Source organism: Ambystoma mexicanum, chromosome 6q (assembly GCF_040938575.1).
Source record: "Ambystoma mexicanum isolate Mex_15411 chromosome 6q, UKY_AmexF1_1, whole genome shotgun sequence".
NCBI lineage: Eukaryota > Metazoa > Chordata > Amphibia > Caudata > Ambystomatidae > Ambystoma > Ambystoma mexicanum.
The window spans coordinates 1,270,044,116-1,270,116,204 of NC_090937.1; positions in this window are offsets into that span (position 1 = coordinate 1,270,044,116).

Below are 72,089 nucleotides of genomic sequence, written 5' to 3' on the forward strand. Positions count from 1 at the left end.
CCATCATGGAAAACCAACCCCTCAAGAGCATTAATGTTCTGGTATGATACCACGGTATACTGTGCCCTGTGGCATTGTGACATTTTAATTTGCTGTGTGTTGTGAACAGTTGATCAATTAAAAAATGCCATATCATATCCATACTTCTCGTCTCTTCTTTCACATATTCTAATATAATGTGTTTTGTTGCCTCTTTGTTGGAAATTTCTTTTAGTTTCATATAATTGTTGGCATATACTTCCTCCCACTTATTTATTCATTGGACCAAGTGTCCCTGAAACAAATCCCTTGTTTTACATAATGACAAATGCATCAAACACCCACCCTCTGCAAATGACACCTCTTGAAGCATCCCTATGAGAGAGCAAACATAACATGTGTCATTGGCCCAAACCGTTTCATATCGTCATACCATATGTTGCCAGATGCAGTGTCATGACTGCCCCTAGTGCCATCTTCGAACAATTCTGAATTAAATACTTCTTGTTTGCTGCACACTCCTTTATTATTTGTCCTAGTAGGGGCAAACTGTCTGCTTTCAACTAAAAACCAAATAAACATAAAAGCAAAAAATAAACACTTCACCATAACATTATAACTTATACAGTCTCTTTTCATATCTTGCTGACTCTACTTGCTGCAACACTTTTGGATCGCTTACATGTTTTCTATACAAGTGGAAGGAAGAGAAAAATGTAATTTGCAATTAATGTATACTTCCCACCAGTTGGCCTCTTCATGGAGAGTGCCGGCCTTGTCCTGATGGCTGTCTGTAAAATGAATCCATGGGCACCTTCCTGCTACCTTCACGGCTGTTGGGGTGCACTGCATCACAATGAAGGGTCCGGTGATCTACTCTAGATCTTGTGAAAGTGCATATTAATTTCTTGTTGGCTGTATAAAGAGGAGGCTGTGCTGCAAAAAGCACTGTTTCCTGTGCTGATGGAATGTCTGTGGTTGTTGCTGTCGGACCTCAACAAGTCACATACTCCCCAGCTTGGGAATACCTCACATGCTCAACATTTGCCAGAAGATTTTACATCCTTATGAGCACATGGGCCAGCTTCATGCCAATATGAAAAAGAAAATGTAACAATGATCATTAACCTATAAGAGCTACATCGATCCTGCATATCGATATAGTCAATATGTAAATGCTGGCATCTCCTCCGGTTGTGGTAATGTTGAAATAACAGTTTTAAGTGTGTGCCCTGCTGTGCATTTCTGGCATCTTACACAGTTATTTACAAACTCAGTTACCAGTTCTTTCAAATTAGGCACAAACAAATGGTTGTGAGCCTCTGCAGCAACATGCTCTTTTGACACATGTACTGGGCAATGCAGCTAATCCAAGGCCGTTTGGAGCAGCCCCTGGGGCATCACCGGCTTCCCTGTACTGTTCTGTCTCCACACCAAGCCCATGGGTGACATCCTGCTCTTGTTACAGTGCATCCCCCTGAAACTCTATCGCTTGGGCAATTGGCAATGCGTTAAATGGATCTGCAATTGTGAGATTGCGGCCTTTACAGAAAATCCATGAAGGACATTTGATTTCTTTTTAAAGGCATTAACAGTGTTGTGTATGGTGGCAAATATTCAGCTTCCCTGACTGCAGAGTCGGCCCTATCATTGCCTTGTGAAATTACATCTGTGCTGTTGGTTAGGGGTGGTGCATTTTATTTTCGACCAATTCGGCTAGGAGGGGCAGAGCATCTATTAGCTAGGACAATAACTCTGCACATTGTACGGGGAGCCATTGCTCCTCCAGAACCCACTCCTTTCCCCATCTGGCAAATACCAAATGCACTGTGGATGTGAAGTACGCTGAGTCTGAGGAAATGTTGATGGCATGCCCTTTGTACATATCCACAGCCATTATCAGAACTGTCAGCTCAGCTGCCTGTGCAGAAAAGTGTAATAGCAACCTTATCTGAGCCCACACTTTAAATTCTACTTCATGATATCAAACCACTGACACACCTGTATGTCAGAACCCTTTCCTGAATCTATTATTGATGACTCATCAACAAAGAACATGTCTCCTCCTTCTACAGGCTCTTATTGTACTTTGGAATCACCCCCATCCTGTCCATGCATGAGGCACAGTCATGCACAAACTCCCCTACCTCTGCCATCTGTGCAATGCATATTGCTCGGTTGACAACCCAACACCCCACTACCTCAATTTCTGGATTGGACAAAATTACTTTGTACCCGGACGCTCTCTGAGTTTTTAATGTGGACTTTGATTTTTCTAGTATTCCAGTCTGCCATTCCTTGTGGGAGGAAAAAACGCCCTGTGGCAGAGAACAAGGGCAGCACAATTCTGATATGAAAACAAACCCAATCTAGTAAGCAGTGTGGGAGGAAAGACACACTGTGACAGTACACAATAACAGCAAAATTCAGCAATTGCAAGGGACAGTCTTGTAAATCCGATGTGACACAAATCAATAGCAGCTTTCAAATTGTGTACCTAACCCTGAAGCACTGTAGGAAGAAAATGAAACATATAAGCCATCCCTGAGTTAGGTTATGGTGGTCAGCATCTTTCACAGTTATTACAGCCACAGTAAATTGATTTTGCATGTGTCAGTCCTGTGGGTCCAGTTCAGGTGTGAAAAGATTGTGTATTCCTCCCAGACAAGCCAGCCCCTTTCTCCTGAAAGGACTAGCCTTGGGGGGTTGCTTCTCTTTGATTCTTTGTAAGTGTAGGTAACACTCTTTCCCCAAGGACATCCACTCCACAGGATGCTGGCCTAGGAGCAGAAACCAAGAGGCACACCCATCCACAGAGAGCCAGGTTTCACACCAGGGGGCTGAGTTCCTAAAGGCTGTTGATGCTATTGAGAAGCAAGGGGGTGTGGTAAGGAGAGCCAGAGAGGCCTCTGTACAGTTTTGGGAGGGTTCTGCCATGTTGAATCTCTCTGCTTCTCCTTCGCCTTTCTGTCCCCTCAACTCCCTCTGTAGCAAAACACTTTTTATGTGACATCGAGAAGGGAACATTCCACTCATTTTGAGGTCAGAGCTAGCTTTAGTCCAGTCACATGGGAACTTTTGCCCATAAAAGAAGGGATCTCTCACCACTTCTTTGAATCATCTTGGGAATTCAGCATCTTTGGATCATCACTTTAGAAGATTTCACTGGATGCTGCTGATAGAGCAATCCTTTCAAAGTCTGCCAGTTGTGAGCTAAAGGCAGGGGTCTAAGGCAGAAACCAGCTCTGTCCCCTAACCATCCCCAGGCAGATGATAATAGAAGTCCCAAATGCCTGAGGTGGTATTCTAGTAAGAGGGAGCTAAATGTGGGGAGGTTCCACTGTCAGTATGAGCCTTGCAGTGATGTAAACATTTACATCAGGAATGGGGGCTTTTGATTGAGGATTGGCGAACAATGCAAAGACACTGTTTGTTGTACCTTAGATGAGGTCCTCATCAGAGATCAGACATTAACTGCATGTACAAAAAGTAACTTTTTTATCTACATCACTTGATTAAAGTTACTCTTTAGTAACAGGTGTTAAACGTGTACACCGACTGGCCATCCTCATACATTCATTAACATCTCTGACTCAAGTGATATTAAAGGAACACTCATTTACATTGTGCACCCAACATTCACATGAGCAACTGATCATTCTCACTGAATTAATCCAACAATCTACAACATGTGCAGATGCCCAGCAGAGAATGTAATGTAGAGCACAGCTATTTATATAAATGCAGACACTTTCGTTTTTCAGGCACACTTCTGGTGCCCTGGGTAAATCCTTGGCTGGAGGACTGAAACTATGAAATAAACTATGCCCACTCAAACTGAATGAAAACTCAAGGCAGTCTTGTGGGATCAACCCTTAATTTTTTTTCTGAAAACTTTCTTCACATTCACATATATTTAAAAAAAAATCTCATTTTTTGAGATTTGCACATTTGTAACCAAAGAATCTGTATCTGTATCTATAATTAATTACATGTAACATCAATACATTAAATAATGTGCAATCACATCACAAACATTTATAAATTGATGCTTCACATAACGTGTTGTTATGAAATTCCTCATACAACATAATGATAGTGCTTGTGGATAAAAAGAACCAAATGTACACATTTTTGTATGTTCCACCTTATCCTATCATGACGCATTTTGGATAAATGATCCTTCTTCGAATGAATTCAGACCGTCTTCCCATAATGACAAATAGATATTGAATTCACTTTTGCTATCTAAATCACAATCATCAAACTGATTCCAAAGACATATACACACCTGACCTGTATCTTCAAGGAAATCCTACGGCTTAATCAAGTCTTTTCATATCATAGCCTGAAAAGAAATAATATTGGTGTCTGTTATTATAATTAAGCACCAATGGTCTAACACTCTTGCGGTAAAAGGTTTTATGGCTTACCCTTTGTAGACTGTTATAATAAGGTTGCTGGCTCTATGACATTCTTGTGGAGTCCTATTAGGTTCCAGAATCATATGATCATAGGAGGCGAGTAGAAAGGCAGCAACCACTTGGGGAGCCTCAATATTATGAGACAAGTAAATAAATACGTATGTTTTAACATATGTTACAAGCCAAGATTATTCCTTTTACCAAAATTGGCGGCGAGGATCGCTCATCCCAAGATTGATGTTTGAGGTCCCCGCCAACAAGAAAAAGAAACAGAGACGGGCGTACAAACCAGAGATGTGAGCGTACCCTACAGAAGTGAGAGAACGGGAGTACTGAACTGGTGGATTAGGCATGGATCTGCTCTGAATAAGCACAATGAGTTATATGCCAGAAGGTCTTCATAAACATAAACATTAAGGAAACTGTACGCACGCTCAACAGTGCAAAGCTGCATCTTTTCAATAAAGTGAGAGCGTATAGGATATGTGATATTAGAGGAAAGGACGTAAATAAATGTTGACTAAAGTATGGCAGCCATTTTATGTGTGGAGTGTCACCAAGGCAACTCAAGCAACACGTACGAGTGAAATTACGTTACAAAACACGATACGAAGCGGAAAAAAAATGTTAATGGATGTTGTGAACTAATGGCAATGCAAAGACAGGAATGTTGCTGATTGTTATGTACAGGAAAAAATAAAAAAAATATTAAATAAAATGAATACATTAAGGAACAGTGCATTACATGCATGAGACAAATGTGCAAATAAAAGGAAACAGAAGCAGAGCACCATTGCAATTAAGGACAATACTGCCCGATACAGATATCCAAGATGCTAAATATTGCTGCACCAATGAAATTTCTTGCACAGCCAGGAAATCCAGTGTGTGGTTGGGAACAATGGCTAGACAATTTTCAAGTGTACCTGAGAGCAGTGGGAGGAGCCAAATTTAATGATGATCTCAGAGAGTCCACAATGCTGAATTGTGTGGATACTGAGGCTTTACACATTTTTAGAACTTTACCTCATCAAAACAATGTGGAAGAAGGATCTGAAGAGGTGGCCAATGGAAAATATGAATTGGCTTTGTCTAAATTGACCAAACATTTTGGAAATAAAACTTATGTAGTGCTAGAGAGATACCATTTGTTTTTGAGGAGACAAAGGAGAGACTATTGATACATATATGGCTACTCTGAGAGGAGTGATATCTACATGTAAGTTTACTGGAGTAGCGGATGAGTATTTAAGAGATCAATTGGTGTTACAAGTCGCAGACCCTCGGATACAACAATGCTTGTGGCAAGCGAAAAACCCAAACCTAGAGCCAGCCATGGACATTGCCAAATCAATGGAATTAGGAGATAAATGCATGACAGAAATACAAGATAAAACACAAAGTGCTGAAGTTAGATGTGTACAAGATGTTCAAGAATGTACTTTGGATAGAGGGGAAGAAAACTTCATTGCGGCGATTAGGAGAATGTTGCGAGACAAATATAGAGGCAGAAACATGAGAAGAGATAGAGAGTCTGCTAGTAGAATGCAAAACAGGTGCCACAATTGTGGATGGTATAGGCACAACAGCAATAGAAAAGAATGCCCAGTATCTCGGCAGAGTGTTACAAATGTGGCTATGTAGGCCATTTTGGAAAGGTGTGTTGAAGCACTCCAGGAAGTGGGAGAACAATAGGAACATTCTCCATGAACAGGATGCAAAGAGAAGGGAATCAATTTACAAAGAGTGATATGTTGAGCATAAGGGCAATAGAACGAAGTTCTTATCCAAGCAATTTAATGTCCATGGTCAATGAGATGGAAGAACATGTACAGATCTTTACATTGACACCATCTGAAGGGGTTTTAGGATAATGGGTGTCTATGTTGGTGAATGGTGTGTCATTAAGCATAATGGTTGACACAGAGTCACCATACACCATGGTGGCTGTACAAACATTTCAAAATGAACTGTGAGCAAAGAGAGCAGATTTAAGGGATACAAGAGTGAGAGCAACTGGATATGGGAAGACACCTACAAACATAATTGGATACACATGGGTACATTTATGTTTTAAAGAAAGAAAGACATATTGCAAACTTTATGTGGCCGAAAATGGATTCTCGATTGTAGGATGGTGGGAGCAGGCTTCCCTACACATCAAAATACATCCAGGAGAGACAGTACTGATTTTAGGTATCACTGAAGAGATGTGTGGGGCTGGGAGAACTTAGCAAAGAGTTTCCCAAAATGATTCAATGAAAGCATTGGCACAATGAAAGGATTTAAACACTGGATTGTATTGAAAAGAAATGCTAAACCGATAGTCCATAAAGTGAGAAATATTCCAATTGGCACAAGTGAAGCCCTACAGAAGGAATTATTGAGACTATGTGAACAGGATATTCTAGAACCTATAGAAAGTTCAGAATGGCTTTCGCCAATTGTCATTGTACGTAAACCAGATGGATCAATAAGGATGTGTGTAGACTTAAGAGACTTAAAAGCAAATATTTGGACAGACAGACATCCTCTACCAAATATAAATGAGATACTGACAACGATGAAGCCAGCAAAGTATTTTACAACATTAGACTTGTCATCTGCTTATCATCAGGTGGTTTTAGATGATGAGTCAAAACACCTCACATCTTTTGTTACCCCGTTAGGTGCATTAAGATACAAAAGGATGCCTTTTGGATTGGCGTTGGTGGCAGCTGTATTTCAAAGGTTAATGCACCAATTGTTTGATGGTCTCCAGGGAGTTTATTATTTTCAGGATGCTATTTTGATATCAGCATTGATTGAAGAAGACCATAATGCAAAATTGCTAGAAGTCTTACAGGTCATCCAAGAGAGGTCTCACACAAAGAATAGAAAAGGGTGAAATAAAGAAAAATGAGGTGACTTATTTGGGTCATTCTATAAATGCAGAAGACATAAAACCAAAGAAATCTCTGGTTGATACAATTGGGAATTCCAGAACCCACGAACAAAGACCAACTTCGCAGCTTTCTAAGGTTGGCACAGTATTATTCGAAATTTTTCCAACAAATCATGTCATATGAGAGAATTGATGAGTGAAAATTTGTATGGTCAGAAGAATGCAAGAGAGAATTTGAACTATTGAAAGAGCTGATCAACACAGCTCCAAGGCATTAGATGTTCGACTATGGTGCCAGAAGTATTATCTCTGTAGACGCCAGTGGAATAGGATTAGGTGGAGTTCTTGAGCAGATACAAAATGGCATGGTTGTACCTATCGCTTTTGCCTCCAGGATGTTATGAGGGGCACTAATACATTATTCCACCATTGAGGGAGAGGTGTTGGGATTGAGGTGAATTTTCGAGCATTTTAAAGGTCTCATTTGGGGTGCACCGATTGAATTGAGAACAGATCACAAACCATTAATTCATGTTTTAAGCTCTAAGAACATGCAATTAACATCACCACGCATCAAGATGTGGAGCTTAGAAATGATGCAATATAATGGGGGTCATTATGACCTGGGCGCAAAGGGATACCGGGCAACGGTAAAGACACCGGTGCCGGTAATCCCTTTGCGCCCTATTCCAAGGTCCCTTTGCGGATCCCTCCCTTAAAACCTGGTTTTACCAGACGTTATGGACGGGACCGCAAAGGGATACTGGGGTCAATAACGGTACTGCAATTTGCGGTACCGTTATTGACACCTTCCCCCTTCCCATTGAGCACTACGGGTGCTCAAATGGGAATGGGGAATGGCTCTGGTGAATGGAGAATTACCGGTCCTGCCGACCTCGGACTCGACCGGTAATTACTCCCTTTACCAGACCGGAGTCGGACCGATTTTGGAGGCAGCCGTGGCGCTAATAGCGCCACGGCTGCCTCCAAACTCGGAATGAGGGCCAATGTCATAGTGAAGTATACACCAGGCAAATCAGATGTTGTGGTAGACTGTCTGTCAAGGTTACCTTGGAATAGTGTTGGAGAGGAAGTACAAAGTGGTGAATACCTGGGGGACTGAGACAAGGACTGTGTAATAGCATACATCACTTCAGGTTTTTCAAAAGAAGAATGGATCAAGGCAAGAGATGAGGATATTGAACAAGGACACTTGAAAAGAGCTATCAGAAGTGATTGGGAAAATGTTGCCCAGAGTATTAGAATCTGGACCAAGATAAAAGATGAGATTTGTTGTGATGATATGTGTATATATAGGGGAGATTGCATTGTTCCTCCAATTACATTGAGGGAGAAAATAATGGTAATTGCTCATGAAAGATATGTAGGAAGAAGCCTTACAAAAAGGAGAGTAAGGGAAGTGTATTGGTGGCCTGATATGCGGAACCAAATGGAACAATTAGTAAGAGAGTGCACAGCATGTGCTATCAGTAATAAAGGAAAGAAAACGCAGCTTACACCATCACAACGTGTTGAAGTCCCTACAAATATATGGACCAAATTGGCCATTGATATAACAGGACCGTTTGAAACCTTGGAGTCTCAAAAGGTGTACATTTTAGTTTTGATGGACTATACGTCAAAATGGGTAGAGTGGGGTGTGGCAGAAGAAACTGTTACTGCTAAAAAGGTAGTGAAATTCCTAGAAGAAATCTTTAATAGAAAAGGAGATCTGCAATAAATAATATCAGATAATGGTGCCCAATTCATGTCTTTAGAGGTACAAAAGTTCATGAGAGAAAGAGCCATTGAACACACAACAACAGCCTTATATCACCCAATGGCAAATGGGTTAGTCGAGAGAATTAATTGATTCATAAAGAGCATAATCCAATTTGTAATTGCCAATAACTTACCATGGAGAGATACTTTAAAAGAGGTATTAAATACTTATAGAGTTACCACACACTCAGCCACAGAAGAAGAACCTTTCACACTGATGAGAGGCAGAACAGCTTCTAATAGGTTAAGGCCAGCTTGGCTTATGTTGAAGAAAAACAAAGAGATTAGTATGGATGAAATTGTGGAAAGGGTGAAAAAGAGACAGGCTGAGTACAAGAGATATTATAATGATAATAAACTTGTTAGGAAGAGTACAATCAAGGAAGGAGATTGGGTTTGCGTAAAGGAACCAAGGAAGATATTGAAAGGAGAATCCAAATACAGGGTTGCACAAAGAGTGGAAAAATGTTCACATAAGTCTGTAATTCTTGATGATGGTAAAAAGTGTTCCTGTGATGACATAGTGTTGCCAAGAGCAAGGATTCCTTTGGAAGAAAAGCAAGTGGAAGAAGACATTAGAGATAATGAGGGAAAGAGTAATATGTTTTAAAAAAACAGAAGAATTATACGAAACTTTAAAAAAGACTTTGTATACTATTGAATTCATATACAATCTACACATGCACAATGATCTCAAGAAGTGGATTCCAGCAACATATCCTTTTCAGTCTTATATTGTTTACTATTATTATTCTGAGTCTGTGTTATTTACATTGTTGTTATTGTTCAACCAAATGTTCATATGTTAAAATTGTGGAAGGGTAGATGTTTTAATATGGTTGCTGGCACTATGACATTATCGTGATGCAATATGATTCTGGAGTCTTATTAGATTCTAGAACCATATGATCATAGGAGGCGAGTAGAAAAGCAACAACCACCTGAGGGGCCTCAATATTATGATACAAGTAAATAAATATTTTTGTTTTAAAATATGTTACGAGCCAAGATTATTCATTTTACCACATACACATTGTTCCAAACAGGCATGTACTGTGTTCCTCTTTCATCAATCAGGGTTATATGCAGTAAACAGGAACAAATCCTGTAGAAGAACGAAGTAAAAATCCCTGAGGTTCCATTCCTATTCAATATACAACTAGATTGTCCTCAACTATCTTTAGCGCAGTGGTAACTCTCTCACCTGTGAACACGTTTCTAGCGAGCGTCGGGGCAGGAAAAGCTGGAAAACCAGATGTCTGCCCTGAGTTCACATCTTGAATGTGTTTCTCATCACGTGATCTATGTCACACATCCAGGTGTGATGACGTCAGGTGGAGGGAAGTGTAACAACGTTCCAAGGACCTGTTTTCTAAAATTGTTAAACAATGTATGTGAAAAGCGGCCATTGGATTGGACATGAGTCTCTACTGGAAGAACATGGTAACCATTATCTACAATATTCCGATCTAAAAAAGTTATATTATGCATGTAATGCTATCGATACTTAAATCTGGCACATCTCTGTCTAACCATCCTTTAATTGTTCAACTATTATGCCTCCTTTTTCATTTTTTGAATACTTCATAAAACATTATAAACAGTGTCTCATGGTTTTAATTGTTCATAATCACATCGAATCTCCACTAGTTATCACATTTCAAACATAATGCTGGAACTCAATTGTCAAATGGCAATCTTGGAATAATTCAAAAACGTGGATCATTCACATAGGACAATAATAAAAGAAACATAAAACATGCATGCAGACTAATATGGCTTCCGATCAATCAAGTTGCTTACTCAGTTCCTAGAATTCTAGAATTACATAAATAGAATCTGAAAAAGATAACACATCCTATTCAAGACCAGCAGCACAGGACATAACACTCCTCCTTTTCTTTAGCACCAATGAAACATTCTCAACAACCATGCACCACATTCAAACTAGTGACATCCCAAAAACTTAATGTAAAACATGTGTCTCTTCTTCCACAGCCTCCTGACCCTCATAAGTACAGCCATGTGCCTGAGCTCAAAACTCAAACACCACATACTGAACCAATTAACTATAGAATGGGTCAAATTTAATTGGTGTGCCAACCAGAAGCCACACTTCGCAATATCTTCGTGGCAACAGCGACATGGCCACAGCCTACACTACCCACATCCACTCACTCAACCAAATACAAAATAGGCAGAAACAAATAACGCATGCAATCTTCTCTAAAATGAGTTTTTTTCTCACACCCACAGTCACACCCTAAGCAAAAGAGGGTGCATTGCTTTCTTTAGGCAGCCTCTTCCAGCACACAAATGCTCTTCTCCTAACCTCGGATAATCTCACACCCAAGTAATGTTTACTCCAATATCTTGCCACCAGCACACAAATTACACTCAGTGTCAAATGCAGAATGCAAAACCCAAGGTGAACCTCAAACTCCACACACTGTTGCATCACAGCACTTTGACACACACCATAAATATATTACCCCCAGCCACTATTGACCCATAAATACACATCCACCAGCGAAAAACATCTATTTAACACATCACTTATGGATCCACTCAGCCCCGTTAGAAGGACAAAAACTTTAACATTAAGATAGGTAGTAAAGAAATAACTACTCAAGACGAACTAGAACTGCTGAACAGTCACAGTTAAGATAGGCCTATTTCACTATAAACACACAATGAACTTATATGTAGGCCTATAATGAGCAACAGAAAACACACTCTGAAACCCACAGGGCAATTTTACCAGCATGCCTACACATCTCCCAACAAGGCCGTTTGTAAGCAAGCATCTATACACGACTATAAAACACCTCTCTAACATACAGCACTACTTTAAATGTTAACCCTAAGAAAGTCTAGATAAGGGTCCACAACATTTTGCCATCCTCAGAGACCAACATCTACACAATCAGGCCCTGTGAACCTTGTTACTTTTTACTGTGGCTTACTCCAATCCTGGGTGCAGACAGAATAGGTGCTGGGTCATAGAATCAGTTCACATGAAGAATGTTCTTTGAGTTCTTCCAATCAAAGATAATTTCCTCGTAGCCTTTTGGCCACCATGCCATGACAGTAATAGTAATGGTCAGTAACACTATGCCATAAATCACAGCGGTCAACTGAACCACTGTGCCATAGTCTTCACAGTAGATGATGTGGGTGACCACATGGGCCCACCCATATGTAACACCCAAGCTCTCCCAAGGGTTCAGCTGGTATTTGATTTGCATCCTTACTTCCCTACTTCTGGGGAACCTTTATGAATGCCACCTTTAGCTGTGTAAAAAGAAGAATGTCTGTTTTATAAGCTGTCACATCCTTCTTCTATGTCATAATTCGCATTTGGGATCTTGTTGATCACAGATCTACCCATTGATCTGGGAGTGCTGCTCTTTCAGTTGGGGAGGCCTTCTCCCACCTTGAGTATCAACATCTAGTGTGTTTGATCTGTGAGCCTCAAAGAGTCTACTGAAAGAGGGTCTAAAACTGTTCTACAAGCAAGTTACAAACTGCTGCGTGTTTCTTGTGCTACACTGAGGACAATCATGTTCAGCATTTGACAGCTTAACATTTTTTCATGACACATTACTTTATAAGACTGACCTGTGCCATATGTTGGTTATGTAGCTGCTTGCAGTTAGTGGTTTCTATGTCCACACCGCTCCTCTGACATGGTACCTATGCAATCACCTATGGTGCATACAAAACATTGAGACCTCTGAAGACCACGTGCTTCACCTAGCAGGCTGCCCAAAAACACTCAACAGTAGTCATTGTACCTCGAACCTACCACTTTAAAGCCAAACACCAGTGTGCAATTCTTGCATTTGCCCGATCCCTTAACAGGAGAGGTGAGTGAGACATCACACAGCAATTTTTCTCGAGGAGCCCCTTTTCTCTGTCATCATTTACAACACAGCATAGCAACAACATCATGATATTTACATGTTGCGTGGTAGTGGCTGTCGCCTTCTTGTTGCTCTCTGTAAGTGATTTCAATCCGGCACCCCCCCCCGAATCAAGCCCAGCATGTAGTGCACAATTGCAACCCGTATTTATTTTTATCTATAAGTTCAATATTCTGAACGATATACCACTCGTATCACACCTTTCTCTTGGAACACCCCCACAATGAACCAGGAATCAGGCTAGTTTGCAAAGGTAAATATTTATTTATGTATTTAGAATGTAATCACAATATATTTTAATCGGTAAACAACAATCACCAATGGGGTGACAGAACAGTGAATGATATCATTAATACACTATGAATCAAATAATGAGCACAAAAACAAATGCAGCACAGAAAAGAATACTTTTGAATTGTGTAGAACAGATGGCACTATGGTTAGGAGTTCCCCCTGCAACACCCCTCAACCCCCCAGTAGGCAATGTAAAGAGATGGGAGGAGAGAGCAGGTATTCAGGAATAGCACAAATCAAACAGAATATCAGTCCCACATTTCCCCTTCAAACACAAGAGAAAAACGGAATTGACTTTGCAGCTGTCAGAATGGCTTTGAAATTGTCTTTGGAATTGACTGAGCAAAATCAACAAATGTGGTAAAAAATGCTTAAATTGTTATAAATTCCTATTGGAGCCGCTTTGAACAGTTGCACACAATCACAAGCAATGGTTTAGTCAAAAGAAAACAATGGAAATGTCAAAGTCTAAGTCGGAAACAATCTAAAGCTATTTCACACGTGTAAACGTTTCTCAGAATGTAAAATTGCGGCAAACATTTCCTTATGCGATATTCGCTATAACGGGAGGGTTGATTACAATAGATTATGACTATGAAAAAGCAAATGCCACAGATGGATCTTACAGTCACTTGATCAGCGTAACCCGCCTGTTGTGGATACTCTACTTCTTCAGATGAGAAAAGAGTCAGCGCAAAGATAGTTCTAGCGACACTATGGTTCTGAATGAAAGATAGGATGGGTTTGAGATTGGGATAAGACAATGCAAATATACTATGGGTCACAGTTCTTCCTATTAATACTCACAGGATAAGTTATTAAATTGGACCGTCAGTTCTGGTCATGGATTGGATCTGGTCTAGGAGGAACAGCACATCAGGCACGGGATCGGGTCAGCTAGGCTGGTCACTGGATTTGCACGGAATCTGCCCTCCTTGTTTGTGGATATTTCAATCAGCTGGATAGCGAGTTCTTCAGGCAAGCCTAGTGGTAGCAAGCCAGAGAATTTCAGGATACTAGTTCAAAAGGTCTTCTCACACCACAGCACTTCACTGGGTTGTAAGAATAAGTTTGAAGATTTAGGCCTTGCAGAAATTCTATAGTTCTCTACTGCTTGCAAGAGTTTTGGCATCTGGATCTTGAAGGATGTTAATGCTGGATGTAGAATGTGGATCAGAATGCTTCGTCGGAATCAGGAAAGTTAGTGGATCAGTTAGTCCCTATGTGTTGTCAGCAGTCTCTATTTATCCTTTAAAATGACATCACAAAATGGGTGTATGGCTGGCTTAACTAAGCCTGCCCCTGTGAGCTGGGATTGGGTCAAAACTTCATCTCTGCCTTGCATTTGAGTGATTGGATCAAGGCCAGATGATGTCACATTTTATGGTTTACTTTACAGTTCTTAGAAACCTCCCTTTAGCTACTGGTCTCAAAATCGGATTTTATACTAAATACACATTTCTACATTAGTCACTTTTAAAAAAATCACAGACAAAGATGTCATATATTATGTAGCATCTGTTCCTCAAAATCCCGTAGCTGTGGGGTCTTGTCTCAACTTTCTACAGAATATTGTCCTTTTTGCTATGAACACAATTTCCAAACGTTATGCAAATTTCCTCAAATGTGTGCGTTTAACATAGGAATGTGTGTGTAAATTTTCACAATTCTAGGATTCATACATTTCACATAAAACCACATATATTGCCATTCCTGTCCAGAACATGTTAAACGGTTCTGCCGCCTCTTAAAACGTGCAGCCAAACATTAGACTAACAGATATTTCCTTGGTATATTTTTCACCATTTTGAATCACAAGTTATGAGTCTTTAAAAATTGTTTTTTTGTTCATGCTGAACAGCAAATGGTATGCCCCTTTTTCTCTCCCTGGAGTCTAGGAGCATCCCCCTCCCTGTTTGTTCCTTCCAGGAGCCATTTACGACTCTCTCACACCTCCGTTTCCGGTGCTGAAGGGCCTGCTATTGTTCATTCTCTTTCTGAAGACAAGAGTCTGGGTTACCTCACAATTATCATCTCACCGTGAGTTTCAGCTGAGAGGATATCTCTCCCTCTGGGAGCAACCTGTTTGTCCACTTCCAAAGGGTTGCAGCTCAGCTACGCTAATTTATTCTTAATTAAAAATCCAGGAAAAACCAAACTGGTTGCATCATACCTAAATATATTACTTTCTCAGCTTTAACTCTGTGGAATAAAAAGCAACTGAGATCTGTATTCTTTTAAGCCACAATCCTTTTTATGTTTGCAGATCCGACAGACTTTTTAGTTCAGATCACTTTAAAGTTTCATCAGTAACTCATCTGACATCTGTCATTCAGGTAGCACAGGGTACTGCACCCAGATTTTGACAGGGGCTGTCAGTTTACAGACAATCCATTTTTTTTCTGAAAAAACGTTTTGCTCTTCACATTTAGGACTTTGTATGTTCGCAATGCTTCATAAGACTACATGAATTTTTGCGCCAAGCAAGATTTTGAATGTTGAAGGGTGTTGTGTTAAAGGCATTTTGGAGTTTCTAGCAACAAAGCAAATGTCATTTATAGACACATTTTGGAATTTCATTAGCAAAGCGCTGTTTCTCTCTCTGCACTCTGTTTGCTGGTCTTGGAGCCCACTGGCACCTTTTCTGCACAGTATGCTCTATTCCACCACACATGCACCATGGGTGGCAGGTTGTGCATCCATCTTTTTGTTGTGTTGCAGAACATGGTTTTTGAGGTTTTTGGCACACACACAGGTTTTGCCACCATTGTTGCAGTTTCTTGCGCCATAAGTATTAGAGTGATGCCGCATAGCACATTGTAGTGGGTCAATACATCCCACAGAGTCCCCCCTCCCAACTTGGTTTTGACCTCCCATCAAGGGGAAGTCGGGAGATTGGGATGTTCTTTTTTTTCTGCTCATGTGGAGAAATCCAGTCGCTTCTCCCATCAGTGCTGGAGAGACACGCTCTCCTCGCCGGTTCTGCTCAGGAGTATTGCTGGTTCTGGTTGAGAGTATGGAGCGGCACTCCGGGCTCCTTGGGTCTTTCCTCCCGGTCCCCGAGTGGTCCTCCTTGTTAATTCTTGGGATGATTCTTAGTCCAAATGCTAGAAAATAGAACATAGCATGGTTATGGAAATTTTCCCACTACTGTGTCCTCACGTCATCTGGGGATGTCAGCAGTGGGAACGACACTTGCAATGGTTAACAACTGGCAATATTGCCCATTTATGTTCACTAATGGTCTTAACATTCTTCTCGCACATACACAGTGAATATTTAGTAATTCTTTTATGTCTCCGGATTTTCCCCCTTTGGTCGGCTCCTCTATTTGCCGCAAAGTATGCCGGGGATGGCAACTATTCAGCTGGTTTATGTCGACCCACTTGTCTTCCCCTTCTGTCAAACTGCCCTTGAGGATGCGGATTTTGTAGGCGACTGGTGAGATTCTGTCCACAATTTCAAAAGGACTCCACCAAGTTGGGAGGAATTTGCGCTCCTTGGCCTGGTTCCTTTCGAAATTGTACAAGTAGACCCGGTCTTGTCAGGACTCAGGGCTGGCAAAGATGAGGAGTGTTTAGATATGCCTCTTAAGCTGGGAAGGTCTAAAAACTACAATTCCCAGCATTCTCTGGGTCTGCATGTAGTTCAACACGCGCGTGCTTGGCCAACTGTCTGGGATTAAGGACAGTATATTAACTGGTAACGGCAGCGTGCAGGTGTGGCTTATTCTGATTCAGTGTGGAGGCAGGCAGGCCATGTGCGGAGAGGAGCGATGGAGAGCAGGACTGCATGAACTACAGATGGCCACATTTCGGAAGGAGCAGGAGAGTGCAGATAAGGATCACGGCTTTACAGTCATTGTCTGGGAAGTCCCGTGGGGCTCCCCAGACCAAAGATAAGTACGGGGAAATGCACGGTGATTGCTTACATTGTTGGAAGCGATTTACAGCGGGTCGCATTTCGTCTGGGAAGTCCTGAGGGGCTCCCAGACATAAGATAAGTAGCGGCGAACGTTTTTGGAATGTTATGCTGAGAAAACACAGTGTATGCGCTCATGTACTGCTGCGTTGGGAAATCCAGGGTGTTCACTCATTTACGGTTGTGCTGGGCAAACCCCGTGTGTATCAAACAATAGTGAATCTGCATCTTTAATGGGTGTCTATGAGTAATGAACTATTTACTGACAAAAGACTCAATATGATACATGGACATTACGTTTACCAAGTTCACCAAATCTTCACGGGTGCAGTAAACTTGTGTAGGAGGGAAACCATTTATGCTATATGTTGCTTTGCTGCCCAAAGGGCCATGTGTCTTGTCTATCATGATGGGAAGTTTTCCTAATGTTTGTTTTCATCATGTTGCTTGCTTATGTGTTTTCTTGTGAACCAACAGGGGTTAGTACATGTATAAGGTGTACTAGGTAGGAAGTCAGGTTATATACGTGGACAGTGTTACATGCTGGACAGAGTAGGGTTCTTTCCTGGTGTTTCCCCTGTCCCATCCAAAGTAGGAGTTCCTTACCCTTTTTCCGGAGTTCCTAAATTCCCCATCCTATCCACAACCTCTCCCTAACCCCTCTTGCCCACATTGGCTGACACATGGTGACCTGTTTTATATATCAGGCGTCTGTGCCAACCACGGTGGGAGGGTCGAGTTCATTCAGCTCCCGTGGTTCGGGGGAGAGTGTTGATTTCTCTTCCTTTCCTTTAAAGTGTGATTGTGACAGGTCTCCTACTTGATATTCTTTTTTAGTTGTCTTAAGATCATAGTGGGTCTTCATACTGTCTGCTGATCTTTCTAGCTTCCGCTGAGCATAGGCAAAATCATGTTGAAGGTGCTTTCTCAGATTCTCAACATACTCATGAGTTGTGGAGGCCTTTTTCAAGGTCTGCTCTTGGGTCCTGTAGAGTAGATGCTGGGGTAGCACCATCCTTCGTCCAGTCATCAGCTCAAATGGAGACATTTTTGTTGCAGTAGAAGGGGTAGGTCTGATGGCCATCAGGACAAGGGGTAATCGAATGTCCCAACTTGGCCCAGAATCTGCCACAAACCTTTTTAATATGCTCACAATAGTTTTATTGTACCTCTCAACTCCACCACTAGAGGACTCCGGTAGGCAATGCGTAGTATCTCCCACATCTTTGTCATCACTTGGTGAAGTGGCTACCTCGGTCTGACTCAATCCTTTGGGGTAGTCCAAAACGCGAGAAGATGTGATTGATCATCAGGGCTGCTGCTGTTTCTGCCTTGCAATCTGGGGCCGGGAGACATTCCACCCATTTAGTGAACAAGCATGTTACAGTCAACATGTACTTGTTCCCCCTAGAGGATCGAATCACGGGCCTGATAAAATTGACTTGTAAATCTGTCAAAGGCAGTGTCATCCCCCTCTTTTGGAGGGGAACATTGTGTGTGAGTGATATTGGCTGAAATTGTGCACACACAAGACACCCCTTCAAGTATTGGTCGAGGTCCTGCCCCATGTGTGGCCAGTATGCAACATCTCGCAAGATTTCTAATGTCATATGAAACCCCTGATGACCGGCTGTGGCCGGATCATGGGCGTGATTTAGCATCAGGCTTCGGAATGGAGTAGGGACCACCCACTTGTCATGGCCAGATATGGATCTCATCACCAACAAACCATCTTGGATTCAGAACATTTTTGGACATTTCATCAACACTCTGAGGTCCTCTTTCCCAATGTAATTGGTATCCATCAGGGGAAAGTTCTCAGGGTCCTCAATGTGTTGATAAAACTTACCATTTATTGGATCCCCTTTTTGAGCCGTAATCAAATCAGCATCTGGGGTCTTCTTACTCCATTGTGCAGTTGAGAGTTAATTGTGAGCATTTGTCTGGGACCTAGTGATAGCAGTGACCTGGATTTCCCCCAACAGTGACTCGATCTCAAGTAGATCCCCTTGGATGCTCCGGTTTTGGCCAGCTGATCAGCTAGGTCATTTCCAGTTTTGTCTGGTCCCTCTACTTCAGAATGACTCTTAATCTTTTTCCAGTAGATTGTCATCCCATTTGAGGTGACCAGATCATCAATATGGCCGCCACAAGTTCCTTTTCGCTGTTGTTGTCAACATGATAGCAGCACCTATCCACATAGACCGTGGGAATTCCCTCACACGTGTCTTCTTCATAGAATTTATGCAGGGAATTTAGGTATGCCTCCATGTTGTCCTTGATTTTAAGACTTTCGTCCTCGAGACAGTTTTCTCTGGCACAATCATGCAAGTCAGCCAGACCTTTTGCAAGGGGACTCTTCTTGTTTTGGACATATCTGACCTCCACAGGAAAGCCTTGCATTGACAGAATCCAGGAAGTAATTCAGGAATTACTCACATTTCTGTCACATATTGCAAAGGTTGGTGTGGAGTCTCCACTATGATATGTTCCCCCTGGATAAACGGGCGGTAATTCTTTAATGCCCACACCGTTGCCAGGAATGCCTTCTCACAATTGTTGAATTTTTCCTCCACACAGGATAAAGTCTTACTCGCATAGGAGATTACTTTATTGACCTTGTCATGCTTTTGGTATAGTACTTCAGTCAAGCATGTATTTGAGAACCCTGTCTCCAAGAAGAACTCCTTGTTTTTGACAGGGTAAGCAAGGCAAGGCGCATGTGAGAGACTTCTTTTGAGTTGTCTTACTGCCTCGGCTTGTACTGGACCCCACTCCCACTTGATCCCCCCTTCAGCAGATGGATCAGCGGTCTCATGATCTCTGTGTAATCCTCAATGAACTTTCTGCTGTAATTAGTTAGTCCAAGGAGGCTCCTTAGTTCCTGCATAGTTGTGGGGTCGGTTATTTTCTGGAGTGCTTCTACTTTTTTTTCCTGGGGATACAAACCCTCAGGAGTTATCTCATGCCCTGAGAACTTGACATGGGTCTTGCACCACTGTGCCTTTTGGAAAGAGAGGTTTGCTCCGGCAGCCCTCAACTGGGTCAGAACATATTGGACCTCCGCTATGTGTTCCTCCACAGTTGAGCAATGATTAGTACATCATCTACATGGTTGCCCCTTTCACCCAAGTCGGGCATGACCTTATGCAGAAAGATGTTAAATTCATTGCAGGAGTTGATGTTTCCGAAGGGAGTCCGGGTCCAAGTATACTGCTGCCCCCAGAAGATAATGGCCAGCTTGTATTGTTCCTCCCTACTGACAAGTACAGTCCAGTACCCATTGGTCAGGTCAATGGCAGTGTATACCTTTGACCCCTGGATCTGGGCCAGCCCTTGGTCAATGTAGGGAAGAGGCCATCGGGAAGTATGGACCTGTTTATTGAGCTCCCTTAGGTCAGCACAGAGTCTCCACTGGCCGTTTGGTTTCAAAATACCCAGCACCAGATTATTGAAGGTGCTGTGGACTGGATAAATTATCCCACGGGGCTCAAGGTTCTTAATTATTTCAGTAAGGGACTCCATTGATGCGAGAGGCATGCAATATTGCTTCACAAACACTGGAGTCATGCCAGGGTCCTTGGGAATTGTTGTGTGGATGTCGGTGCGACCACAGTCATATGAGTCCACCGCAAAGAGATCTTGAAAATCTAAGAATAATTGTTTCAATTGTTGCCTTTGCTCCAGATTCTCACAGGCATCAGCTAGGTTGACTTTCTCTACAACCTTCTGGTTTGGCTATCTCAGCGGCTTCCTCCAGCTGGGTGGAGAAGTCTCTGGTCAAAGTGCTGACTTGGATTGATGGCTTCAGGTGGGGAAGGCAGTCCGGGTGGACTTAAAAGATCACCTCATCCCTCCTGAAGTCACAGGTCACATCTTCCTTACCATAAGGGCAGGGAGAGTACACCAGGAAATTCCCCCCATGCCGAGTGAAGATCCTGTCTGGTGTTGTGTCATTGTCGTTATCACAGTCAAAACAGTCCTTGGGGATCGGTCCTATCAGTCCGTTACCTAAATCTACGGAAAAATGTCGGTCATCAATCGCCATTCCAATAATGGTGTCTGCGCCCAGAGTGATACTCTTTAGGTCACTGTTATCCTCCTCTATTGGAATGGTGTTGTGTTCTGTATTGACTAGTGGTGTTGGGTTTAACCCCAAACCTTGCTGTTGAAAATGGGCATTGAGGTAAACATAGGCGTCAGGATTTTTCAGTTTCTGTCCTCGTTTAATTTTAGCTTTAAGTGGGAATAGTCGGGTCTGTTTTGGGATGGTGACTTTTCCAATCTGAATTTCTACTGCATATGGCAGCAGTTGAGCTGACTGAAATGCTTTCTCTGGGTCATCAAAGCCCATGGTATAACCCACTAATCGGGACCAGGCTTTGAAGTTTATTAGGTCGAAACTAATGGCAAAATGATTGAGAATGTCACTGCCTAAATAAAATCCACCAGGGACATCTCCCACGACCCAACAATTATGGACTTTGCTCTTGTTGCATATTGAAATTTTGAGCATGAACCTGCAAGGCAGGGGATGTTTTGAATTGGGTGTTTCCAGGTCCATTTCCCATTTGTCTATCAATTTAAATGTGGGAATGGCTGGATATTTTGGGAGTTTGTGGAACATGGCCTCGCTGATGGAGCTCTTACCGTTGTTCACGCACACTCGGGCGAGAACAGAGTCTTTCTCCTCATTTAACTGAATAGGGATGAACAACTGCTCTCCAATTTTCTGAATGTCTGCAAAGCTATGAGCTGGTTTCTCATCATTTTGGACTATAGGAGAGGTATTTTTTGATTGTGAGTTTGTATAGAATTTCAGAGTATTCCCTTCCAATGCGGAATGCCACTTGAGACTGGAAGGAAGGTTGATTTTCAGAAATAGAGAGGACTTCATGTCACCAGTTTGTTGTTCTACTGCAATTACTGTCACGTCAGGGATTTGGTTATTTTGGAAAATGGAATTCAATTTGGTCAGGTTTTCGTTCAACCATGTGGCATGTGCCATTTAAACTAACATGGTTGACAGTATGTTTCAATTTTATTGGTCGGTTAGTCTCGGTCCAGAGGACCTTGTTTACACAATCTATGAGGGGAGACAATCTACGCAGGATGAGATTCCCTAGTAAACATGGTGTGACCTCTGGAGCCACAACTATGACCGGGTGCTTCACCTTGTGTCGCTCAATTTTAATGTCTAAATCCGCAGTCCCCTCGACAGGAATTTCATTCCCATCGAAGTTCTGAAGTTGTCCAGGAAGAGGGTTGAGAGGGAATTAGTATTTCTCCCCCCTTACCGAATTCAGCTGATCAAAGGCCCTTTTTGACAGAAGGGTGGCCTGGGATCCAGTGTCCACCAGTGCCAAAAATGTATATTACCCCTGTATTTGGACCGGGGCATAAAATCTTCCCCCCTTATCCTCAAGGGGGCAAAGATAATGCGTATTTTTGGCCAATTGGTGGGTTAATTTCTATGCTTTGGATTCTGACAGAGGGGTGATTTGGACAGGATTATGTTTGGGATCTTGGGAACCTGTAAGAAAAAGGTGACAGTTGGAGATGGGGCGAGTTTTGGACTACCCTAGTTCTGATTCTGGGCTGCCTCCCCCTTTTTGGAGGCAGTCACCAGAATTGGTCTGAACAAGGTGACTTTCTTGCTGGTCATTCTGGGGTTTAATGTTGGGCGGTTTAAACTCAGTCCTCACATCTACCCAGTCTTGATCAGGATCTCTTGGGACCCATTCTCTTTGGGAGGAGTTCTCCCATCCCTGAAGGAGAAGATCCTTTTCCCAGAGTCCTCTGAGGACCCCTCTCCTTCAAATTGGAAGATTCGAACCTCCTTCAAAAAATGGGCCTTTTTAGGCTCTTTATTTCTCCTACCAGCCCTCTGTTCCCTAGGTTGCAGACTTTCGGGGCAGGAGATTTTTGTTACAGTTCTTGGGTTTACAGGGGCTTTTCACAAGTGGGGAAGGAAGCTTCCTCTAAGGCTTTACACCCCCTTCTCCCTGTGCCTCCTCCCTGGGAACCGGTGGGTTTTCGGGGTTCTCTGCCCGTCATTGCTCTGGGGCACCAGACCCTTGATTTGAGGAGTTCTGAGCCGCCATGCTCATCTGAGGGTTCTGTTGAGCCCTCAGCACGCGTCCCATATCCTGTGCCAAGTTCTGGACCTGGTGCTCCAGTTGGGGCACCCTCCCTGGCTGGTACGGGGTCCTCTGGTCTACCCTTGGTTGATCACGGGAAGGGTAACTATCCCTTGGCCTCCCCTCTCCCGGATTGGTCTGTCTGGGATCAGGAAAGTGGGGAAAGAAGAAGGGTTATTTTAGGGGTTGCTGTTTGGCAGGTACCGGGGAAAGAAATGCAACCCAGCATTTGGGAGATTACTGCCCTCCTGGGGAAAGTGAGGAGGGAAGTTTCCTGGGTTGGCGGCTGCCTGGTTGGACCCCCCCTTGGGCTGGGGGTGTCCACATATAGCCCAGGATGGGTCTGTTGCCCTTGTAACGGGAGCTGATGTAGTCAGGGGAGCTAGGGGTCCCATTTGTGGGGTTACCTCCCTGACTACCTGTTTGGGATTGGCCCAAGGGCCTTCTGGGTCTTTGATTGGTAGGATTTTGTGCAGGAATGTTTTTAGGCCCCCCATCTCCACATCTAAAATGGGGGCAACCTTCACCTCTGCCACCTTAGCAGCAAAAGGGTTGTTGGTTGGTTTTGGGCTTTTATTGGCACTTTTATTTTCTACAGCCTTCTGCACTTCGTAGGTGCAAGTTGCTTGTTCAATGACCCAGTCGAGTGATCTTTTCTCATGAAAGTCCCTCACCAGCTGGGTCATAATGTATTTAGGGAGGGCGTGAAAGAAGTTATTGATAAATTCCAGACTGTCTGTGCGCACCCTCCTAGTGGTCTGCGCAAAAGCACCTTTCAGCTCTTGGACAAATTCTTGTGGGGCCTGGTCTTCCCCACATTGCAGATTGTGGGCTGCCTTGTGGGCCTCTTGAGGGTTTCTGTGTATTGAAAAATGCTTTAAGATGGCCGCACTATAGGTGGACCATCTTGAATGGTTCTGATCCTCCAGCCCCGCAAAGAAGCCGGAGTATTCAGGTGAAAATGTCCACTTGACATACTGAATACAGCTTTGGCTGTCCTTCAGGTGGAAAGTCTCCATCATTTGCTGAAACAATTCGAGGTGCTCCCAAACTGAATATTTGGCATTTTTGTGGTAGGGTGTTATGACGCTCCTAATAGGCTTGATTTGCTTCAGGGGATCTTTCAGTAGGGCCCTCTTCATTTTGTTGGCCTTTTTAGTTCTAGTCACCCTGGTCCACTCATCCTCTGACTCAGAGGCACTGCTACCAGAGGTGGCTGTCATCCTTTACGCTCTCCCTGATTCTGCAGGCTTGGGAATGGCTGGCAGAATGAGGGGGCCTGGTCTCTTGAAACCTGTGGCACTCAGAAGAGTCTTCTGACTCTCCCTTGCTCCCAGGATTGGCTGAGTACCCCCCCCCCCCCGCTGTCCTAGCTGGGAGGAGGTTTTTAAAATGCTCTTTGTGGGCCTAGTATCATGGAATTCCCCACCAAATTTGACTGACTGATCTCTTGGTAGGTGATATTTTTGAGGATCCAGTTCTCTGATTCTACCCTCACTGGAGTCTCCCTGATCAGAGAGGCTGGCCTAATATTTGGGAACCTGTACATAGATGCCCGCCCATCCATTTCTGGGAGGCGCTGATCTGTCAGTCCCATATTTCCCATTGTGTTGAAGTCTACCATCCCCGTGGCCCTTGGTTCATATGAGCCAGTGGACATGAGGTTGGCAGAGTCCATGGAACTGAAGGGATTGACGTCCCTGATGCCAGGGGTCCTGAGGTTATGCTCAGGGGTTTCTCTTTCCCATCTTACCTCATCTCTTTCCGCCCCTACTCCCTGATGACATGCCAAAATCTGACTCTTTTGTTCCTCTATTAAGGCCTTACAGGTCTCTATGATTTGTTCTTGCATGGCTATCTGTTGGTGGAGCCTGTCATTCTTTTCACGGAGAGCCTCATTGTCTCTCTGTGCTTCCTGACTGCATTGGGACAATTATTGCTGCAGGGGACTCACCTCCTGAGTTTGGTCCTTACTGGTCTGATTATTCTTTGAAAATGCATCCTCCACCCACCTGGTGTGCTCTAATAGCTTTTCATAATCAGTTTTGATTTCCCCAAACTCTTGAAGGGCCAGCTTTCTTTCCTCCAACTTTGTTTTTAAATGGCTGACTTCCTGGCCTAAGGCATCCCTCTCCTGACTTAGAGTGCCCTCTGTGCAGCCAGCTTGTCCCTCTGCTTTTTAAATGCCCCAGCTTTCTGGCACTCCTCATCAAACTATGCTTGGGATTCTAGGTCTTTAATAATTAATTTATTATGGTCCTCTTTTAATTTGTCTATGCGGTCTTGTAGGATAACTACCTGTTCTGCACAGACTCTGTTAAAAGTTAATTGCTGCTCCAGCTTTTGTTGACTCTGTTGGAGAGAGTCCAATCTTTCCTGACACTCCTTTTGCATTGTCTGTGCCTGGGCATCTTGCTCTGCATTCTTTTGCAGTAAGAGGGCCATATCTTCTTGGAGTTTGGTGGCACATTGCCTAGCCTCTGTTTCACGTTTTTGGATAACCTGGAGCCTTTGCTCTGCAGAGTCCAGATTGCTCTGGATTTTCTGCAGTGCTTCCCCTTGCCTCTTTGTGAAATCTACATGGTATGCATACTTTTCCTGTATGACTTCTATGTGGAGGTACAGGTAGGCCGCTATTTTGGCAATTTTGCATTGCTCCTCCTTTATTTAAGGGGTCATATACAATTCGCTAAGTGCTTGATGTAATGGCCCCTTGTCCTGCCAGGTATCAAGATTGATTTCAATGATTTGCTGTTTTATTCCCTGCAGCGTTACCTGTTCGTCCTGTTCTGGCCATTCACCCCTGACACACAATTTGTGCAGTGGGTGTTCCCTCGCAATATTGATTTCCACTGGGGTCGCCATTCCGGAAATATTAATTTCCTTTTGAGGGTTCTTTTACTTTTGCAAACAGGCCCAATTCCTATGAGTATTTCTTTTGAGGGGTGCTTGTTCAGTGTAGCACAGTATGGTAACCCAACAAGGTGTATGTACCCCATCGGCTAGCATGCTGTGTTAGACTGTCATAAGTGGTATGTCAAATTCAGGATCCCGCAGACGAGCCCCCAAGCTGTAAGTGATTTCAATCCGGCACACCCCCCCGAGTCAAGCCCAGCATGTAGTGCAGAATTGAAACCCTTATTTATTTTTATCTATAAGTTAAATATTCTCTACGATATACCACTCGTATCACACCCTTCTCCTGAACCCCCCCCCAGTCATACTGAACCAGGAATCAGGCTAGTTTTCAAAGGTAAATATTTATTTATGTATTTAAAATGTAATCAAATCACAACATATTTTAATCGGTAAACAACAATCACCAATGGGGTGACAGAACACTGAATTATATCTTGAATATATGAATCAAGTAATGAGCACAAAAACAAATGCAGCACAGAAAAGAATACTTTTGAATTGCTGTAGAACAGATGGCACTATGGTTAGGAGTTCCCCCTGAAACACCCCTCAACCCCCCAATTGGCAATGTAAAGACATGGGAGGAGAGAGCAGGTATTCAGGAATAGCTCAAATCAAACAGAATATCAGTACCACCTTCCCCTTCAAACACAAGAGAAAACAGAATGTACTGTGAAGCTGTCAGAATGACTTTGATATTGTCTTTGGAATTGAGCAAAAACACCAAATGTGGTCAAAAATACTTAAATTGTTATAAATTCCTATGGGTGCCACTTTGAACAGTTGAACACAATCACAAGCAATGGTTTAGTCAAAAGAAAACAATGCAATTCTCAAAGTCCAAGTCAGATACAATTTAAAGCTATTTCACACGTGTAAAATTGCTCAGAATGTAAAATCGCGGCAAACTTTTCCTTACGCGATATTCGTTATAACGGGAGTATCGCACTGTTTTGCAATGCTTTGGGTTCCATGGATAGCTAAGGATGTTAGGTACAAATAGGAGTTGAAATTTCGTTTCCATCATAAAAACTGAGGGAGTTATAGAGGTTTTAGTAAAGGTTGTTTTTTAAAATAGGCACGAGAATGGAAAACAGAAATGCACTTTGAAAATGACAGATGGGTTTATTACAATAGATTAAGACTATGAAAAAGCGAATGCCACAGATGGATCTTACAGTCACATGATCAGCGTAACACGCGATCATGATAGGTCTCCCGATCACTCCTGACATCTTGTTACCAACAATATAAACATATCAAAATGTATTTCACATGTGATGTCATCAGTGATGTCATCAATGATATTTGTGATGTCATCTTTGATGTCCTGGGTGTTAGTCAGTGCACAGTGGTGGCGCGAGTCATGGTTGTTTAGCTTACCATAACTGGCAAATATTTGGGATTTTGTGATTTTACTTGAAACCATAACGTCCCTTTAACAAAGTTTTTCTTTGAATTTCAACGGTTTTTATTAGTCCAACATAACCATAACGTCTCTTTAACAAAGTTTTTTCAGTGAATTTCAAAGGTTTTTATTAGTGCAACTTAACCATAACGTCCCCTTAACAAAGTTTGTTCATTGAATTTCATAGGTTTTTAATAGTGCAACTTAACCATAACGTCCCTTTAACAAAGTTTTTGCATTGAATTTCATAGGTTTTTATTAGTGTAACTTAACCATAACGCCCCTTTAACAAAGTTTTTTAGTGAATTTCATAGGTTTTTACCAGTGCATGTTATTTTCCTACAACTTACTAATATCATACTTACCCAATATAGCAATGTTTGTGTCCAATTTGCAAAGTGTCACCTTAAAACATTTCATTTTCCACCTTCTGGAATCATTTTTAACCCTTTCATACACTTTTTGCAACTATTTCAACTAGTTTTGCATCCGTAGATGTCTACGAACATCGGACTTCATGGCGGACCTTCCGGACAGTGCCACATGACCATACGCTGGCGCGTGGCATGACTTGTCCGAGAACCCATCCGCACTTCACAATGAGATCTCTGCTTCGCAGACAGTTCAGAATTGCATTTTCTACTGATCTCGGAACTTTCAACTTCAAAATTTCCCTTGCACAGTTCCAACACCTATTCCTACTCATTATCCATTAACAATCTAGTAGACAGTACATATTTTTAGCAAAACTGCTATTTATCTTAAATTGGCATCAGCTAATGCCATCCCTCCTCCCCAAGAGCCACCACCACTGCTGTAATCAAGGAGCATGAGAAACGCTGCCCCTACCTTAGTAATAACACAAGTGCAACATTTTCCCTTGTCCACCTACCCCTCCATATTAGTGATTGGTTCCTCTTCACTTATTTCCCTCCCCACCTTTCATTCTCAGCTCTCCTGCCAAAAAAATACATCCAAAAACAACAAAAGACATATTCCATTAGGGACCACCTTTCACAGTTAGAAAATAGAACTAAAAAAACATATATAGACTCAATATTTCGCAGTAAGTACATAGACTCAATAAGATTCCCCAGTATTCCATTTGCATTTTGTGTTATGCTAATGGGAATATTGTGGCGTTCATACTCCGTTCCAGGGACTGGAACGGTGGATACCAGCCCAGCAGCCCAAGTTATCAGCCCAAGTGAAGCGGACCATTATCCCACCATTCCAGCCCCTGGAATGGTGGATGAAGGCCATTAGCACCCTAGGTTCCCAAAGCAGGAACCCGGGGTGCTAAAAAAGAGGATTCCTACACTGGCCACCATGGAAAGGGAAGACGAGGGTTCCATACAGGGCCCCTCCTCGCTTTCCATGGCAGCCTGCAGAAGGCAAAAAGAGAACCCTATGACCATATTACCACAAGCACATTTTTCTTCCCTTTCAGATTAATCCTAATTTTGAATAACTTTATCACAAAGCCAGTCCCAGGTGGACATGGCCGCTTTAATCCTATGTTTTGTCCCTTGTGGTCATGGCCAGTAGCCAGATTGTCTGGATCAGGACCTTATTCCATGACCCGGACAATCTGGCCACTGCCCATGGCCACAGGCTACCCCTCAGTCACTAAAGGTATACCGCTATTTTTTGTAGCTACATTATGGCACTTGTCAAATAATAAAACACTGGCACATTTGCAAAACCATGCTTGTAGGTCCTTGCCAATGATCCTTACACAAGTTTGCTGGCATCCACCCATGTTTTATTTTTTCAAAAGTGTCAAATGTATGCACATACAATCGTCATATAACCTAGCCCCCACTTGACAAAATCCATTCAGACTTTACGAAAACAACCTTAGTGTAGATTTGTCAAATGGCACCTCATTTATAAGCCTTTACATTATTTTGGGACCCTCCCTCTAATTTTGCCCCCTCATGACAGAATCACCAAACTTTGCATACTCACCCAGAATCAGCTCAGAAATATACATGCAATATTTCATGCAGTTCCATTAAGTGGCACCAAAGTTATAAGCCATCTAAGAACTGCATTTCACCAACCCTATAATGCTGAGGTGTTTGTGAACTTTACAGGACTGTTCGCGGACATCCGAACTGTTCGTGGACTTTTGCAGCAAAAAACACCTGTTTTTTTTTTTGCTTCTTGCAGCCATATCCCATCCCATCCTCATCACCCCTCACCTCCCCAGAGATTATTTGATAAGTTTGACAAGTGCAATGATGTGTTTTTTTATATGTTTTACTGCGATGTCCATGGACACCGGCCACTGTCCGCGAATCCAAGATGGCCGGCGTTTCCAAAAATCGGACGCACTTCACGCTCTTCACCATCCAATCAGCAAACACGTCGCATATCCACGAACATGACGCAAGCCGATTAACCAATCAGTGTCCTGTCCGCGGAGCGAACAGGGAAGTGTGTCCACGGAGCGGACATAGATATCACTAATTTTTTGTGACCTACTTTTTGGTCATTTTAGAAAAAACTAGTGGACGGATTTCCACCAGAGCACGCTTTTGGGACCAAGCTGCTGCTCCTGGTGCAAATTTGGTGAAAATCCACCCAGCGGTTTGGGCTATAGGCATGAGCAAAGTTTTTTCCCCATTCAGTCTATGGGAAAAAAAGATATTTTGGGACCCCCCTTTAACTTTGCACCCCCCGGACCAAACCTCGCCAAACTTTGCAAAATAATTCAGAGTGGGCCATATACGTTTTTTGCAAAGTTTGGTGTGGATTCGTCCAGGGCAAGCAAAGCTATAAGCCGTCCAAAAATGTTGAACTTAGAAAAAGTACAGAAAGACATTATAAGTGTTACTAAATAAATATGGAAACCTAAACGTGTGAAATGAAAACAATGCATTTAATAACCATGTAGAATGAAATGGATGGTACCATAAAAAAAGGCTGCCTCCATCGTAATTACTTCACAGAAACTCTGCAGCCTGGACCGACAGTGGACGGACACAGTAGGACGAAGGGAAATAACCTCAAAATAGTAAGTGAAGGTCATTTTTTTGTATGTGTGTGTATTTTCTTTGGTATGTGGTGCAGAAATAATAATGTATATATATATATATATATATATATATATATATATATATATATATATATAGGAGACAGAGCTCGAGAACAGGTTGCACACTGAAAACCAGAAGTAAAAAAAACTAATAAATCTTTAATCTAGTACACATAGAAAATGTTAAATCACTCTACAAATAACAAGGACTAGTTCCCACATACAAAGGTTAAGAACAATCACTAAAAAACAAGGATTTCCTCAACAACCATCAAATGGTTAGGTGGTAAATAGTTCTAAAGTACATTCAACAAACAAATAACAATGCACTTGAGTTTCTGCTTAATCTGAGATAACAACAGTTATTCTAATCCTCTACATATCCAGGACATTGTCTCGACATGTTTCAGTTCTAAGAAGGGTTACTCAGAGAACATTCATCAGGAGAGTTATTCACAGTTACGAAAATCCACTTTTAAAATCATCAGCTGTTATCTGAATCTAACAGTGTAGTGTACACATGTAACCTGTAAGGATAGAAAGGAAAAAAGAAAGGACAGATCAGAGGCTGGATAATAGCTACAATGTATCTGTCTAGTGCTCCGTTGAAAGGGGCAAAAGTGAGAACCAAAGGAGAGGTTATAATTACCTTCCGTGGTGCTCGTGGGGGCTCACACCGTAAATCAATAAGGTAGCAGTCAGCTAAACGATTGCTGAGGCACTGTAAAAAATATACAAGTTTTGCCTTCCCGGGTATAGACAGAGTAGTTGAGTTGAGTTCCACAGGTTTTGTGGACCACTAACTACCGGGATTCCTTTTGAAATAATAGTGCAGAAATAATAATGCCTTTCTGTTGTTTTGACACAGAAATGACAAGTACTTTGGAGTGGTTGGAACAGAACTTTCCACATGGGGAAATGTCGGAAGAGAGCATGTAACAATGGTACACAGCACTTTGCGTATGCAAAGTAAGAGCCAGTATTTTATGGGCATTTAATAGATATATATTTATTTTTTACAGACCAGGAAAGAAAAGAAGAAAGGCCAACAAATGACACAGAAGAAGACAGGATCAAAAGGATTGAATTGAAAATGGACACATTGAATGAGAATTTTAAAAGTTAAGGGAGTTTGTGGAAGACTGTGTGAGAGGAAAAGTACGTTACCACTGTCCCACCTATACCTGCCCCCCTTCTCCATTCCCTAGTGAACCATCCCCAAACCTTCAGGAAGAAAATAGACGTTTCGACGAAACATCCATCCCTTCTTCCCCTCACAAATCTTCCCCTCATAACCAGGCCGTGTTGAATCCTAATTCCCATATATTTGTGTCAGTATCTGCTTCCCCCGGTTTTTCTTTAGAATGAAGTTTGTGTGTGTGTTTGGAATGTTTTTGTATAGTAGTTGTAGTTAAAGAGTTTTAGGAATAAAAAAAGACTTAAAATGTTCGCGAACAGCGTCCCTGTTCGACCTATCCGAAAGGAATGGAATGTGGATGTTGTAAAGGCTGTAAACCTACCCTTACTAATGTCAAGTAAGATGGAGTTGATGTTTGACCGCACCATCTGTGCAAGTTGTGCATACATAAACAGAAAGGGGCGTCCTAAGGACATTATACCTCGGCGTACCACTTACAAACGAGATCAAACATGTTCATAGAACACACCAGGTGTCATTGATGGCAGTAAATGAGCAAAATGGGAGTGTGTTAAGGGCAGTATACCTGTCCGTATTGTCCGCAGCCAAGATGGTGTCGTCCATAGAACAGGCACGGTGGCCGGCAAGGTCGTAGTCAAACAAAATGGAGTTGTCCTAAGGACACTGGACCTGTCCGTACAGTGAGCATATCATGTACGCACATGTGCAGTACAACCATAAGTACAGCGAACATCGCGCCTGCCCCTAACTGTCCGTCTCACTTGTGTTGCACTTTGAATTAGTTTGAGAACCCAAACACTGTCGTTAGGACACTCGCGCGCATGCGCAAGTTTGTTAGTCTGCATTTGCTGTCCAGCGGACACCCATTTCTGTCGTGGATGTGTTCAGGATGTCATCATGTGACCGCACCCACGCTGAGCGTGTGGACTAATTTGCGCAAATTTGTGTGCTTTCGCAACAGTACAAAAGGAACCTATGCACAGAAGGCAAAATATTGTACAGTCTAAAAATATCATTTCACATATTCCAGACAATAGCATATCTGTGGACATGTTGTGTGAAATTTTCAGAACGCTTTTCAGTGACGAAGATGGTCACGAGGCGCACCCCTCCACCCCTATAAATGGTCACACCCCCGAGCGCATCTTCATTGTACTGCTAGCTATAGCCGATTGAGGTGTACTGCCTTTACTGCGTAGTGACCAAAAGGAAAGTAATTGGTATGGCATCCATGGCTGATGTTGCTTCATTAGCCTCTGCACCACCCCAAAACCCGCCACCACCACCACTTCCCAAGGGTCTGCAGAGAGATATACGTGTGAGGATGTAGAGATCGAGGAAGAAGAGGAAGAAGAGAATGAGGTGGAGGAACTTTGCACTAAAAGCACTCGCCAGGAGCCGTGGGTGTGGCGGTTGTTTTCCGTTTATGGGAACATACCAAAAGCACGTGCGAACCTGGTGAGGTGTAACCAGTGCCAGGTGGTGCTGAGTCACGGGAGACTTGGTGTGTACTGCTTTGGTACGACAACCATGAAGCGACACTTCACTTCGTTCCACAGTGCAGACATTTGCAAGGTGGTGCCATGTGAAGAGCGTAGTCGATTGAGTTCCTGCACAGCATCCTTCATGTCCAATCCTGTCACCACAAGAGACACTCCTGTGGGGGAGCGCCTCCCTCCAGCTGCCTCACAAGCCATTTGCGATGCTGTTGACTCTTACCTTTCAAAGGTGACAATAGTGTGTATGTATTGTGATGAGGTACTCTGCAGGGGGGAGAGTTTTCGAAGTGCTTTTGAGGCTACGGTCACAGAGCACCAGAAGATCTGCTCCTTACCTAAGTAAAGCTCACCCTATATCTTTCTCTGTCCACTTGCCCTTTCTTATCCCCATGGTTGGTTCCCTTCCTTACCCTCCTTTGTCCTGCTCTCCTAGTTTGTCGTGTGGGCAAGAGCAGGAAAGTGGAAAACAACAAAAATAAAAAAAAAATGGCTCTTTTCAGAGCCGCCTTTCTCGCTTTTAACAATAGAACTATCAAGTGACCGATGTAGGCCTCCGCAAATTCGTGAAAAACTTTGCGGACAGTTGTAGGACACACAAAAAAGGAGGGTGCAAGCGGAACAAACCCAATGAAGTGGACGCTGGGAGTAAGTGGTGGCTCTGAAAAGGGCCTTTCGGTGGTGTTTTGTGTGGGTCAAAAACTGTGGATTGGAGAAAACGGATTGTCACATAGGTTATTGTGAACGCAAACGAGGTTACAATGCATTTTGATTGCCAGCATATGTGAGATGGACTCCATCTCTGCGGAAAATGAAAGAGCTGCAAAACAAAATGTTTTCATTGTGGAATGAGGACATGCCAACATCTCTTAGAAAGGCACAAACAGCCTTATTCACATTGCGTCTCGCTTTCTCCATTTGTGGAGCAAATGCAGAAGAACGCAGCCATATTTGTCTTTGTGCAATACGGGAAAAAAGTATTTGACAATTTGGAAACATGTCCATGACCTTCGCAAGTCCTTCCTTCATTGCAAATTGCAAAGAAATTCCAGAGACATAGCCTAAACTGTTGCCTCCGCAATGAATGATAAGTATATCTGGAGGACGCTCTGTCAGTAAAGTAACACAGAGAGGTACCAAGTCCAGCCACCTCATTCCACACACGCCATGCCAGTGCACTTCCACATGAGGAAATAAGAGATTTGCAGATATACGGCAGCTTTCTGCATGCACCTTCAACCAATGTATCCATGAGTCTCCCAAAATACAGATAATCTGTTTTCGAGCACGCAGAGCCATGGCTGTGTGGTCTCCTGTCAGGGTGAAGACGGTCTTCCTGAATCTTGGCATTCAGAACACACCTACTGAACTTTATTGGCCAATCCCTAGCTCCGCTCATTCTCATTTGCATGCGTCTCCACCCCAGAATCCCCATTGGTAATATGCGCAGCCTGCAAACTACTGCCATATCCGCGGACATGTATAGGATCAGAGCGTGACAGCGGTACATTCAAGTATTAATCCCCTTTTTCCCCTTTAAGGCGGGCTCTGAAAAGAGCTGTTTTTGTTTTTGGGCAGATGCCTTACAGACATCTGTTATTTTGTTTATTTTTTTGTATTTTCTGTCCTTACTGTACTCCTACAACCATTTCAGAACCTTCTCTAAATCAAGCCTTACATTCCAAAAGAACAATGCATTTCCCAAAGAAGATAGCGCAACACCATCTGCTTCAAAATAATCTGCATTACTTGGAACAATGTTATCGTGGCTGCAGAAACATGAAAGCATGCATGCCACGATTGATGATACACCTCCCAATACTTTGATCTGGACAGAAAACAGAATTGTTGTTCCATTTTACTCTAGGGAGTAAACCAGAAAAAATTACTTTCGTTGTTGAAAGATGTTCATGAGTGCTTCAACCAACTGTCCCAAATCTGCCAACAAAGTACATGAACTCACGTAGTCCAAATGGCAAGCACCATAGTGTAAAATTACCACATGAGGAGTGGTCATCGTACGTATGTCTCTGCAAACTTGCAGAATTGCCGCAACATTGGCATCAGTGTCAGCGCTCCACACCACCTCCACTCCTCTCACATCGGAAAGGTGTGCCACATGCCTACTCTCGGCATAGTGTTGTAAGCCATGGACAAAAATGTCTCCAAGCACCAAAACACTGACCCTCTCCACCTCTGCCATCTTCAGTATATGCACCGTCTTTCGACACAAAAGAGTAATGTGAACATCTAGTTGGCTGATGTCTACAGTCCCCTTTCCATACAGGATTTGCTGTAGAAACCCGTATGTGACACACCCTACCCGCTGACAAGCGTTGCCTACGTGCGTCACGTAGCTCTTACCCAGTCCTTCTACCCTTTCCACATTGGTAGCAAATCGAGTCCCTCATTGGACACAACTAAGCAGTACCACAACCATCCATCAATCACATTGAACATCGCTAAATCTAACTCCGTCATCAACATTGCGCACTTCAAATGTACTGTTGATGACTCAGACTGGAAGTTGCATATCATTGCAAAGCACCTACTTCACAAACTACTGTGCAAGTGTTGCAGATTTCTATGTACAGCTCCATGCATGCGCACATGCATGAGTATAGAGTACAGGTATGCATATTTTAATCAGAGAACATGTGCAACCCTTATGATGTAATTTAAATAAATTAATGCAGCTAAATTTGCATAGGCAATACATACCAACGCTCCCCCTTTTAAGTGCAAGATGTCCGATTTATAATTGACAAACCGCACGACTTCTTACTGTCTTCCGCATAACCTATGCATACGTTACAAGCATGCCTATTTAGGGAGAAACTCGATTTTGCATTAGAAAATGTCGGAGTAGTGTACTGTGTACAGCCTACAGTAATGCTACTTGCAATGTGATCGTATGAGAAAAATAAGCACTCCCGATTGCTGTGGTGACATCTCCCTCTGAGGGTCTTCCGATGTTCCGGCATTGTGCTTATAATTTGCAAGTAGAAAATGTTTTCCCATCTACTATTGTGTCCTATTGCTTACAAACCTCTCTCCTATAGATAGTATACCTTTTAAAAAACAAGGCATTACCATAACCTTAAAATTGTTCTCAATTCAGAAGGACTTGCAAGTAATATATTGCAAGTAACATACAAAGGCAGCACAGAGTGAAGTGAAATGCACACGTGCACTGGGTTGAAATATGAACGGAGAATGCTCTGACGAAATATGCACAATTAATGTGTGCAGTATCATCACTGCTGTAAACATACAAAGTAATTAATGTTTTTTTTTTCAATCGCAGTGAAGACTACTCTCCTGAGAATCAACAGCATCTACACTGCAAACGACATATCCGAAGAAACCTGGTCATTTCGCAAAAAAAAAAGTAAGCACAGTACTAACTTTATATTGTAACTATTCCTCAAAGAGGCTGCGTGGGTTAATTATTTAATTTGTACACCAAAGCAAACATTGATTTCTGAACCATTCTACCTACAAATACCTATTTATTAAACAGAGAGTAACAGGCAGAATGGCTGACAAATCCCTGTGTGTTTGGAACTCAAATAACATACAAATCATTAGAAGGTTAGTTCTAGAAAAGAAGTTGCTGTTTCAAGTTTATGGCATTTCGTTTTCTAATAATGCTTCTCGTCACCACTAGGCCACTTTGTACTCTCATCTGAAGCACATTGTAGTAGTATACAAACAGTAAAATAGCCTTACCAAATCATTGTAAGAGTCCAATGCACATTCACACACCATGACAAAGAGCTTCCCCATCAGACTCATGCACGCATGCACACAGCACACATGAACAACAGATCAAATCATGCCTTCTTTTTTTCAACAGACACCAAAGAATACCTATCAAAAAGCAACTTCGTAGAAAGGAATGCAGAAGTAGAGCTAATAAAATAAAAGTGTTCAATCTAAGCATCCATCTGTAGTAGAGCTTATAGAGAACGTTGGAACAAACCAGCTAATGCAGTCGTTTAGCAAAACAAAGGAAGCTTCAACTACTGAAACTTTACCTCCTCCATCAAAATGTGTCACAAAAAGCATGGCAAAGAATCGGCTATCAGTACAGCTAACAATGCTCCTAATAATCTTGATATAGTAACAAGAACCCACATTAAAAAAAGTATTTTAGCAAAAATGTTTCATCACAGAGTGCTTCAGAATCTACTAAGAAGAGGACCGAAATCATCCTCGACCCTTAAAACCTACCGTAAAAAGTTAATCCTACAAGCTATCATGGACAGTGCAATCCTTCTCAAAAGAAAGTTGTTTATATTAGTGTTAAGTAGGATGAAAGCACTAACAAAACTAAGTACCAAACTACAAAAGAAACTCAGCAATAAACGGGATGTGAACAAAAACAATTTCTTAAATGTTTGTGGAGGTGAATGGAGTCACACGACAACCACAGAACCATATTTTAATGAAGAAGCAAACAAACAAAACCAAACAAACACAATTGCCATCCATAGCAGTGGACGAGGGTATGATAAAATCAATAGTACCATCACGGAACAAGAAACACTGCTTACAAAAGTATCCCCTGAAAACTCAGAATTACATCTCAATTCGACAGAACCACACCGTCCAGTATACAAATGGCTGTGCATATCAATCAGTGCCATTCCAAACAAAGCTTTCAAATCTTTACGTCAGTTCCTCAATCTGTATGTAAAAGGGAAAGACAAAAGTAAAATGAAAGTGCTGCAAAATATGGATATTTGTCTAGTGTGCAAATACAGGACTACAAGGACATTCATTAGCCTGCATTTCTTGGCCTATTTGCAAAAGCACCTTCCATGATATCAAAAGGATATCAGTACATCATTCAAATGTAAGAAATCTAGTGTATAACATATATTATGCAAAAAGTCCAGCTTCAGAATTAGGCAATTTAAATAACACTCTTCTGCATAGTACACCCAAATACAAGAAGAAATTGACCATATTCAGAGAAAGTATTTTGGAAGTGAAAGCCACTTATAAAATGCAATAGTTTTAGAGAATAGTAGCAACAAAACTGCACAGAGCAACCTTATATTACACACATTCAGAAAAGAAATACTAACATTTCAAAGGGCATCGGCTGAAGTACCAAACCATGTGTGTGTGTGTTGCCGCAGAACGTTTTACAAAAGGAACTCAAAAAATGTGGACATAGCATACAAAATAGAAGACAATGAAGATTCCAAATTGTTTGAATTAGCTCTCTACCTTTTAGCAAAAAACAAATATGAACTAACTGAACACCTAATATGTTGCAGTTACTGTACTACAAAAGTAGACAATGACCACACTCCTTCACGTGCTATTACAAATAATTTGGAATTGTTCCCACTACCAAAAATCCTGCAACAACTCAATTTGTATGAGAGCATCATAATTCAAACAGTTCACCCATTTCAAGCAATTATACGCCTTCATCCAAAAACAGCAAATTACCTCCCTCTGAATTGGTGAAAGGCATTCATGGCAAAGTAGTTTATTTGCCATTAGATCTAACCGAAAATGTACACACTCTAGGAGTGCAACGTTCAATAGAGCATACTTTAATAGGCTTGGTAAATGGTGTATTTTTTTTTATTTTTTTATTGTAAAACTTCAGTTTAATATATTCTATCAAACTTTTGTTACATTAGATTCAAATAAGTACATTCTCCTCTCCTTTTTAATGAACCATAAACCAAGATCAAATTTGTCAAACAAAATGAGGACTGAAGAAAGTAAAGAATGAAAAAGAAGAAGAAGACAGCCTCATCTGGTCCTTAGAGTAGTATTGGGAGCTCAAGTTGAAACTAGCTGTAAAACTGCGTCAGTAAAGTTAATTAGACCACAAGAGAGCTTGATATTGTGGCCTGCTACAACATGTTCCCACCAATCGTCAGGCACATAGATTTGAGGTTTAAATTCATTTAAATGTAGTTCACGCAGTTCAGTCAGCATTGGGCATGCGGTAACCAGATGTTTTAGAGACTCGACTTCAGATGATTTGCAAAATTGACAAGTGTTAGTTCTTGTCTCTTTGTTCTTATGAAGCCAAAGCATTTCATTGGTATTTAAGGCATTCAGTCTGAGTCTTAAGAACTGTGACCTATGGTGGCGAGATGGGGTGTTCGTAAGATACTTTGGTTGGAAATGTAATTTCACCAAACCTCTCGAAGTGGGCAAAGTAGATTTGAGTGCTAGGCGATTATTATAAGTTATTATCCAGTCCCATGCAGCTAGCTTCTTTTGGCATGTTGAGGACGAAAAAGTAACTCTTCTTCGGATATGCTGGCTTCTTCCATAATTGCATTAAGTTTGAACTTCCATGATAGTATAAGGGAAGAATCATGACTTTCTTTTTCATTCCAGAAGATTTGGTATGCAGGAATGAAGGAACCAAGCAGCATTTTGCGTAGGGTGGATAATGATTTCCAGACAATCGTCATGTAGATTGAGTTTAAAGCTAATTCATATCTCAGAGTTGACATTGAGATATGATTAGGGAGGCCCAGCACATGCCTCCACAACTTGCCTTTCAATTTATGCCATAGGTTATAGTTAACATTCTAGGCTGATTCGCCGCCGAAGGTGAGAGTTGGAATTACCTTCTGAAGGTAAAACATTATTACGGGGGTTGTTGAAAATTTCCCGTAATCCTTGTTAATTGTCGTGCCTTGTAGACTCAGATTTTTTGTTTTGTCAACCAGGTCGCTGATCCAGGCGGCTTCCCAGATTGAATTGTTGACAATTACGCCCAAGTAGCGAATCGACTTGACGACATTTAGGACCTTTTTATCAATAAACCATCTGATAGCTCTTATCTTTCTTTGACATAGTTCGTCCTATGCACATGTTTTTGTTTTTTTCTGTATTTAGGAGCAGATCATTGGCAGTTAGGAACTTGTTTAGACGGAGAATAAGATGTTGAAGGCCAATTTGTGTTTGGTCGACCAACACTGTGTCGTCTGCGAAGACCAGATATTTGACAAAGGATCCGTTTAGTTTTGGTGGAAAGCAATGGACAGAATTTAACCACTCTGGTAGGTCAGCAAGGAAGAGTTTGAAGAGATCTGCGGTGAGGGGGCATCCTTGTTTAACCCCTTTGAATGTTCTTATTGACTCAGTGAGATCGCCTTGTGAATTCACTCTTATTTGAATGGAGGTATAAGAGCGCAGGGCGATGATGGGATCTAGCAGTTGTTCTGGGCACTGCCAGGATCATAATTTGGCCCATAATTTGCTGCGATTGATTACAGTCAAAAGCTTGATGAAGATCAACAAATGCAAAAAAAAAAATTCTTTGCCTCCAATGCTGACAATTTTAAGATGGACAAAATTGTGAGGTTTACGTCGACTCCCACTTGGCTCGTAAAGCCCGTTTGGCAACAATCAAATTTGCCCGCTGAGTGACCCCAATTCACCAGTCGTTGGCGCAGGAGAGTGCCAAAAATGTTCCCGATTGTATCGAGAAGGGCAATCGGGCGGTAATTCGCAGGATCAGCTCGACTTCCCTTCTTATATGTTGGGACCACGATTGCTTTTGACCAAGAAGAAGGGAGCTTCTTGCTATTTGTGATCTGAAGAAATAGCCCGTTGATAAATTTGGCCCAATGTACTTTGTGCTTTTTGAGCATAAGGTTTGAAATTTGGTCGGGGCCAGCAGCTCTCAAGTTCTTTAGCTTAGAGATCGAGCTTTCAAGCTCTTTGCAGGAAGGTGTTATATCCCAAGCAGCAGTTGTCGCAATAATCGGCATGGGTTCTTCACACGCAGGCTTTTCATAAATTGAAGTGAAATATTCCCGCCATTTGCTGCTTCTAATTTCATTAGAAATTGATTAAATGGATTTGGAGCAGGAGTGTGTTTTTAGTTACAAGAAGCTTTAACATTGTTTCTGCTCGACTTTGATCAATTATAGTCGAGTGCGATCTTAGCCAGTTTCGATAAATCTGACGCCGTTCCTTACTTTCCTTGCCTTGGCGCTTGGATTACTGAGCTCTCTTTTAATTAGCCGTAAGTCTTTCCTTAATGATTTTTTAGCCAACGCTATTTCAGCACTTGTTTCGGAGATGACCCAAGCAATCTTGAATTAGAGGTTTTCAAGGTGTAGTCAATCAGCAAGGGCGTATATTCCACGATTGGCAGCGCATTTAGACTGTGGCTTAAAGATGCTATTGCCGGTCCATTTGTTACTAGTCTGTTTCCAGCAGCATTCGTTTGTAATTGGAAGGAATATTTTTCCGACACGTTACAACAGTCTTCTTTCCAAACAAGCTGTAGGAAGTCATGGTTGCTGTGTGACATTGGCTGCACATTAAGGGTAATGGCTTTATCGAAAAGGTTCATCAAGGCCCAGATATAGTCAAGGGTGTTTGTTCTTGACATGCTATGCCAAGTCGGTTTGGGTGGGAGATCACCTTTAATAGATCCATTCATCATTTGACAATTGCGTTAAGGAGTGCACAAGACCAAGTTTGACCTCTACAAATGACTTCATTGTCCGGAAGCCGAACATTTGTCATGGTGGATGGATCAAATTTGAACCAACTGCAATTAAGATTGCTGCATATAATCACAGAAACATTGTTATAGGCTAGAAAAGTGTCATCTATTACTGTCCATACTGATTGGCTGAAAGACGAGGCTGAGATCATCGCAGGGTTCCAATATCCATTGATGATTAACAGATTTGAGATAGTATTAATCAATGATAATTTGATCAAAGTTCTTTGAACAAATGGATTAGGATTCGAGAAAGCTACTAGAGACCACCAATTCTGTATTTTCAGAAGGGTTATCAAACAAGCAAATGGACGGCCCTTGGTGTTTTTGCTGGCAGGATTTATCAAGATGGTAAATCCATCACGAGTCGAGGGGTCACGTAGCCAAGTTTCTTGTAAGCAGATAACAAACACATTCTCCAGGGGTTCTTGAAAGGTGTTAAAAAGGTTGTGTGAATCCTCGCGTGTTCCATGAAAGTAAGGTTAATTCCTGTTGTGTGGAATTAGCTCATTGCTATTTACGGGGTCCATTTGGAAATCTTCGTTCATTGTTTGCCCTTCTTTCAAATGCCTGATGCATAGTGGCGTCAAGGATATCTGCTGAGGGCGCTAAGGATTGACGTAGAGCTGATCGCTGCTCAACCTTGCGACTCTCTTCATTATCATGATTTGCCTTGAAAGATGAGGGGGATCTCATAAGAGGGGGTTCAACAGTGAGGTCAAAACCATAAAGCAAAAGATCCTCGTTTACTTGTAGTAACAAGTTTTTCGCAGCTGCAGAAGATATATGAAGAAGAACTTGATCAGACGACAATTCTGTTATATATTCTATGATTTTAATGTCGTCTGATGAGATTGATCGTAGTGGTGGAATGCATGCAAATAGTTTTAGTATATTTGCTCGATTTAAGTTGACTTCGTTGCCATCCGAGTGAATATTTTGGAGACGGAGTTTCCACCGGCAGGATGATTTCTCGGAGTTTGAAGTTCCGGAAGCTCGATGTACTTGAAGCAAGCGAGATTTCAACTGATTCAGAGTTTGTTTAGGATTTAACTTTGAACTTAGAAATTGCTGAGAATGATGGCAGTCGGCTGGCATGCATTAACCCCAAATTGCGGTTTCCTCGAGGTTCCAGTAGCAGCTGATCTATTCGTCGCAGGTGGCTCAATTAATGTGACCCCTTGTGCTTCACTTGAGGTGTTGATAGTGCCATCAAGGTCGACCGGATAGGTCGATAAATTGCATAAGTCGATGGAAGAGTCAGGTGTGACATTACTAGTGGAAATATCGCTAGATGCTACTCGCCGGCGTTTGGCTGAAATCTTTGAGGGCCGTGGTGGAACTCTTATTCCTCTCAGTGGAAGATTGGAAGCGGTAGAAACTGCAGGAGTTGGGTTTGCTTTCCGATCAAACAAACTTGTCTTCTTTGGATTCGTGATATTTCTTATAAATGTTTTCACATGTTGTTGTACTTGTTTCTGTGGTATACTTTTTTCTTGAGTTGCTGAGCTTGTTTTACAGAAGTTTTTTGCAGTTTAATTTCAAGACTCGTGGTGATAGTTTTTGCAGGACCTTTAAATATGTTAAAGGAGTTCGCTGACAAAGAGACATGGTCAGATGCTTTTTCTTGGACCGGGATCTCACTTGATGAAAGACTGATCACTTGAGTCGCAGAGACCTCGGCGTTCAAGTTGGGATCGGTATCTTCATGGCAGACAGCTGAGGAGCTCACCATAGAGCCGGACTTCACCGGATCTTTGGCCGGTGCAGCAGGAACATCCAAGCCCTGTGAATGTGAGGTTTCAAGCAGGTTACCTCGCATGTTGGTTGTACCCAAGGGAAATGGGTTGATGTTTTTTTGCATCCATTTCACTGATTCAAGCAAACTTTCCATGAAGGAGTCATTCTGACAGTGATGGCGTGCTGCTAAATCACTCAACCTGCCTTGCCATCTCACAGAGTTTTCAGCATTGGACTCCATTTCAACTTGCAGGAAACCTGAGAATTGCTCAAGTTTATCGAATTTTGCTGTTAAATTGGAGATTGCAGCTCTTTGGTCACTTATTGTCTCTATCAGGGATTTGAACATTTTAGTGAACGGAGGTAGGGCAACAGCAGAGGCAGCTAGAACATTGTTATGTATCTGCGAGAGTGCTTCAATAGAGATGCCAAACGATTGCGGGACAAAGTCATGAGGCGTTGAGGAACAAATTGAGTTTTCCAGAGTGTAATGTGGATTTGAGATAGAACATTTTTTGGCGTGGTTTGGCGCTTGAATATCTTCTCCAGAATGACTCAGGGAGGCTTGAGGAGTGCTTGCATTCAGCAAAGGATTCGCGCACAAGGATGGAGTTGTGGAGGTGCCTTTTGCTTTTAACTCAGCAATTCTTTTCAGGCGACTAGCACGAGCGATCGCACTCCGATCGAGGTGAGTGAGAGGTGGTTGAAATTCTTGAGCAAGAGACTGAGATACACAAGATAGATGAACCTCCATAGTTTGTTCATTAGCGCTCGACATGGAGGATCGACCAGCCTCTGGCGCTTGGCAAGCTAAAGCACTGTCATTGCCAAATTCGATGCCATCAATCGCAGATCCTGAGAAAGCGCGGCCAGCTGTATTTATCCCAGTAGGATCGATTAAAAAGCAAGGAAGAATAGTTGAGGGCAGAGAGCGTGGAGCAGATTCAAAAGGCCTCATTGAGTTTTTACCATCAGATAGTAAAATCTGAGTGGAAGGCAATTGTGAAAAAGGACGGCAAGAGGATTTCATCTGGAGGAAAATGTCCCTGTCAAAGGATGGACAGTTTGTGAAGGGATTAGGCATAAAAAGCAGTGAAGCCACCGAGAGTTGCTTGGGGACCAGTGATGAAGCCGGTTGATTTTTCACAGCAAAGTTCGAGATCCGTAAAAGTTCCTCATCGCTAACTAAATATGTCAAAGGCCTTTTATCAGTAGGCAGGGCAGTGGTTTGCATAGAGTCATTTGTCGTGACAGACTCAAAAACTGTAGATGCAATTTGAGTCGACCCACTGGGATTTGCAATGTTAATGAATGAAGAAACCTGTAGAGGCGCCATGATGTCTGAGGAAAGACAGGAGGTAAGCATGGAATGAGTAAGGGGGCTTTCCATGGAAAGTTGTAAAAGAGGCACCTGTTCATCATGCAAGCGAACCGGAGGGAGAGGGGAAGGACTGTATGAAACGGCCTTGACAGCACTACAGGCAGAGGGGACAGCTTCCGCGACAGGCACGCTGGAGGATTGTTCGTGGTTAGATACTCGATTGGAGTCGAGGTTAGTAACAGGAGCGCTCAAAGAACAATAGGCTTGGGCTTGGGCTGCTAGAACAGCAGGACGTGAGGTAGAGGGAGGAGTTGGAATCTCCGGTACATGACATTGTTCGCCGGAATGCAACAGAGATGAATGCGGCGATGAGGGGGCAGCCATAGTCAGTGTTGGAACGTGAGAAGATTGGACAGCCAAAAGAGCCCGTCCAGTGGCTTTGCTTACCTTGTCCCCGGCGGCTGCCTTCATCGTGGACCAAGGATTTGGCATGCAACGCAGCTGGGAAGATTTTTTCCGAGTCTGTGGACCATCCGCAGACAAAGTCATTTCTCTTGCAGCCACCGAGCAAAAGGGGAGAGTGGGAGAGCGGGTACAGCGGACTGGGAGCGGACTGTCGCAGACTGGGACTCAGCTCCTTGACTCCGTGTACCAACAAAAGACAAAAAAATTTGGCAACAACTGGTAGACTTGCATAAAGTTAGATAAGCTTTGCAATATCTAAAAGACAATAACGAGTACTACAAGGAAATAAATATTGAAGAAAGCTTAAGGGAAACAACTGAAATAATTCAAAAGCCATCAGAAACTGGACAATTCGAACTTCTGGATCCTGCTATAGTATCCGCTCTTTTGGATCAGTACACAATTCATCCATTGCATTCCAATGAAAGCATAGATGAGGCACTAGAAACCTACCAAATGCGACAAACCAAAGGTTCACCAATGAGTATATGGGAAAAAAGTATTGAAGCACGTGCTTTTCCACTGCTATTTCCTACTGGCAAAGGTGGAAGATACGATGATAGACCCACTCAGATTGGGGCATCAGAATACCGCTCATTACGAATGTATTCGCAAGATCCCAGATTAAGACAACATGTGGAATACATATTCCACCTACTCTATGAAAGTGAATTAGCAACGCTATGTTACGGAGTTGCACACATTTTGGAAATCGGGAACCCACTTTCAAAATATGTCAGCTACGCAGTTAATACAAAAGGTGCAGGAAAAAGATGAGGTTTTACAATCAAGTATAACAAAATTGTTTGCAAACATGTGTGGTACAAAGGAATACTGGTTCTGACGGCACGGAGACGTGCGTTGCATGATCAGAAACCTTGGACCACCGACTTGGTTTGTTCACTAAGTTGTGCAGAATATGCATGGGAAGATTTACATGAGTTCCTACGCATAGCAAACAGCAACAACAATAACATAGATATATTAGCACCTGGAGAACTTTGCTATCTAGATCCAGTTAATGTGTCAAGATATTTCCATCATCGTTTCATTGCCATGCTACACTTTATTTGCAATAAAACTGTTCCTCTCCTTGGAGAAGTACAACACTTCTTTTGGAGAAAAGAATATCAAGCGAGAGGAGCACCACATATTCACATGCTGTTATGGATCAAAGGTGCACCTAAATTTGGTCACGACAGTGATAGCACTGTTTTGCAGTTTTTCCAAAAATATGTCACTTGTGAAATCCCTTCACAACAGACACATAGGGGGTAATTCATGGATTACTTGCGCCAAAAAAACAGGATTTGTGCGCCATATTGCCCTCAAATCCCTGTTTCACAAATGGGGATTTGCAGGCAGAATGGTGCACAAATCCTGCTTTTTTCAGAGCAAATAATCCATGAATTACCCCCATAGTGAGCTGCATGGGCAGATTTTACAATTTCAAAGACACAAATGTGGCAAATATTGTCGCCGCAAATACAAAAACAAAGGTAAATACTACACCAAATGCTGCTTTGGTTTCCCTAGACCAGTTACAGAAACAGGTGAAGTAAACAACTTCATGTCTTCAGTTTCGACATAGTGTTAAAGTTAAATCACCTAAGAACACGGATTACATAAAAAGAACAGAAGAATCAAAATATATCAATGATTACAATACAATCATTGCTCTCTTATGGAATGCAAACATAGATGTGCAGTACATTGCAGACAATTCTACTGCTGTTGCAAGATATGTTACAGCCTACTTAACAAAAGCAGAAAAAACAGTGCTTCAAGACCTCTGGGATGACCTAGCATCAGACAAAACACTTTCACAGAAATAGTACAGCCTAGGCATAAAAATGCTCTCTCATAAAGAATGTGGCACCTATGAAGCAACAGATCGTTTAACCGGTACTGTTTTGTATGGAAAATCAGACAGCATAGTATGGCTAAGTCTTGGTCTTGCTAAATCTAGAAAAAGAGTGCTGAAATCATATGAGAACATAGAAACAATTGCCAGAAATGATCCCAACAGCCAAGACATTCTTAAAAACTATTTACTGGACACATACTATCCGAACAGGAGTAGCACTTTGGAAAGCATGTGTCTAAACCACATAGCTCAAAACTTTGCATACAAAAATAATATAAAACCCGATGAAAGCAAAGGTAGATATAGAGTGACCGATTGTGAAGGGAGCTTAGTGAAACTTACCAAACAAACTTAATTAATCATGTAAAATTATCATTAAAAACTCCTCAACAGAAAGAACTATATTACATGTTTCTGTTACAACTTTTTAAACCATGGAGAAAAGAGGAAGACATACTAGATAACTATGACTGCTATGAAGATGCGTTTAAAGCAAATGAAAGCGCTATCACCGATGTGAACTTTACACAGTACAAAACAATGTTACACAATGAGCAGCAACAGGAAGAAGAACTTCTGGCCCAACTAGATAAGCACTCTTCCGACAGTAGTCAACCTTCTGTAACAGGAAGTCAAGAACCACTAGAACAACCACTAATAGCAAATGAAGCAGAAGTAGCTATGGCAGAAGTAGAAAACACCATGTATCAGTAACAAGAAGATACAGAAGACTTAACTGTACAACAAGCAAAACTTAACAAAGATCAGCGCACCATTTTTGAAGACGTAACAAAACAAATTGTACATGGTGTACAACACGAAAATAAACAATGTACCTGCCAAAATTACAAACCTATACTGCTGTACGTGGGTGGTGAAGGTGGATCAGGAAATACATTCTTAATCAAAATCATCAGCAAGTTCCTTCAACAATTGACAAACAACAAACTGTCAGCTGTTGCAACGGCCCCCACAGGTTTAGCTGCCTACAACATAGGCGGTGTCACTTTACAACAATTACTACTGCTTCCAGTAGAGCATTGAAATAAATTAGACTATTACAAACTTTCTGCAGAAGCTGCAATGGAAGTACGCTGAGTATTAAAAAAAATAAAAATGCTACTAAGAGATGAAGTGAGCATGGTCTCCAACCTAATGTTGGCTTTGATTCACCTCAGATTTCTACGAAGTACTTAAAAATAACAACGAAGAACTCTTTGCAGGGAAACACATTATCATTTTTTGAGATCTTCTACAATTGACACCAGTGAATCGTGAACCTACTTTTAAAACCTTAGGCCACAAACTCTGCCGTAAAACTGTTGGCAGCATAGGAAATGTCAACCTTTGGCAACATTTCCAATACAGAGACTTAACAGAGAACATGCGGCAATCTGCAAATCTCACTTATGCCTTAAAAAGTATTAGAGTTGGGGTACTATCGCAAGAAGCACAAGCAGTATTGAAAAACCGGCACATTCATGCACTTTATGGCGATAATGCATGTGCAACTGATGTTATGGAACAAATTGCGCACAAAAATGTCAATTGTATAGCCTTAATGCCAACTCTTGCAAGCTGTTTCAAATTCAATGAAACAATGTTAAATAAAGAAATGCAACCAATAATTGAAATTAGCACCACTGACAAACTAGACCTACATGGTATGACAATACCCATGTGTGAGCAAGCTACAACAAGACTAAATAGTTTAGAAAATTCAATCTCCAACATAGCTGGGTTGGAAAAAATATTAAAATTATCCCTAAATTGTAGAGTAATGCTTAAACGTAACCTTGACGTCGAGCAAGAACTAGTTAATGGAGCACTGGGTACAGTTCTTGGCTTTCAATCATACCCACATGACAGCAACATTCAGTTTGTCAGTATTAGCTTTGATAAACTTTCAGAAGTGAAAAGGATAGGATGCTCAATTGCTCGATTCCTTCTCTTCAAAGACATGTATGTACGTAGAGAGCAGTTTTCTCTAACTCTTGCATATGCAGTTACCATTCATAAATCCCAAGGTCTTACCCTAGACAAAGCATTGATAGATGTAGGAAACACAGTCTTTATGAAGGCATGAGCTATGTAGCATTATCACGCTTACGTACACTTGACGGTCTATTGCTAATGAACTTTGATGCAAGTAAAGTCAAAGCTGATATTCCTTGCATTCTAGAATACAATAGACCGCGTTCGCTGTACACCCCCTATCTGAAACAATATCCTGTTCCAGATAAAGTGAAAAGTGGTAAAAGAAAACTAAATCAAACAGAAATGCAACAGAATCCAACAGCAAATCCCTCAAAGAAAACAAACGAAGCTAAAGCTTCATCAATTACCACAAACAAAGAAGAACCTATTAGGGAATGTAAACCAGGTACGTCTTCAAAGAAGGAACAGAAACTCCAAAAAATGCATTCAGATACAGAACTAGCTGGTCCATTCAAATTTGCAAATGAAACTGGGGTAAATTGCTATGAAAATGTAGCAATGAATATTCTATTTCAATTGCCACCAATTCCTAACAATATTTACTTACACAGTACAGACCAATTGTGTTTGCAAATGTTAGTGCTTCAGAGAAATGCAAAAAACAATCCTGACAACACATAGAGTGTTCATGGAATAAGGCAAGAATTGGACTACTGTGCTGGAATGGTGAGATTCACTATGAACTCACAGGACGATCCACAAGAATTTCTAATGTACTTACTACTAGTATTGGAAAACAAAAGCATACCTGTAAATGAAATCTTCCAGATATCGTACATGTGGAAACATACATGCACTCTCTGTTACAATGTGATACAGGAACAAATCCCAAATTAGCGATTTGTGTATGTTTCCATACCTAATTGTGAATCCATTCCATTTCAGCAACGTGTACAGAATGCAAACCATGGCAGATTATGTACTATTTGCAATTCAGACAATCACTGCACCTTACTCATACAATCGCATAGTGCCTACATAATACTTCTACGTTATAATGCATATGGTACCAAAAACAACTGAAACTGACTGGATTCACATGCAGTCAAGTGTAACTTGGAAAGAAAACCTTTAAAGCAATAGGTATAATCTACCATGCAGGAGCTACAACCAATGCAGGTCACTACACTGCATACATTAAAAAGAAATGTGGATGGTTTGAATGTAAAATTAAAAGCACATGTGATGTCATCAGTGATGTCATGAATGACATTTGAGATGTCATCTTTGATGTCCTGGGTGTTAGTCATAGCAATGAACGTAGGTGGTGCGAGTTATGGTTGCCTAGTTTACCAAAATTAGGGAAAGTGCAGTGTTTTTTGGTTTCACTGTGAAGTGTAACATCCATTTAACAAAGTTGTTTTTCTGAATGGACATATATATATATATATATATATATATATATATATATATATATATGGCAGGGAATGAAAACAAAGGGGCTAAACAAGTGATGGCATCAGTGATGTCATCGATGACATTTGTGATTCCATCTTTCATGTTCCGGGTGTTAGTGTTAGCAGTGCACTGTGGTGATGGCAGGTATGGTGGCGTAGTCTACCATAACTGGCGAATTTCAGGGTTTTTTCGGTTTTACTTTGAACCATAGTGGGGAGGTGGGAACATTTTTTTTAGTGAAGTGCACAGGTTTTTGGTATGGCAACTTAACCATAATGTCCCCTTAACAAAGTTTTTTTTGTAGTGAATATATATATATATATGTATCGACACACAGTTGAAGAGATTCATGCTGATATTGAAGGAAAGGGGGCAGCAAAAGCAAATGAAAGGCACTAGGTTACAATGCACAATCCGAATAGAATCTAATAACACCTCATTCTTAAAGTTGCTGTATCATTAAAAACTTGCTAGGTACAGATAATTCCAAGAACACATTTGGAAGCTGTGCTCAGGAGTAAAAGAGTAGACTAGGGCACAACATGGACTCTTCATCACAAATGACAAAAGAGATTCCAATGTCACTAGAATGTAGATCACCAGCATTGATGTAATGTCGCTATGTGAGACCGGGTGCCCACCAGCAGACCTGTGGACCTCTGCCCAACTTAACACATGGAAGTTGCTTTCAAGAAAATGCTGGTTGCTGGCAATGCTAAAATCCACAGAATTTATGTATTACTGCCAGCTCCTTTGCTTATACTGTGTATGAATCCTCTTTAGTGCATGCATAAGCTGTTGTTTAAGTGATCTGGGTTCATATGTCCATTACCATTACAGAAATAAGGTTGTCACTCGAGGCTTACGCTTCTAACTCCATCAGGGTCAGTTGTTTTTCAAAGAAACGTGCTGGGTTAGATCTCTATCTTCGGCTGGGGCCTCCCTTTGGAACAACCTCCCTGCCTCCTTGAAACTAGAGGAGAACCATCTCCGGATCCGGAAGCTCCTCAAGACCTTCCTCTTCGGTTTGGCCTTTGCCCCTTTTCTCCCCTGCTGACCAGTTTTCTCTCGTGGCACTGTGCACCTGGCCACCCTCTATCCTTCGGGCCCTGGTAGCTGCTCACCATGCCACACTCCTGCACTGCCTGCGGGCCACCCCTTGCACTGGGGCCTGTATCTGTAGCTATACATTCCCCCACTCACTTCTATTCTGCACTTATCAGATATACCCTGTCTGACTAACCTAGAACTTGCCACTTGCTGGCTGCACTACCACTGTTTATTTTTCCTTATTTATTTCATTTTTTTTACTTATTATTATTTATTCTGCTCTCTCTCCTCTGTTTCGCACTTTTCCACTTCTCCCCCCCCGCCATGCACTTTCCCCTTTTCCCTTTCCCATGCACTTGCGTGTTCTCAATGTCACTGGGCCTAGTAAGATTGTGTTTTTGTTTGTACTCCCTTGTTCCTCTCCCTTTGCTTGGTCGCGCTCTGAAACACTTGTGTACGAGCGTGATATAAATAAAATATCATATCATGTCATATCTTCATAGTCTCATGAACCTAAGTGAGTTTAATTCTTGCAGAGGCCCGAGTGCATTTGGGCACTGAGAACAGGACTGTCAGAGATCGCCGACCCATAATACTTTAAATAAAATGAAAAGGCTTTAGAGCTTTATGAAAATGAAGGTGGTTGGCTATTTCCCGTAGTTGAGAGGGAAGAGCGTTCCACAGCTTCGGGCCAGCATGAGCTTTGTGGAACCTAGGGACTGTAAACAAAGTTTGAGAACACAAACGCAGAATTCTAGAAGTAATATAGCATAAGAGTTTGTGTCTAAGAAGAGAAACCAGATTGCTGAGTAGCTCAATGCACAGTATAAAGAGTCTTGAACTCAAATCTTTGTTTTATCTGTTGCCACAGCAAAGGTGTAATATGTGCAAGCCTCAGAAGATTGCAATTTAACTCTAAGATGTTTCACTGAGGCACTAGGAGTGGGGCAAGGGCCAAGAGACTCTGGCCAGAAATCCAAGTTCCACATAATTAGATTCCTGATGGCCAATTATTTGGATCTTGTTTTTTTCTCCATTGAGCTTCAGATAATTTTCCGACATCCAGTCCCCTATAGATGCTAGACATTCTCTTTGTTTGCTAGGGGGATCAGACTAAAGGAATTTAAGTTGAAAAATTAGCTGTGTGTCATCAGCATAGGTGTAAAATCATACTCCATATGATAAAATTAAATCAGCCAGAGGGTGAACCTAGATGTCAAAAAGAAGAGGGAACAAAGAGGGGAAACTACAAATGATAGGAGCCGACGTTGACTGAAACAGGAATAAGGAGACCACCCTCCCCTGTTGTTAGCTCCATGCTTCCCTTTTCTCTGCTTCCCTCACTGTGTTCTTCCCCCTAGGATTGTAAAGTGCTCCGTTGCTTCCCAGCCTGGGCTCAATATATACAATAATAATAATAATAATAATAATAGTAACCACACATATTTGCCACAAGCTAAACAAAAGTGCATCATGTTCTAATACATTAACCAAGGTAAACATTCATGAATAAACCCACATATTTATGTTTTCACTTATTTTTGGGGAGTTTGTCAGAGTGAGAATGCTCAGAGCGTAGGAAATAAAAGTGTGAATGGTGAAAAATATGTCAGGAGAAGGGACACTTATGGCTACACTGGAGTTGCATTCCTAGTAACATAGGAAAACAAGATGATATAGAACATCAACCTATTAAACATATCAACAAATATGAGCCCCGTTGTCGAACATTAAGCTCTTTTTGACCCAACAAGACAAGGTGGAAGTTCTCGAGAGAGAGTGCAATGTTGTGGGGGTTGAGACACCTTTCCTCAGAGTAGACAGGATACCACAGGCACCAAGCAGACTGGCTATGCTGAGCATCTTAGTTTGTGATGTCTTGGACTACTTGGTTATCAATTATATGGCATGATAAATGTTGGCTTATTGGAAAAGTCTAACAACGGCACAAAACCCCAGGTAAACAATATCAAGCAACTTTATTGCAGAACGATGCAAAATTGATGATAGAATTGTTGAGAAAAAGAAAGGTAGCTGCATTTTGGGAGGTGGTACATTTCCATCAAATTAACCAATCCATGAAGCAATCCAATGCAGTTTCCGAGCATGATTGAATATGCCATTTTGAAGAAGTGTACTCATCGAACCACGTTCAGGAGACAATACCCCAAACACTACCTAAGTAAGTGGGATTTAGATTTTAGATGAGACAGATGTCTTAGGCCTTATTATGCATTGTAGTAATTCAAGGGCCCCACACAAAATGTGTTGTCTAACAAACTATTTAAAGTCGATTCAAGAACCTGATCCTGTATCTAAACAATTATGTTTAAAAACATTGTAGCAACTGAATGTTTCCCTCTCTCCCGGAGGTTGTCGTATGTGATACCAATATACAAAAAGGGCGTGAAGAATAATCCTAAAAACTATTGCCCCATACCAATTACTAGCTGGGGTACCCGGCTTCGCCCGAGTCCTGATCGAGTGGTGTCTCATGTGCCTTGCAGGATGTTGCTCTTGTCAGCAAGTATTGCTTCAGTTTGCCCTGGCATCTCATTTGCCCTGGAGAAAGTTGCTCTTGTCCTCGGGTCGGCAAGTCATGCTGCTGTCTGTTGTGGTGTTTCACAACCACTTGATATTGATTTTCGCTTTGCTTTTCCAAGTGATATTTGTTTTTTGTGTGGAATGTTTCAGTCACTTAATGGCTTCAGCACGTTTGATAAAATATCCAAGAAAGATTGATTGATTGTGCTTCTCAACTAAACTGTAACCTTGCCATTTCCCAAATTTGAAGTGGCGTGATAAAAAAAGTTTAAATTCTTTCTTTTTTTAAATTCCCTTTAAAAATGCTTTAATAAACACTTAACAACTGTATACAGTAGTAATACATTTTAAAGGAATAACCAACATATTAAAGATTTTGCTTCAGACACTTTTCAAAATGTTGCCACCTTGTTATACATACTCTAGTGAATCGGGGTGAGCATCAGTAAATGAGGGTGTCTACAGATTACATTTTTTGCATCCAAACATAGACTACAATCTTTCCCCAGACAAATGAGGGATCTGTGCAAAACTTTGTAACAGTGGGTTCAACGGTGTGGATTTGTATAGTCGGACAAACATACACACACGCATACAACATTTATTTCGCCTATAGGATTTTAGCATCCAAACATAGACAATGATCTTGCCTCAGACAAAAGAGGAATCCATGCGAAATTTGGTTGACGTGGGTTCAACAGTGTGGATTTGTATATACAAACACACATACATATATTCAGCTTTATACATAAAGATGGATGAGGACAGCAGACTATTTGCACCCTTATCGTTAAGTCATCTTGAAGATAGGGCAAGTAGAGTGGGGAGACTAGCAAGCTGCAGACGGGGTGTCATAGGGCCCACATCATTAACATCAATGGGTTCCTGATCAGGTGATTTTTTCAAGATTCTACTTGGAACAAGGAGGAGACGTCAGTATATACGGCCTCAATGGACCTATCGGCCGCATTTGATAATGTTGACCATAGACATTTTTATGCCAAATGAGCACACTTGGGGATCCCAGATGGCTTACTTAGACTTATTATTGGTCTTCATGATAGTCCTACAATCCAGGTTCGCCTTAATAAAGAGGGACATTTGTCCAGGCAAATTGTTACTAGGTCAGAGCTGAGGCGGGGTTGTATGCTGGCAACCTGCCTCTTCAACCTCTATGTCTCAGGCATTGGGGAGGCTTTGAGTCCAGTGACATTTGTCCCGCTGAAGTTGGGATCCATCAGCATTATATGGTTGGCCTATGGCGATGACTTTTTAATTTTCGATAGGTGTGCAAAGACTGTTGCCCACTTTCTCTGTGCATGCAAAACCCCCTTTTTAAAGGTAAATCCAAATAAAACTAAATTCTTGCAGTGTGCAAAGAATAAGAAACGCTATTTACATTCATGGAATATGGAGAATGTTGCCCTAGCTAGGTCGGAAAACCTGTTGTATGTGGATTTTCTGATCAATGGGATGCCTAATAAATCCTATCCGTGCAATATATGGAAGCACAAGGCATTGCAATTGATGAACCAAATGATTAAAATTGACAGAAACTTCTTTGGAGCAGTGATGTACTCTGCAGGCTGGCCCTTCACAATTGCAGGTGGGTGGGCCTTGCAGATGCACGTGGCCGTGGGTGGGCCTTTTCACCACCCTGTTGCCACTTCTTGTAATCAAGCCATGATGCTGAGGAATGGCACTTTTGGTAGGTAACCTTTTCCCAGACATGCACTGCCGAGGGTGTGTAGGGAGATATGAAGGAGGGAAAAGGTAAGCAGGCGTGGACTGAGCACCTGATATCCTAAACCTGGGACACTGACAGAAGAACTCCACAACCTCACACACACGGCCCTCAAACAACATTCAATTAAGCATAGACAGGCAGGAAGATCGGGATAGAACATTCTTATATTTGTTTAGTCCCTAGAGCAGGAGTGGCATCTCCAACATTTGCGTTTTGAAGTTTCATTTTTTTATATTGCCAGCTACAACGATGGGGAAGAGCCCATCAGAAGGGTTTATTTTCTTTTTTTTTAAATGCCGTTAGATGATGTCATCTTTTCTCCGATGGTTTGTGGAATGACACAGGCAGAGCAACCAAAGTAATCCCACGCGGTTCTGTTTACAAAGTCCCCTCACCCCCCTTAAAAGGTACATCTGAGTAGAGTGATCCTCACACACGTCTGTTCATAATGCATAGACGCCTGTGCAGTGTATCAAACGCACTCAGCAGTGCTACTCGCTTTCATTGAAGGCATGTTTCCAAATGTAATAGAACATGTGAATGCGTGTTTGCATGTGTCGTTGAGCATCTTGGAGGAAGTGGTAAATGAGAATGTAACTCGCTGAAGGTTTTTTGTTTTTGTTTTTTACAATCTGCGTTTCAACCATCGAAGTTTAATGTCATTTTCGGCGGATCTGTGCAAAGTGCTCCCTGCAGCAGCATAATTCAACCCTAGAAATGAACTGAGCAAGATCTACCCAGCTCCTCCACGTGTGCATTTTAGAGAACACTTTCACTTCTCAAAGACTACTGGGGCCATCATTTAGCAGAGGGATTAGATTGTTGGTGCAGATGATGAAAAACAATGCTATTACAACGGCCAATGCTCCCAAAAGGACAAATACACATTATTATGGTAATAATAATGACAATATTTTGCCATTACCTCCATGTTCCTCTTACTTGTCACAGCACTTATCCTTTGATGGCACTCTGCCTTCCGGCAAAACACTTTCCCTAATTTGTGTTCTCTTTTAGTTCCTCCCTCTCAGGGATGGTTTCCTGTTTTGACTCCGCTGTTGGGCTTTATGGGTCCAAAAACTATGTTTTGTGATTCCCCCTTCAGTCCCTGCTGATTTGGACTTCAGGATGGGAGGGGAGCTCCAGGCCTGGTGAGTATGGGGCATCCAGGGAGATTGTCCAGAGCAGGGTGTGTGTCTTGTTTTCCCAAAGTGTTGACACACTGCTTGTCTCTGTGGTTCTAAGGATGTAGTTATGTTGTTTGCCCTTCGGTAACTGCTGGGCTTGGACTTCAGGAGGGGAGGGACGCCTGAGGCCTGGTGAATGCGGTCTATGAGTCTATGAGTTTCTGCTGAGATGGCAACGAGACTTTTCTGTGGCTGCAGATGGCTCTCCATGGCCCTGTAAAGGGCAGGATGCTGAGAGTGAGGAGCCAGCAGCACTAGGGGTCACAGTGGCACACAATTGATCATGACTTAAGGAAGGACCACTGCATGGGATGTGTGAAGTACAATACCTCTGCATGATCCTTGGAGTCACAGTGAGTAAGAGGGAATAGGAATCTGGTCACTGCGTTATTCTTTATGTCTCATTTACTTTGCCACTATTCTATGTATGGGGTATGGTGGTTCCCCGCTTTCATGTTTACAAATAATATGTCCACTTTCAGGTCTGTTGGGCTTCCAGTCTCTTGGTGTGGTAGAGGTCTAGGCACTCTGCCATGCTGTGGCAATGGCAGAATGAGCACTGACCATGATGAGCAACATGTTGGACTGTGAATCCACCCACAGCGAACATGCTGCTGGCACTGCTGGGATAACCCTTTTGTCTGTTCACCCCAAATTAAAGGAAGGAACACTGCATGGGGGTGTGTGGGTTGCAGATGCCCCTCCAAGGAGTTTTGAGGTCACAGTGAATTGGGGATAGTAGGACTGTGGTCACTGTGCTATTTTATGTCTCATGCATGTTTGACCATTCTGTGTATGGCGTTTGGTAGTTTCCCAATGTCAGGTTTCATACCTATATGACTATTGAAGGTCTGCTGGGCTTCTGAGTCTCTTAATGTGGGTACATAGAGTGGTGCTGCCCTCTGTCGCATTAATGGCAGGCATACCTAGGGGGTAAGTGATATTTTGGCTGTGAATGTTCTCACAGTAAAGTTGACAGGCTGCCAGTGCTACTGTGAAAACCCTATCTCCTGCCCCTCCCCCAAATTCAGGTTGGGCTTTCAATGCTGCCACAATGAAAGGGTTTGTGAGGCAGACTAACCTGAAGACTTCCCTTTCTCTGCTCTTCTCCCCCCTGTTGTTGTACCTCTAGATCTTTACAGCTGGTCCCAGCTGCATAACATGATAAAACTGGTGGAGGTTGTCTTCAGCACACCATGCATGAGGAAGGGCATTGCTAGCAGCAGAGAGAGATAGTTCATTTCTATGGTGTCAGGACTGCCTGTCACTTCGAATGGATTTATGTTCCACTCCTTACTATGATAACTCTGCAGGCAGGCAGCTGAAAGTGATTGGTTAATCAGCCACGTCCCACACAGCTCTGCAGTTTTTTAATCACATTCAGGTGCAGGGTGTACAAGCCTATTTATGTGTTACCTTTTAATTCTTGCAGAAATATGTTTCACCACAAATCAAGTATGCCAATATTAGGCTTTGAATGTTTATGAAGGAACACGTTAAAGTGGTACAAGCATGAATGTGGAGTACTTTGTAGAAAAAAAAGAAAAATGTTTGCACAATTACATTGGAATTGGAGAGGGATTTTCATGTGAGCAATTATTCAGCTACTGTTTTGGGCATAGCACAATCGTTAGTTCATCGGACTATGAGTCCCACAGATGGGAGTACTGTGATTCAAAATTAGCCAAAACATGCGAGAAATCCTCTAGTGAAAATAAATTGTTCTATGGGCTGTGGCTGATTCAGGGTGATACTACAACAGAACACTAGACTGAATGCACCACACCTTATTACCATTATTTGTATTTTACATACATTTGAACAGAATCGGACAAAATTCAGGTTTGGCATATAGGCTGTACTGGTTTGGCAGTCAACACATGTTTTGACCTCATCAAGGAGGTCTTCCTCTGGGATACAGTACCATCCAAACATTTTCATATTGTGACACGCAATAACATAATACACAGGGAATGTGTACATTCACATAAGCACCATATTATATAAGTATTCCACATGTCCAAGAACTACCAAGAACCACAATCATTGAACACAATTATATGCGTAATAAATCCCATTTGTATACATAATTTACATTTGTTTGTTTAGCGCATACAATATCACTAAAATGATGAAGAAATATTAACCAAATGATGGTCCACAAAATGGGTTGATGTTTAGAAGCGAAACAAAGCAAAAAGAAAGAAAAATTTAAATGCATTCCAGAATTCTAATGTCTTCTACACCTAGAAATGCAGTGGTTCACCATTTTCGTCTTGTGTGTTATCTCACACCTTCACCATTTAGTAAAGTTGTTTCCACCACCAAACCAACACAAACTATGTGAAAGATTTCTTCACTTTTAACCATAATAGTGAGTCCTCATCTCATCGACCCACACTCATGTAAAACTGTACTACTAGACTCCACTGTGACGCCAATTCTCATAATTGCCATCATCTAGTAATGCTTGTTTGGAACCAATTTGTCACTCAATCCAGGAGGTGAATCTTCACCAACCTCCCTTATTGGTAGGTACATTTAAAGCATGATTGTCAACCTGACCATATATAAAGACACATGGATGTGACATTTCCATACTCGGTTCCATATTATTGGCACCCATCCATACAAAATGCACACAGCTTCCATAGTCCTTCCATACTCGACCTTCATGGATAAGGTCACATAAATGCCTCCTTGATATATCAGTATAAAGCTCTTCCAGAAAGGGGTCTGTCTTGGGGTTCAAATCCCACTCCACACAGCCCTAACAATCCTACAATAATCCAATATACAACCTTTAATCAATAACTTAATGGGCTCAATTATCTTAACCCATCACCAAATGAGCACCCATGCTAGTAACCACACACTTTACCTTATATTCCAATACTGCTGTTTATTATTACAAGCCCCGCTCTGGATTTACAGTTCTTTAGTAACATTCCATAATAGTCCTTATAAGTATGTATCTAAAACATATTGGCTCCATTATTCACAGTATTCCAAAGAACCAAGTTAAGTCTATTTACAAATCCATAAAACTACGTAATACTCATGAATAACACACTTCTGCTGCTACTTAATTCTGCAAAGTTATGCGAGGTCGGATTAGCTCTCTCTCTGGCATTCCGCTTTATCAAAGAGGTGCCATTTTCCTCTCTGCACTATTAGTATAATTTTTCTAACCTACGCGTCAGACGCCCGGCATCTGACATCATCCTTATTTCCATACGATAACAAAGCACGCGCAACTCTGGTGCTTACAAATGCAGCAATTGTTTTGATGAACTATTGCTTAATGCTTCAAAGGACTGTCATCAAATATATGTATTAACACTGGCAATATGATGACCTATATGAACATGCAAAACACCATCTTTGTTTACAAACACATTTCAAAGCATGCGCAACCTCGCGTGTCAAGTGCAATGATTTGGTTAGTATCACGCTCCACTCATACACATGTTGGTGGTGAAACCAGTATAGAATATATGCCAAACCTGAATGTTGTCACATTTTGTTCACATGTATGTAAAATTCAAATAATGGGAATAGGGTGTGGTGCAATTGGTCCATTGTTCAGTTGTAGTTCTGTCAATATAGTGACGTTGGTTTAGTGTCACTGTCTGGACCAGTTCTGGTTTTTCCCTAAAAACTTTGAAATAGTAGATGGTCAAAATTAGATAGAACCAGAAAATATAATTGGAGAGGAAGCTCAGTGAAGTACTAACCCATCTCTTGTGCAATTGATTCAGGAGGTTGTTGTGTTATCTTCGATATCCAGGTACAGCAGGGAGCAAGAAGAGATGAAGCTGGAGTCAGGTTTGTAAAAAAGGTGAGTCTAAAGGTCACAAGCAGAAAGTAAAGAAGGAGACCAAGTTAAAGACGCCCACAATGTAATTAATCCCATACCGTCTGATCTCAAACATTCACACCTGGGGAAGACAGTTTAGTCAATCAGGTGGCTGGAACAGTAGGCGATAATACACATTCTCTGCCAGCTGTTCCAGCCACCCAAGGCTTCACTGGGTGGGGCCATTTTTAGTTTTGGCTATTAGGTGGTGCTGGAAATGCCACCTTTAAAGCCAAAACTATTGTTATTAAAATAAGAGCTTTAACATAACTGCTTGAAATAGGGGCTTTGCATGCGGGTTTGTAATGCTTTTCAATGCAGATGACATATGAGGATGGATTTATGTAGTTTGCCTATGTGCCCCACCCATACCATACTGTACCACTTTTCGCACTCTTTGGCTGAAATTGTATTGTGCGGTGGATTTGCCAGCCATTTTCACTTCCAAAATGGCAGCTGCCATCTGGTAATGTTATTTAAAAGTTATTTTACTTGATTGTTGCCTTCAAATATATATATATTGCAGCTTTCAAGTTATGTTACACATTTCATAGCATTTTTTATTAAAATAAACAAGGTAGTGTTATAGTGTTGTTCTGGTTTAAATGGCTCTAAAAATGTACATCTTGTGACTTGTGGGCAATTGATCCAGTGTTTTTGATGGAAGGAGCACCTGATTGGCTGTGCAACTAGTGATGTGATTTGATGTCCAGTGTGTATTTGTTCTACAAGTAAAACATTCTGTTTCTGGTAAGCATTGGAGAAATGTGCTTTAGAAGATATAGCAATTTTGCCAAATGCTCTTTTGTGTTTGAAACTATTGGTGGTGTGTTTCCGTCTCCACATTGTGACGGGAAGCAGTTGTTTGGAAGGTATTTCAATCCTTCTCTGCGGGTAAGGCATGAGCATGTGCCTGCACTGGCTTGCTGTGCCATCCCGTGCAGGCCCATGCTGCATTACCTTTTAAACAATAGAGACCGGGCTGCACACCATATGCATTCAGCGCGGGCAGCTAGCTGGTAACCTGTGCTGTATGCATTGATCACTGCCTGTGCAGCAAGCCCATCATGGCAGGATCATTGCCATGCAGATCTGTATAGGGCAAGACTCCACCATGAAGCGGGAACAAGCTGCCGGGTGTTTATTAGGCCCTTGAGTCCATATATCAGTCAGGGGGAGCGTGCACAGAAACAGACACCCTGAGCTTCCTCAGAGAGAAATCACTGCAGCATGGCACCCTTGGGGTAATCTTTAATGATGGGGAATTATGGCGCTGCAAAAAAATGACCAGAGAGCCGGCCTGCTTAATCTCAAAGTTGTCTTTGCCCTAGGGTTGCATTGCGGTAACAGACACGGTCCAGGCAGCTCCACAGATTGGTGTGGCCTCGTGCATACTGAGTGTTAGAAGCATGCATCAAGGAGCTCATCAGCTGCAGGGTTGATGTGGCTGCGAGTTTGTGACCTCCACAACGGTACCTCTGGCTAAAGATTCGACAGCGAAACTGTGAGTTGGAGTAGTCTACTGAATTAAACGCCACTCTCAAATGACCATCCGTGAGAGGGCCACCCAGTGCTGGTGTTGTTTTGAATTATGGGTATTTATCTGAGATATCTCTCAAATGGGAAATTAAAAACTACAAGTCCCAGAATCCAAAGAGACACACCAGGACTGACAGCCGTCTCATGCATGGCTAGGGGAAATTTGAGAGCTCTGAATTAAATGCAAAACCATTGAATCCTGGTGCTGCAGTACCAGCTGTCTGTATCACATGTGTTTTGTATGCGTCAAGCATTCTCCCCTCCTCCATTCCTTTGCTATGTGTTGTACTGTGCAGGTCCAGGCAAGCTTCTGCGAGCATTTTTCACATCCCTTAGCGACTCTCTACAAGTCATGTGTGTCTATGTGCAACTGTGTATGGCCCCGTAAATGGGCCCTGACTGACAAGTGCTTTTCTCTACACATATGGCAGATTGCTAAGGGCCTCATCACGAGTTTGGCGGTAACCCTTAAATATGGCGGTAGCACTGTTACTGCCGCATTTAAGGGTCCGCCACATCACCGGTTTGGCAGATTTCCCCCCAGCTCTGAGCTTGGGGGAAATCTGCCGAAATTTTGCGTTCTTACCGCCGGCAGGAAATCCACTGGCGGTAAGAGCATGAAAATTCACCATTGAGCACAATGGGGAATGGGGAATTCCCGAATGGGCTCAGTGGGGAATGGGCAAAACCTGTTACGCCAAACCCGTGATCCGGCGCTATTAGAGCTGGGGGGTTTGGCGGTAGGGCTATTAACACCAGCGCTAATAGCCCTGGCGTTACCGCTCAACTCGTGATGAGGCCCTAAGTCTCTAAACTTCTGTTCTTCTCTCTATTTATGCGGTGTAGATCAAGACCAACATGGGTGTGTGTTGTGCATGTCCGATACTCTAGCTTCATGTAACGCAGCCTTCTTCCATTCAGCCTTCGCGACACCAGACCGACTTTCAGCCTCTCTGTTTTTTGAAGGGGTAGTTTTGTGCTTGCAAGTGAGCTTTCATTGAAATGTTGTCATGCCTATAGAAAAGGAATCCATGAAGAAGTACACTAGCGTGCTTGCTCCGTAGCCTTCTACCACACGGGCGAGAGCTAGTTTCACATATATTTTCCACAATGCAAATCATTGCAATGCATATTGTATTCTTTTATTTATTGGGATGATAAAGCGTGAGTGTCTTTGTTTGTGATTCTGTGTTCCCCTTCCCATGGGAACCTGTTTCAAAGCATCTTGATCCCCCTTTGCGCTGTTGCCCAAAACCCCACACACACTCTCTTTCTAGTTCCCTCTCTTTTTCCATATCCCTTTATTTCTTCACCCCTTTCCGTTTTCTTGGGGCGTAGAGTATGGGAGCCACCTGCTTTTAAGTTATTACACATATTCCATATGTCATAAACTGTAAATAATTCTGGCCCAGTAATCGCGTATTAGTGCATTCGATCTTCAGTAACTTTGGCCTACACATAAGAAACAGTGGGCCTGATTTACAAAAATGTTTTAACATGGAAAAGTCCCATTAAACATCCTTGTATAACTCTGGCCCAATGAGTGTTTAATATTGTGCAATTCCCTTTTACCATGTAATGCACACAGTCTAGCAGATCACCAATTGATAATTAACGATAGGTAGCTACTAATGCCTGGCATCGAGCAATACCCGTAAAAACTGGTCAATTCTTTTCTTATTACAAGATAGTTGTGATATCACTGTTGACCTATAATAAGAAAATAACACCACGGATGCACTGTAATCAGTTATTACAGCTGGGTCTTGATGTTACAGTGCATGCTGCATAAATGCATAAAACAGCACATACATGACCGTCAGCTGTCACTGCAGAACTTAATTAAAACTGTGACAAGTTTTGGAAATTAATTTGTCCTGAATAACTGTTATATTTTAAAGCCAACGAAGGAACTGTTTACGTGATATGTTTACTTTGCGCACATTTGAAGTTTAACGCATGAGGGCAAGAATCTGTGAACATGTTATTACTTGTTTTAAAGCACAACATTTTTTAGATGAGTTTTATTGAACTGCTTAAAACTTAAAAGCTGCATATGTGTTGCTTTATTTGTTACCCTCTCACTCTCGCCCGTTCTCACTCATATTTTCTCTAACTCACTATTGATGGCAGCCTCTATCAATGGCTTCCTCCCTTGCTCTATTCCCATCTGTGGTGCTAATCATAAAAAATGCAAAGAGCAACAGTAAACGCCAAAACTATTGGCTTTGCCAATGCATGATTTGTTTGTTTTTAATGTGGGGATGCAAACCCCCACCCCCTAAAAAAACCTACCCCACCCACTCCATCCCTCTCCAATTACTTGCTGGGCCAGAGCTTTTTTCTCTGGTCCCAGCGCTATTCCCGTCTCCCGGCCACCATAAACATTGAAAAGGGACTGATTCCTTTTTCCCCTGTGGTGGGAGCCATCTTATTTTTCATGTTTTTCCCTCTCACGAGATTGGCTGCACAAGTGATGTGAATCTCCTGAGGTAGAAAAAAAAAGACAATTGCACACCGATTAAATCCTGGAGTGAGAATGACTTTAACCCCTGCAGTGGGGGTGGCCATAGCCAATAAAGGCCCACAGCCCTCGCCGAGCCCAAGCTCGGGCTAGAATGCTGTTACCGGCCGTGGCCACTCCCCCACTGTGGGGATGAAAGCCATAGTCATTCCTAGAACTTTGACGGCCCAACATTCCACATTCCGTAAGACCTGCAACAAGCACCTACCATCTCCATGCAGGGCAGCCCAAGCCCACAAGATACCATACACCTCCCTTCCTTAAAATGACAACAACCATAGCATAGCACTCTCACCAAGATGCAACTCACAAACAACAAAGCCTTCTAGATCTGCCCAGAATATTTTGAAGTCCCAGTGACTAAAAATCAATAAACTCAAAAAGTGTGTGCTTAACAGGGCAGGGTGTGCACTCAAGACACTTATGATATGATAAGATATGGCATTTATAACGTGCCTATACACAAGTGTTTCAAGGCGCGATGAGGTAAGGGAGGGGGAATAGAGGGATGACAGAGACAAACGTTCTTACTAGGCCAGGTGACATTGAGATCGCGCAAGTGCAGGAGGAGGGGGCAAGGGGAAATGTGCAGTACATAGGAAACGGTAAAATAAATAAGACAATAATAAATAAAGAGTGCGGCCAGCTGGTGGCAAGTGCAAGGGTAAGTGCAGACATCAGGTCTCAAGTTTTGGTAGGGAGCTATAGGGATACAGAAACAGTCCCCAAGTGCAAGGGTTGCCAGGGGGGCAGTGCAGGTGTGAATTGAAAGATGTGAGTTGACTTGTGCAACAAAGAGCATATGCAACAATACAAACTAGCTAATCCAGTGAGGCAGGCCTAGATCTCAACGCATAAAACCACACAACAGTATGACTTGGCATGGGCCGGCCCGAAGATACCCACAAGAGAGGAATATAAAAACATCAGTTTCCCAGGCGTGCTGCACACAGGCCTTATTCCTGTCACGAACTGCACTCTAGATACAATGCAACTATTGCCACATTCACAGCCCACTCACACATACAGCCCTTCTTCCTCATACACACAGCCCTTCTTCCATTCACGCCTGCCACACCTGGACCTCAGGTCTGCCACCTGTGAGCACAAGCAACTCTCATCAACACAGAGCAACCAAGACTACTGACCAATACCTGCCAAACAAGTGAAGACTACAACACAACCATCAGTCACATGGACAACATAATCACTAGCACCCAAGCAAACCAATACCACGAAACCAGAAGCAACCAATCAGACCAAACAGACTCAAAGCCACGTCACAACTGTCACCAAAAACAAGACGAAAGAGATGAAAGGAACAGAAAGTCGACGAACTGGAAAATAGAACACAGTGAACACGAATGGGACTGCTAGAGAGCAGTATGTTTCAGGAGCATGTCGACATGTGGTAAATAAACCCATGCCTGCCTGAGTGTATTTAAGCCCTGGCAATTGCATGCATTTACATCTTCAAGCTAGCTCAAGGTGGTGTGGAAGACCACTTTTATGCATACCTGGAAATTAGCTCACAAAGAAAATCGTGCACAAATATCAATTCTTGGATCTCTAGGACTGCACTTACTGCATTCACCTCTAGACACATGCAGCATCCCATCAACGATCTTAATTAAAAGCTGAACTATAAGGTGTAATAGTAGCAAATAACACCCTGAATAAATAGTGCATGCTAAATGTGTATCGACATATAATAAACACACTCTGTAAGCATTCTGAGTAAAAGCATCCTGTAAATCATGAACATGCAATAGTCATGCACATTTGTTCTTTATCCGCATGCTAAAAATATACATCTCAATAAAAATTGCATGCAATGTTCCCCATCCTGAAAAGACGGGGGATTCTGAATTGGAGCACACATCCAAGAAGTTGCATAATAGGCTCTGAGTAATATTGCTGAAAAAAAACCTATAAAATGCTTGTGCTGTTCCTCATCCTAACAAGAAAAGGCTCAACCCAATATATAAAGCAATGCAAGTTAAACCAAAATCAATTTGTGCAACTAGCAACTACATTCACACACCCCAAATGCATCCATGTAACATGCTACATGAAGTGTCAAGCACACATGGTCAATTATGATTAAGTATCCTGTGACTTAAGATGCTAATTAAGGTGTGCTTTAGAAAACATCCAATGTAGCACATTGGGATGCAGGTGCACTGGGCAAGGTAACCCGTTCTCCAAAGTGGATGTCAATGCTGAAAAGCAACACGCAGATTAAACTACTCAGAGAACCTATTACACAGCAGATATAGTTGGCAACGCCACTCACAGCATGTGATACAAAAGATTAGCTCTGTCAAGTGTAAACGAATGGTTCACAAAGGTACGCTTTGTAAAGGTGACATTAGCATATGGTGAAAGATGAAAACTTGAACCTGAAGAAAAATGAAACGGGGCGGGCGCTCATAAACAACTCTGATTGAACCGGTCCCGTTTGCATGCCATTCCTGCAGTTAATTGCTAGTTCCCTGCTCCCAGGTGCTCATACATGCAACATACACGTGTATCGCGGGTGCCTAGTCACCTGAGACTAACAGACTGGGACTTGCATAAGTGGTTCTTTGAAGAAGACATGATGGTGGAACACTCATGGAAGATATGCGTTGAGCTCACCGCACGCCTTTCCAGCCAGGTGGCAGGTCACAGAGAAATCCGAGCAGAGTTGGAAGAAACAGGAGATTAAATGGCGCAATACAATACCCTGTCTGCACGCTAAATAGACTGCTGCACCGAAGTAGTGTAATAACTACACATGATCAGGCAGTCATGATGTAAAAGATAATGAGCCGCAGCCTCTACGAAGTATAAAGCACTTGACGAAAGTACACCTATGCAGAATGTTACCAAGGCTGATTAAGAAACAGGCGTCTTGAACCACACACCTCTGCGTCAGAAATGCAACGCATACGATGGCTGCAGCTGTGTGGAATGCACATTATACAGTGTAATGGCGTCCTTATGTCAAGTCCCTGCCCTTCCCTTAGGAGAGGACCTGGGAGAGTGCAGAAGAGAGGGCAGAAGGCCAGGAACCCTTGGAAACCTCTGGCACAGATGCCATCAATCCACGCCCATCAGCACAGTTCACACAACTGTCACTATCAGGGTCCGGCATCATCCTAGTGTGGCTGAGGGCCAAATTCTGAGTCATCATGAAGGGGCATTGCTGGGCAGCTACAGTCCTCATGCTCTGGTGCTCCCTCCATATACTGCACCTCGACAGGTAGCAGTTATGCTGCAAAAAAGAGGGTGCAGCACTCGAAACGTGTTGGGCCTCTCCTGACTTCGACATCATGAATAAAAAGAAGATGGTTTCTTGTGACTTAAATTTGTTTGAATGAGCATTTTTTTCAAGATTATTCGTTTTCTAAAGTATATATAATTGATTTACCGACAATTTTGAACATTACTAATTATTAGTCTGGTTTTCTAGACAAAGGATAGTGTGCAGGGGACGTGAGTTCCCGACTAGGGAACTTATTTGTATTTGTTGCACATAACGCAACCTGTCAAGTTTGCATCCTTCTCCCCTGCACCTTAAACATATCCTCAATAACACATATTCTTCTTTCTATGCCACCTATATTTAATGCAATAATTACCTAAGGGTGTGCTTTTGGTGTCTGCTGCTCTTTTCTAGTTACTAGATTTACCTCTGTGTGTGTGTTATTAGCTTGTTGGGGATTTTCCCAGCAAGCAGTAATATCTTTTGGGAATGCATAGTTAGACCATTACAAAGGGACTGAGGATATTATGTGCCATTCAGTGATCTAAAGTTCATTACAGTATATGGACACATCTTTGCCCATTTTAGGTGATTGTAGAATGTGGTTGTTACAGTACTGATTTTTCCTGAAGCTGAACTTTTCTTGTAGCTTTTGAGGGTCATTTTAAACTATAATTGGTCCTGTAGTGAATTTACCTTCTGCCAGTCGGTCGAAGACTTATGAACTTTATCTTGGATTTAATAAGGAAGAACTCCATGCTTCTTGCACTTTCCTCACCTTTGCCCGTTTGCAGAGGCAAATGGAAGGGGGAATGGAGTGTAGCTTTCATGCCCCGGCGGCGGGGTGGACATGGGATTTAACGGCTTGCCAGCCCGAGCTTTGTAGGCCCAAACAAAGCGTGAAAGATATTCACACCCCGGGATTTCATGGGATGTGAATAGTTTTCATTTTTATTCCCTTCCGGCGGGAGATGTGCTCATGACAAGCACACTTCCGTCGGAATTTTAAAAAGTAAAAAAAAATGGCAGCCATGGAAAACAGGTTCCAAAATGACCCCCGTTATCAAAAAAAGGGACCCAGTCCCTTTTCTGTTTTTATGATGGTGGATGGTTATATTGACATTTTGAAAAAAATTTACATTGCGTCCCGTGAATGCACAATCGTGCCCGGGAAGGGCGGATTGTGATTGGTCAATCTGCCTTTCCCGGCTTGTAAGTGATTTCAATCAGGCACACACCAAAGTCTCGCCAAGCATGTGGTGCACAACTGAAACCCTTATTTATTTTTATCTATAAGTTCAATATTCCGAATGAAATACCACTCATATCACCCCCTTCTCAAAACACCCACAGGTTACACTGAACCAGGAATCAGGCTAGTTTGCAAAGGTAAATATTTGTTTAGAATTTAAAATCGCAATATATGTTTAAGAAATAACAACAATCACCAATGGGTGACAAGAACAATGAATAATATCTTTAATGCACTGGGAATCAGGTAATGAACCCAAAAAGAGTGCAGCACAGAAAAGAATACTTTTGGGTTGGTTTGGAACAGATGGCACTGTGGTTAGAAGTTCCCCTGCAACACCCCTCAACCCACCAATAGGCAATTTAAATAGATGTGAGGCGAGAGCAGGTACTCTGGAATAATATATAACAAACAGAATATCACTCCCACATTTCCCCATTAAACACAAGAGAAAAACAGATTTGACTTTTCATCTGTCAACATGGGTTTGAAAGTGGCTGCGCAAAAACACTAAATTAGGTCAAAAATGCTTAAATTATTATACATGTCTACAGGAGTCACTTTGAATGGATGCAAGCAAGCAAAAGCAATGATTTAATCAAAGGAAAACATTTGGAATCTCAAAAGCAAAGTGGTAAATGAGTTAAAGGCAATTCACATGTGTAAAACTTTTGCAAATGTAAATTTGCGACAAACTTTTACTGTGCTATTTTTGATCAAAATGGATCAAATGCACTGTTTTGCACTGCGGTTCTGGGTTATGGATGTAGGTAGCTAAGGATGTTAGGTATCAGTGGGAATTGAAATTTAGTTTCTATCTTTAAAACTGAGGGAGTTATGGAGGTTTTAATGAGAGAGGTTTTTCGGAAATAAAGACAGAAATTTAGACAGGAACTTCAGTTTAAAATCAGAAAATATGGGTTATGCTTTTACTGAAGACTAGAGCATGCAGGCTAGACAACCAGGTTGCGCAGCAGTAAGCTCTGAGACTGATTTATGACTTCAGTAACAGATCCCCAGCACCTTCCCCGGCGGTACCACTCCAAGCACTCGAAGTGGGATTTTTGGATCAGAGTTACACAAATAAAAATGACTGTGGAATTGACGCTTTAGCAAATAGACAGAATAAGATAGCACTAGGATTTTGACACTGTTACTGGTTATGAAATTAAGGATAGTTCAGAGATTTAGAGTAGGGCAAGATAAGGCAAGGTATGCAATAGTTCTCTAGCATCCTGTTAATACTCACAATCTACTGGGATTTAAGATTTTAGGCCAGTCAAGATTCTGGTCAATGGATCGGGTCTAACAGGGAAAGACAGCACATCAGGCGTGGGACTGGATCAGCTAGGCCGGTCACCAGAACTGCACAGGATCTGCCCTTCTTGTTTCTGGATATTTCAGATTAGCGGGATGGCGAGTTCATCAGGCAAGCATTTATGGTAGCAAGCCAGATAGTTTCAGGATGCTAGTTTCAGGATGCTTCCCCACACCACAGTGCTCCACTGGGTTGTAAGGATTAATTGAGGATTGTGGCCTAGCTGAAAATGGTTCAGCTACTGCTTAGCATGGTTCTTGGCATCTGGATCTGGAAGGATGTTAAAGGCTGGTTGTTGAATGCTGGATCAGAGTGCTTTGATGGAATCAAAAGAGAGAGAGTCCCTATGTGTTGTCAGCTATCTCTATTTATCCTTTCCAATGACATCATGAAAATGGGTGTATGGGCCGGCTTACTAAACTCGCCCCTGTGAACTGGGATTGGATCAGAGCCTCATCTCCGCCTTGCACCGGAGTGATTCGATCAAGGACAGATGATGTCAAATTCATGGTTTGGTTTTTACAATCCTTAGAAAACTCCCCTAGCCACTAGTATCAAAATCGAATTTTGTCCTAAATACATATTTACACATTTGCAACCTCTATGAAAATCACATGCAAGGATAACATATATTATGGAGTATCTGTTCCTCAAAATCCCACAGCCATGAGCGCTTGTATCACCTTTTTGCAGCATTTTATTCCATTTCACCATGAACACACTTTCCAAACTTTTTCCAAATTTACACAAATATTCATGTTTACCATAGAAGTGGTTTTTAGGACTATGTAAATTCTCAGTGCTTCATTAGATGAAATGAATTTTAGCACCAAGCAAGGTTCTGAGTGTTGGACAGTGTTTTGTACAGGCATTTTAAAGTTTCAAAAGCACAGTAAATGTCATTTACAGGTGAATTTTGGAGTTTCACTGGCAAAGTGCTGCTGTTCCCTCGGTACCCCATGTCTACAAGTCATGGAGCCCACTGGCACTTTTTCTGCAGTGTGTGCTCTGTTCCAACACACATGTACCTTGGATGGCAGGTTGTGCAGCCATCTTTTTGTGTGTTGAAAAACGCAGTTTTGGAGGTTTTGGCGTGCACATGGGTATTGTCACCATTTTGCTGTTTCTCGCACCATAGATAGC